General features: G+C 42.6%; 2 protein-coding genes across 3 annotated transcripts in view; both read left to right on the forward strand.

Moving 5' to 3' along the window:
• Positions 1–82, forward strand: part of rapgef2 (Rap guanine nucleotide exchange factor (GEF) 2) — a 388,985-nt gene extending 388,903 nt beyond the window's left edge. Inside the window, exon 30 of the mRNA XM_039750324.1 lies at positions 1–82. This exon is cut by the window's left edge and continues 2,517 nt beyond it. The gene's annotated coding sequence lies outside the window, so the exon portion shown is untranslated.
• Positions 83–10,199: 10,117 nt separating this feature from the next.
• LOC120528547 lies at positions 10,200–47,035 on the forward strand. Of its 2 annotated transcripts, none has more exons than XM_039752727.1 (4): positions 10,200–10,669; positions 13,810–14,057; positions 29,674–29,793; positions 46,667–47,035. In XM_039752727.1, the coding sequence occupies exons 1-4, from the start codon at positions 10,542–10,544 to the stop codon at positions 46,675–46,677; spliced, it is 507 nt and encodes a 168-aa protein (XP_039608661.1). In that variant the 5' UTR covers positions 10,200–10,541; the 3' UTR covers positions 46,678–47,035. The 2 variants fall into 2 exon arrangements, 1 of the variants encoding a protein (XP_039608661.1); XR_005633538.1 differs by lacking the exon at positions 10,200–10,669 and adding an exon at positions 28,551–28,720 and having other exon boundaries at positions 13,273–14,057; positions 46,609–47,035.
• Positions 47,036–72,089: the final 25,054 nt, after the last annotated feature.

Here is a 72,089-nt window from a genome sequence, read left to right on the forward strand (position 1 = left end):
GAAAATGGTAGAAATGTACGATGTTTATGCCTCAACCTCCAGTTTATATAAAGCTGGAAATCAATAAATATTGCAAAAATAACCTTTCTCTTTTTCCTTCTTGAATTATTTATCATTTCCTTATAGTGAATGGTGTGGTGGTGCCTCACAGCTCCTAGGGAGGACTGTTTAGTTGCCAACCTGATCGTTGTACCTGCTGAGCTCTCCACACGGTGGCCTTTTAATATTTAATGCCTCCTGTTGATTCTTTTTTCTTTTTGTCTACTCGGAATTTAGTTCTCTGTAAAGCTTCATTTGGAATTGGAATAAGCTGAAGAACCTTCCCCACTGACTTCACAGGAGCTTTCGGGTAGAGATCTCGGTAATTACAATTTATCCTGTTGGAATTTAAATTAGACGTGTCATCACTGTTTCCATCTTTCTGTTAAAGACATGTTGGAAAACTTACATTTATTAATCAGGGTGAAGCTTTAAAATTATATGAGTGAAAAGCAAGAATCATCAGGTCTAGCTGTTAGCTCAACAAATGGACGTGATGGACTGAATGGTCTCCTTTCGTTTATTGATACTTGTGAGTAAAAAAAGAAATTGTCAGAAAATCTATTAGTAGTTTCTTCTCACATACCCAAGAGTTCTGTCCTTTACTGAAACAAAAATGGGGCTCACAGTTGGAAGACTGCAGTCATGACGTCACACACATGTCCATTCATACGGGACACGGCGCTCTCGATATGTGTTGTCATAAATCCAGAAAACAACTCTGGGAAAGTCAATACCACCACCACCACCATGTGATATCACAATTGTTATCAATTTGTGAAGCTGCAAACAGGATCTCTGATTAAATAAGATATGGTAAGAAATATTTGCGTTTATGCTATGACTGCTCAAAATTTGGATTTGAAGTACAGTGATCCCCGCCCCCGCTGTAACGCGGTCCAGATATCGTGCCCCCACTATATCACGGAAAAATTCAATAAGTACATCCTGCCTGTAGTGTACTTTGCAGCCAATTCATAACAAAGCATACGGTTTTCAACAGTCACTATAGTAGACAAAGAGTTCCCAGATGATTTCTGATGATGGCTGAAAGAGGAGACTCAACCAATCAGAGCAGGATTTTCATTCTTTTGGGCTCTGATTGGCTGCTGCTAACGTGGTGTAATCTCGCAAGAACACCAAGTGTGGGTCCCCAACGCATCTCAGTTCTCTGCGTATCGCGTACCTTGCTTGTGGTCCGATTGTTGTGAGCAAACTTTCTGTGAACTTTTGGTTTTGTTTTAAGCCCTACGGTGGTCCCAAGTGTCCTGCATCTTCTAAGGGAAGGAAATCGTTACGCGGACATCACTCGCCATTACGACTTGAATGAATCGACGGTACGCTACATTATTATTATGTTATTCATATCCTTAGCCCGACATCCACATATCCTCTGTGTTTACAAAGTGTATTTTAATAAGTTTACATGTGTTTAAAGCGTGTGGGAGGGGTATTTTAAGGCTTAAACTATAAAAAAAAAATGTTTATATGGTCTTTCTATATGGCGGATTTTGACCTATCGCTGATGAGTCTGGAACGTAACATCCGCGATAGGTGGGGGAATCACTATACAGTGGATTCATGCAGTATTGAGACACTCCTTCACTTTCTGCAAACTTTATTTGCTGTAAGTTTAATTTTAAATTAATTAAGTTGACATTTTGGCCCATCAGTCTCCACTCAATAAGCAATAATAACAAAGTGAAAGTATGCATTCAGAAAGGTTTGTACGTAAATTTATTAAAAATCATAAACTATTCACACTCTTAATTCAGTACTTCTGGCAGTAATTACAGCTTCAAGTCTTCTTGAAGATGTCTCTACAGGCTTTGTACACCAGCTTTTGGGGTCTTTTTCTCATTTTTACTTACTCGTATACGAAGTATAGGGAAAGAATTGGAATTGTCCAAAAATTCGATGTTAAGATTCTAATGAATCTCGACATTTTAGACCTCCCTGAGTCTGAAAATACCATTTTTGGAATTATGTCTGTCTGTGCGTGTGTGTGTGCATATAAACACAATAACTAGAGTACGCTTTCACTTAGGTCAACCAAATTTTACATACAAGTATCAGGTACAAAACGTAGATTTCCATCAACTTTTGAGCTTTTTCCCGCTAACCGGAACTGGTACTTTTTTATTCATGCAGTTGCAGAGTCCGATTTATTCAACTTTACTTTTATAATAATTGATAATGTATTATTAATTTGATTTGATGTTGGTGGTTCGTAAATGTACATAATATAAAATTATAATCATTGTCTTGAGGTTTACCCCTGAAATATCTATCCCCATATCTGAGTAGATGAGAAAGTCAAGGGAAGACCACTCCCAATTTTTTGTTTTTTTTAGCAGATCCTCACCAGCCCCGTCAGAAAAGATAGGAATGCTCTGTAAACTGCCATCTTCAGTTATTTCCACACATGTTCCATGCAGTTTAACATTAGAATTCCTGAAGCCTACAAAAAAACTCGTAATCCAAGGCCACCTAAAATTCCTTCGCACCTCTCCGTCAGTGTCTTTTGTTTTGTAAATGTGTCGATCAGCAGCCTGCTGTCCCAACCCACCCACTAACGAAGCTCAGCTCGAGCAAAAAGTTCTCCCAGCTCATGTGTTTACCTGCATGTGAGGTGCCTGGAGTTGTATAGGGTAAATAATATATTGTTATTTGGAATACATGCATTGCCATGATCTGGGTAAGCATAGAATCAAAGGAAATGTGAGGCAAGAAATGCGGAACACATACCTAAAACAGAAACTTTTTCCATGTTATACTAATAATGACGAGAAGTGTATAATGTGTGAGGACTTTAGTTCAAGTGTCAAATAAACACATGCACTTTTACTTTTTAAAATTATTTTTATCCAAAGCAACTTAACAAAAAAGAGATCAACATAACCGAATGTTTGGGAACAAGTGTGACTAGGACAAGGGTACAGAATTGACCATCCCAAGTGACAAGCTCAGGATAAAATACAAGCGATTGCCAATTCCAAAGTTAGAAAAACCCAAACAACTGATATCCGTGAGACAGAAGTTAATCAAACAAGACGCCTCATCAACACGTTGTGGGGGTCAAAATTCCGAATGGAGATGTGCACCACGAAAAGATTCTGGGCTGAGATTTGAGATCAGCTGACCTGAGTGGGCGAGAAGCAGCACAGGACCTCACCAGTGTCTCCATATACATAGGTGTAGAATCCCCAACTACTCTGTAGGCAGGCATCAAGGATTTGAACTTAATGTATCCCGCTACAAGTAGCCAATGTGGTAAACAGAAGAGAGGAGGGACCAGTGCCCACCTTGGTAATACATGCCAGTATGCCTGCCAGCAGAGAGCTGCAATACTCCAGATGTGACAGAACCAAAGCCTGAATATGGAGATGGGCTGCATACTCCCATCGGCTACAATCAGATCTTGTTGGTAGGCCTGTGCAGGCCACAAGCCTGCAGGTCGGGGTGTGGGGACTTGCCATCTGAGTTGCTTCTGGGCTGGCCAGTGAAGGTCTTGGTCTACTTTTGTGGCTCTTTTTTGAGGCTTTATACCCCTTTTGCCTTGTTTAAGATGGCATATCACAACAGCAGTGGTACAACATTCAAGTACGGTACATTAGACTGCATACAGTTGAATGGAACAATGTGAACATGACAAAAATAAATCATAAGTAAATGAAGGAGAAAGGTGTCGGTGTGCACTTAAGTGCCTGCCCGGTCACCCTGTCCTGTGGGTAAAACCTATGGAAGAATCTGGCCGTGCATCGGTGTGCTGCATTGGGGGAGAGGAGCTCATGGCCGCCAGTGTGGTGACAGACCTTTCTGAAAATTCCTCCACAGCAGAGGTCCTCAGGTAGCTGGTCTATCATCCTGTAGGTGGAGTTCTTCATTCTCTGCAGTGCCTTTCTCGAGAGGACGACGTGCTACCACACCAGATGCTGGACCTGTAGGTGAGGAAGCTCCACATGAGGTGGTGATTGAAGTTTCACAAACACATTGTGTGAGGCACCTCAGGGAACGGAGGTACAGCTGAGCCTTCTTCAAGGTCATGTCATTACCAATTCCCAAAAGCTTAAAGCAGGCGACTGTTTCAGCATCAGCCCCGTTAATGCTAAGTGGGCTATGAGTGTACATTACAATTTCATATTTAATGCAATAAAATAAAATGCTCCCTTTCTGAATTAAAGGAAATGTTTGCGAGGGGGGAAAAAATAATGTGGATAACACGTTGTACAATTCTTATTGTTGATTGATCCTCGCTTAACACAAAACTGAATGTGCTGTTGGTTCATCTGCACTCTCAGGAAGAAACAAAGAGAATTGTGTGCTTTGAGCACCCTCATGTGATGAGATCTGCAAACTGCATCTTTAAAATGTATTAACGGAATTGTGAATGAAGAGCTGAAAGTGCGCCCACTCAGGAAAGAATTGACCTAGTGGCTTTATGATGACGAGGTGGAATGTCTGAACTGAATCGAGCGATAAGCAGAGCAAATCTGAATATATATCAGACAGCACACATGTTCAAGCAGCGGCTAAACTGGTGAAAGAGGACTGAAGAACAGATCAGCGGCCGGACAAACAAATGAAGGAGCATTCATAGCACCAATGAGGGAGAAAAATTAGAAATATATAAGTGATGCCATGTGCCCCAAAGACCCCCATGTGAATGACCTTGGGCTTCTTGTAGTTCATGAACTGAGAATAAACCAGGATAGTCAAGAGATACACAGAGACAGTTTAATAAAACCAGTGCAAAAATCACAGGCGTGTGCCGAGCAGGCGATCATCGAGGACACGGTTTAAGTGTAATGACGTGACGTGAAATAAAGAAAAAACAAACAAAAACTTCCAGATACTTCTGATGCTTTCTTCCTGAAAGTAAGTCGGTGAAAAGAAACCTATAAAAAAAAAATCAATCAACTGATTAAAATGAACCCGCTAGTAGGTGTCTGTTCAGAATCGGTTTGAATGAATTAGTAACTTGTTCAAACAAATTATTTTTTTCTTTTTTTCTTATTTCAGTAGCTATTTATTTTTCCTGGTATGCAGTTTAGTGAACCGGAACCAGGAGAGAGCAGCAAGCTAATAGTTCCAGTCTATTCTATCCTGCTCAGTGCCATTATGGACTAAACTTACCTTTTCTTCTATTAACATTTCCACCATTGACTCCAGAATATCTCATTCTCTGAGAAAGTTCCATAAATCCACTCTCATAACTGCACTGGAAACTCATTTCAGGACTCCTCAAAAGAACCCTTTCAACTGCGGTGGTCTCTTCTTCTGGCTCAGTGGTGTTAACACACAGCTTACAGTTCACTGAACTCTACGTACAGACTGCATCTCTGTTGTTAGTCATTAGCACTAAAACATATCGTATAAGTCGGGTCTTGAAACTCAAAAAATTGATCATAAAATCAGACCCTGACTTGTACGCTCGTTCAAAAATGCGACCCTTTAATTTTACATCTTCTTGCCTCCTCCAATCTCGCATCAGTTTCTCAGACATATCGAATTTTGTTGCAGCAGCGCAGTTACCAATTTCTTTCGCTACTTCAATGACTTTTAATTTAAAACCAGCTTCATATATTCTACTAATTGAACGCTCTATCATAGATAAGAGGTGATCTTACGATGACGGTGTATGAGGGTGTGAGATACAAAAACATAAATCAGTGCAAATGTCACTTTGGAATAGTTGGGTACTACCGTGTGGTCACGTAGGCACAACAGAGCGAGAGGTCAGGAGCACACGCTGATACAGCGCATTGCTGCACCCACATAGAAGAAAAAGGCCGTGTGCTCCGTGGTTACTCTCTCAGGCGCCGTTAGCAGATCATAATCTCTTGGACCAACAGAGTGAGTTTTCCGCATTCAACATATACACTCACCTAAAGGATTATTAGGAACATCTGTTCAATTTCTCATTAATGCAATTATCTAATCAACCAATCACATGGCAGTTGCTTCAATGCATTTAGGGGTGTGGTCCTGGTCAAGACAATCTCCTGAACTCCAAACTGAATGTCAGAATGGGAAAGAAAGGTGATTTAAGCAATTTTGAGCGTGGCATGGTTGTTGGTGCCAGACGGGCTGGTCTGAGTATTTCACAATCTGCTCAGTTACTGGGATTTTCACGCACAACCATTTCTAGGGTTTACAAAGAATGGTGTGAAAAGGGAAAAACATCCAGTATCGCCAGTCCTGTGGAAAATGCCTTGTTGATGCTAGAGGTCAGAGGAGAATGGGCCGACTGATTCAAGCTGATAGAAGAGCAACTTTGACTGAAATAACCACTCGTTACAACCGAGGTATGCAGCAAAGCATTTGTGAAGCCACAACACGCACAACCTTGAGGCGGATGGGTTACAACAGCAGAAGACCCCACCGGGTACCACTCATCTCCACAACAAATAGGAAAAAGAGGCTACAATTTGCACAAGCTCACCAAAACTGGACAGTTGAAGACTGGAAAAATGTTGCCTGGTCAGATGAGTCTCGATTTCTGTTGAGACATTCAAATGGTGGAGTCAGAATTTGACGTAAACTGAATGAGAACATGGATCCATCATGCCTTGTTACCACTGTGCAGGCTGGTGGGGGTGGTGTAATGGTGTGGGGGATGTTTTCTTGGCACACTTTAGGCCCCTTAGTGCCAATTGGGCATTGTTTAAATGCCACGGGCTACCTGAGCATTGTTTCTGACCATGTCCATCCCTTCATGACCACCATGTACCCATCCTCTGATGGCTACTTCCAGCAGGATAATGCACCATGTCACAAAGCTCGAATCATTTCAAATTGGTTTCTTGAACATGACAATGAGTTCACTGTACTAAAATGGCCCCCACAGTCACCAGATCTCAACCCCATAGAGCATCTTTGGGATGTGGTGGAACGGGAGCTTCATGCCCTGGATGTGCATCCCACAAATCTCCATCAAATGCAAGATGCTATCCTATCAATATGGGCCAACATTTCTAAAGAATGCTGTCAGCACCTTGTTGAATCAATGCCACGTAGAATTAAGGCAGTTGTGAAGGCGATAGGGGTCAAACACCGTATTAGTATGGTGTTCCTAATAATCCTTTAGGTGAGTGTACAACCGACATTATAAAATACCAGAAATTCTACTGTAAAATCAAGTCTCTACTTATATGTGGGAGAACTTAAACGCAATATATAGTGGGTACGGAAAGTATTCAGACCCCCTTCAATTTTTCACTCTTTGTTATATTGCAGCCATTTGCTAAAATCATTTAAATTAATTTTTTTCCTCATTAATGTACACACAGCACCCCATATTGACAGACAAAAAATTTTTTTGAAATTGTTGCAGATTTATTAAAAAAGAAAAACTGAAATATCACATGGTCCTAAGTATTCAGACCCTTTGCTGTGACACTCATATTTAACTCAGGTGCTTTCCATTTCTTCTGATCATCCTTGAGATCACCTTCATTTGAGTCCAGCTGTGTTTGATTATACTGATTGGACTTGATTAGGAAAGCCACACACCTGTCTATATAAGACCTTACAGCTCACAATGCATGTCAGAGCAAAGGAGAATCATGAGGTCAAAGGAACTGCCTGAAGAGCTCAGAGACAGAATTGTGGCAAAGCACAGATCTGGCCAAGGTTACAAAAAATTTTCTGCTGCACGTAAGGTTCTCAAGAGCACAGTGGCCTCCATAATCCTTAAATGTAAGATGTTTGGGACGACCAGAACCCTTCCTAGAGCTGGCCGTCCGGCCAAGCTGAGCTACTGGGGGAGAAGAGCCTTGGTGAGAGAGGTAAAGAGGAACCCAAAGATCACTGTGGCTGAGCTCCAGAGATGCAGTCAGGAGATGGGAGAAAGTTGTAGAAAGTCAACCATCACTGCAGCCCTCCACCAGTCAGGGCTTTATGGCAGAGTGGCCTGTCGGAAGCCTCTCCACAGTGCAAGACACATGACAGCCCCCATGGAGTTTGCTAAAAGACACCTGAAGGACTCTGAGATGGTGAGAAATAAGATTCTCTGGTCTGATGAGACCAAGATAGAACTTTGGCCTTAATTCTAAGCGGTATGTGTGGAGACAACCAGGCACTGCTCATCACTTGTCCAATACAGTCCCCACAGTGAAGCATGGCGGTGGCAGCATCATGCTGTGGGGTGTTTTTCAGCTGCAGGGACAGGATGACTGGTTGCAATCGAGGGAAAGATGAATGCGGCCAAGTACAGGGATATCCTGGACAAAAATCTTGTCCAGAGTGCTAAGGACCTCAGACTGGGCCGAAGGTTTACCTTCCAACAAGACAATGGCCCTAAGAACACAGCTAAAATAACGAAGGAGTGGCTTCACAACAACTCTGTGACTGTTCTTGAATGGCCCAGCCAGAGCCCTGACTTAAACCCAATTGAGCATCTGTGGAGAGACCTAAAAATGACTGTCCACCAATGTTTACCATCCAACCTGACAGAACTGGAGAGGATCTGCAAGGAGGAATGGCAGAGGATCCCCAAATCCAGGTGTGAAAAACTTGTTGCATCTTTCCCAAGAAGACTCATGGCTGTTTTAGCTCAAAAGGGTGCTTCTACTAAATACGAGGGTCTGAATACTTAGGACCGTGTGATATTTCAGTTTTTCTTTTTTAATAAATCTGCAACAATTTCAAAAATTCTTTTTTTGTGTCAATATGGGGTGCTGTGTGTACATTAATGAGGGAAAAAAAATAATTTAAATGATTTTAGCAAATGGCTGCAATATAACAGAGTGAAAAATTGAAGGGGGTCTGAATACTTTCCATACCCACTGTATCTATTATATAGTGCCTTTCATGTCTATCTATCTATTATATAGTGCCTTTCATATCTATCTATCTATCTATTATATAGTGCCTTTCATGTCTATCTATCTATTATATAGTGCCTTTCATATCTATCTATCTATTATATAGTGCCTTTCATATCTATCTATCTATTATATAGTGCCTCTCACATTTATTTATCCACTGGACTTGACTTAGTGTTTTAAATTTCAATTAAAAAAACAGAAAAATGGGGTTGGCTTTTGACCAGCAGTGTATAAAGTGTCCTCCATAATGTTTGGGACAATGACACATTTGTTCCTTCATTTATTTACCCCTCTGCCCCACAGTTTAAAATGACAAATCAAACAATTCAGACACTGCGATTAAAGTGCACGTTGCAGACATTTCAGTCTCACCATGTAGTAACAACAGATGGTTAATCAAGAGATAAATGTCCCAAACATTATGGAGGACACGGTATATATCAAAACTGTAAATGAATCAAATGAATCGATTCACTTAAACGAGGAGTTCGAAGAATCAAATCAATAAAGCGAATCGAAATGCCTGGCACTCTTTCCGAATGGATCCCACTTTCCTTTTTTTTTATTTGACTGAAAACCGCTGACCTGAGATGTCTGTCTGACGTTTGAGGTGAGCTAACAGTCTAACGTTCCGGGGACAAATAATTTGAATAGGCAACTTTGAGACTGTATGATTTGTAAATATATAAAGTACAAAGCTAACAGGGAAAATAACCAAAGTACCTGAACTATACGACTGACCCTTATAAATGCAAGAAACACCTCGCTGTAGATGTCATTTATGGATATGTTTTTTCAATAATATACAATTCCTCATTTATTACTGTGTTGGATTTAGTTTCCAGTTTTTATTATTTGATAATTCTGATTTCTTTCGCCTTGTCCTCCCGCTTCATTGATTCCTGTCGCGCTCGTGTTCCAGTTCGACGCCGTCATGGACGTTCTGGCGTTGCGCTATAAAACGCAGCGCGACTGCAGCAGCAGGACTCTGAACGAAGCCGATCGCTGCGCCGTGTGCATGGAGTGGACTGTCGCTTACTACTGAAGCGTTTCTTCTAAAGTGCTGGGAGCACGTACGTACCTCTCTCTGTCTACGGGGTATGTCTGGAAAAAAGCGAGCTGCACGCTATCTATTGTGTCAAAATGAATAATGTTACCGACTCCGTCCCGACCGCCCACACACACCTCGTGGCCACCTCTTCGTTTGCGGTCTGTCACACACACTGCTGCTCGATTCGCTGCAGTCGCGCACCATGACGTCACACGCAACACTCGGGCTGTTACCGTGCAGGACGTATGGGACACTATTTGGGACAAAAAGAACAAATCTGCGCCCATTCTCGTTAAATCGCGACATACAAAGAGCGAGCTGACGACGCTCGGAGGTTTTCTGCAGTTCGATTTTTCATTGTATAAGTCAGCGCTTTTCTAGTTCATTCCTGGGGGGCACCCGACAGGATTTTGTCCGAGCCCAAGTTTTCTCTAAATTGGACTCCTGCTTTAATTAAACACGCCGATTCTGGCTGGCATCTGGAATATAACAAAGGCCGCTTATACAATGTACGTAGACAAAATCAAAGATACAAAATAACACACGTATTTAACATAAATAAAACAATCAAAAGAGGGCTAAAACATGACTTTGAACCCCAGCTGGGGAGACACCTCGAGATGCGACAGCCTTTAATGCCGAGTGACTGCAGAGGGGCACCGGGCTCGAGGCTCATGAAATCACAGAGGAGCTCCTTTGTTGTGTCAAGATGTCTCCTCTCCGTGGACCATAATGTCATCTACCAATGGTCAGTAAAGAGTCTCATTACTGTTACAGCTATACTGGGATGTTAGGAGTGTCATGTGCACATTTAAAATGAGAATTGTGTTCCTCAGATGCTGTACAATCATACAGTGGTGTGAAAAACTATTTGCCCCCTTCCTGATTTCTTATTCTTTTGCATGTTTGTCACACAAAATGTTTCTGATCATCAAACACTTTTAACCATTAGTCAAATATAACACAAGTAAACACAAAATGCAGTTTTTAAATTATGGTTTTTATTATTTAGGGAGAAAAAAAAAAACCAAACCTATATGGCCCTGTGTGATACAGTAATTGCCCCCTGAACCTAATAACTGGTTGGGCCACCCTTAGCAGCAATAACTGCAATCAAGCGTTTGCGATAACTTGCAATGAGTCTTTTACAGCACTGTGGAGGAATTTTGGCCCACTCATCTTTGCAGAATTGTTGTAATTCAGCTTTATTTGAGGGTTTTCTAGCATGAACCGCCTTTTTAAGGTCATGCCATAGCATCTCAATTGGATTCAGGTCAGGACTTTGACTAGGCCACTCCAAAGTCTTCATTTTGATTTTCTTCAGCCATTCAGAGGTGGATTTGCTGGTGTGTTTTGGGTCATTGTCCTGTTGCAGCACCCAAGATCGCTTCAGCTTGAGTTGACGAACAGATGGCCGGACATTCTCCTTCAGGATTTTTTGGTAGACAGTAGAATTCATGGTTCCATCTATCACAGCAAGCCTTCCAGGTCCTGAAGCAGCAAAACAACCCCAGACCATCACACTACCACCACCATATTTTACTGTTGGTATGATGTTCTTTTTCTGAAATGCTGTGTTCCTTTTACGCCAGATGTAACGGGACATTTGCCATCCAAAAAGTTCAACTTTTGTCTCATCAGTCCACAAGGTATTTTCCCAAAAGTCTTGGCAATCATTGAGATGTTTCTTAGCAAAATTGAGACGAGCCCTAATAATCTTTTGCTTAACAGTGGTTTGCATCTTGGAAATCTGCCATGCAGGCCGTTTTTGCCCAGTCTCTTTCTTATGGTGGAGTCGTGAACACTGACCTTAATTGAGGCAAGTGAGGCCTGCAGTTCTTTAGACGTTGTCCTGGGGTCTTTTGTGACCTCTCGGATGAGTCGTCTCTGCGCTTTTGGGTTAATTTTGGTTGGCCGGCCACTCCTGGGAAGGTTCACCACTGTTCCATGTTTTTGCCATTTGTGGATAATGGCTCTCACTGTGGTTCGCTGGAGTCCCAAAACTTTAGAAATGGCTTTAAAATCTTTACCAGACTGATAGATCTCAATTACTTCTGTTCTCATTTGTTCCTGAATTTCTTTGGATTTTGGCATGATGTCTAGCTTTTGAGGTGCTTTTGGTCTACTTCTCTGTGTCAGGCAGCTCCTATTTAAGTGATTTCTTGATTGAAACAGGTGTGGCAGTAATCAGGTCTGGGGGTGGCTACGGAAATTGAACTCAGGTGTGATACACCACAGTTAGGTTGTTTTTAACAAGGGGGCAATTACTTTTTCACACAGGGCCATGTAGGTTTGGATTTTTTTTCACCCTAGATAATAAAAACCATCACTTAAAAACTGCATTTTGTGTTTACTTGTGTTATATTTGACTAATGGTTACATATGTTTGATGATCAGAAACATTTTGTGTGACAAACATGCAAAAGAATAAGAAATCAGGAAGGAGGCAAATAGTTTTTCACACCACTGTATGTGTCAAGGGAACTAAGACAGCGGTCCTGTGATACTGTCGGCAAAGGTTTTAAGTGTGCCACTGTGATCAGTGAGGTTTAATACAAACGCGGTATTTACAGTCTGACTGACAGGGAGAGGAGAGGGGTCCAGTGTATGCTGAAGTGCTGATGTGCCAGGTTTGGTTATGATCAGTATTATGGCCAGGGGTCACCAGGGTCACCATCAGCTAATTCAGGGCTTGCCAATCGAGCGACCTCTGCAGTAACCCACCCAGGTTTGGAGGTTGTGTGTTCAAAGAGAAAGCATAAAAACTTGGACAATGGCATGGAACCCCGGTGCTCACCTACGGATGGATGGAAGACATCACTCAGCCGTGCATAGGACCAAAATGCTTTCCGACACACTGCCTCAAAGTTGGACAAGCACCAATTGCAGGAAACCCCAACTGCATCATCTTTGGCCACGTATAGCTCTCCTTCGACTATTACGTTATTGTGAGTGTTAAACCGATATTAAACAGAAGCCAAGTATAATTTTCCATTAGTGTCACTGATTCTCTGTTCTTTTTAGAATTACCGCCATACTGCCAGGGAAAGAAATCAAATAAATATATATATATACTAGGGGGGCTTTGCTGGCCCCTTACCCCTTGGGCACGCCACACTGCAGCCACTTCGTGTCTCTGCCGCTCGAGTTGCGAAGGGGGAGCTAAACGTATGCTAAGGAGATGCGGTCGGATCAGCTGCTGGCTTGCTACTCCTGCTGCTGCTGCTGGCGAGCTGCGTGTTCTGCGTGTTCCGCTTGTCGCGCTGCGCGTCGATCATTTAAAAGCCTATACAGCAGCTGTCCTTTTGACTCACTGCCTTATCTTGTGGGACGTCAAAGTGTCTCCGAAAAAATCACATCTCGTCTCCTTCCATGATTTTTTTTTTTATAATCGAGAGATGTACTGTATATGGTTAAGTAAAGGCTGCAGTCTCTAACAGACCTCTTCCGAGGGAGCTTGCGCCTCCTGCTGGATACACGTACAGCAGTCCATTGCAATCATAGTCCCAGTAAACAAATCCAGAAATGCAAACACAGAGCAAGAAGATTTCAAATTTCAAAAGGCACAAGCACAGCAAAAACAGAACTAACTCATCCGCTCCATTCATGGTGAGTCACCTGGAACTGTGGAAGACCCTCCAGATTTATAGGGTGCATGTCCTGGCAGTGATTGGTAGGTAGCCCTGCCTCTTGGGGGGACCACCCACAACACACATGGAACATAATAAAGGCAGCTGATAGGCACAGACAAAACCAAAATTAAAGAAAGAGGCGCGTTATCGATATGAACAAAAGAGGTGTAAGACGTGAATTTGAACCCCAGCCAGAGGAGGAACTGCATTATTTGTTGTTATTTTTAAAATCTTTTTTATTCAATCAAAATAACAGGAGAAACTGTATAATAATAAACAGTCATAAGAGAGTAAGAACCCAACCCACCCTGTGCCACCCTAAGCCAAGGGTTAAATATTTTGGGATTGGCCAGTCACCAGAGCAGAAGAAGATAAAAGGATCAGAAGGAGACGGCAGAAGCCAAAGGAAAACGAGCCTCGGAGATCAGAAAGCAGAGCAAGGGGGCCGCAGCAAAGCGGGAGTTAAAGCTCGCATTTCAGTTGAGCTGCTGGAGGTGCAGTCAGGTTTGTTTTTTACTGTTAAATATGATTTTCTCTATTTGATTACATATTGATTATTATTATGTTAAATGTTACCTTTGGCACTCTTAGAAAGCATTTTAATGAAATCCTCTGGATCTGTGACCAATCCCACTGTTACTCCTGCATAATGTCAAATATCGTTAAGAGAAACGAGTACAAGTGAGAGCAGCAGCCGGTCTGACTCTAGGGGTCCGTTTATTAGTAACTTGCAAGGAACATATAGAAATCCCCACTAATCCCATACCCCTGTAATTAACTGTGTCTATAAGAAGCGTAATCAACGGCCGTCATCTCCTGCCTAATACCCGCGGGGTCTCCACACACAAACTAGAGACGTGGACACATTTGTTGGTGCCCTGAAGAAGTGTGAAGATGTGCTGTGTGCCTTCTGAAAAGTGATGACATGAGAAGCAGTTGTCCCCTGTGTACCTGCAGGCCTTTGATATGTCATCGAGTAAAGCAAAGCAAGCGTGACAAGAGATGTTGCTTATTCTATAAAGACATTTGAAAATGGCCTGGACACACCTGGTGGTAACCCTAGAAACGTTCCTAAATAACTGAATTTGAGTGATTTTTTTAAGCTAGCTGTTTTCTTGAGTTAGTGACACAAACGTCTCTAATCGTCATTCGGCCAATTTAAATGGAGAGAAGTCGTTACCCAAATTCGCTGGACGCGGTCTCAAGAGGAAAACCGGCAGAAGGATAGTGAGAAAGGTAGAGTTGGGCTATATTGGGTTGGATAATGGATGGATGGAAAAGTAAAGGACAACTTCCACAGAGATTTTATTACAATTATTATTATTTTATTTATAAAAGCACATTTAAAACAACAGAAGTTGCACCAAAGTGCTGTACAAAAAGGCATTAAAATAAACACAATACAAACAATCCTGCAAATCAGATTAATAAAACAACCTCCACCACAATCCCATCATACACAGTGAAAGACAGAAGAAAACGAGGAGGTCTGAGGTGCGGCTCAGAAAAACTAAACACCAGCAAAACCAAGGAGCTGGTGGTGGATTTTAGGAGGCCCAGGCCACTAATGGACCCCGTGATTATCAGAGGTGACTGTGCAGAGGGTGCAGACGTCTAAATACCTGGGAGTGCAGCTGGATGATAAACTGGACTGGACTGCCATACTGATACTAAGTGTAAGAAAGGACAGAGCCGACTATACTTCCCTTTTTTTTTTTTTTTACCATGTCCTGTTCGGCTGTGAAGCAAACAGAATTGATGTCTGAATGCTGGCGACTAGCCTTACAGTTTTTCTCTCAGGTGGAGCGTTACAGCTTCTGCTGACGTCACGCCTGATACCAAAACTTTATTAAAAATATTTTCAGATGTTTTTAAGATTCGAACCGGACACGGAGACAAAAGTGAAAGAAAAAGAAGAGAGAGAAGGAAGAGATGGAGGTAAAGGGGGAATGGGGGGTTTTCGTATAGAATAAACAATAAATGAACCAGAGTCCGCTTCTAGACCTGCAGAAAGAGAGGGGGGGAAATAAAAAACAAACCACAAGACAAAAACATGAAGATATATAAAAGTAAAAATGTTTGCTGACAATCATACAGTAATTATTACTAAGGCATTTAGGGCCAACCACAACCTTAGATCATGTGCTGAAGATGTCCAAGTCATACTTATGAAATCACCATGTGAGCACCTGTGTGCGTACGCACGCTTGTATGTGTAAGGTTTCTCTATAGGAGCGTCCAATAGTGAGTGTGAAGGGCCACAGACCTGCCCCCAAAACGTGCGGAAGATGGAGGGAGTTCCAAGCCCAGAGATCCAGAGGTCACCCCAGAGCGCGGAGACCCCAGGGAGGCCGTCACCAGAGAAGCCCCAACCCCCACTCGAGGCGCAGAGGATCACCCCGGGGGTCACAACCAGCAGCCGGCAGAGTCCCGGGAGATATCAACGGCAAGCCCTCAGGCCCGCCCGCAGCCGCTCACCCCCGAGTCGGCCAGGCCCGGAACCCAGCAGCCCGGGACCCAGAAGAGCCCAGGGAACCAGATCCCACCAGGCAGCCACCGGGAGCGACCAGACAGATGCTTAAGGCAGGGGGAGGGTAGGCAAAGATGTTGTAGTATTGCCAGATGTCCCAGGAGAGGGGAGGAGTCCAAAACCCCACCTGACATATACAGTCACACACAAACACAGTCATACACTCCCTCCCTCATGCTCTCACATACACATACAACCCAAGACTTACAAGGATGTACGCCAGACACCCATTCACACTCCCCACACACACCCTACCTAACTCTGGTCCCGGTGCTGCCATACCTGAGGTACAACCATTCCTGGTGCCAGAGCTAGCCCCGTTCCGCAGGGGTAATAGTGAGCAGGCACCCCTGTCCAACGCAGAGCAAAGCAACCCACCACTCCAGACCACAGGCAGACGGCTAGCTCCCACTCCTAGCCTCCAGCCCCGGGCAGCTAACTGAGAACAGAGGTGTAATAAGACCTCTAGTCTCCCTCCGCCTGCTCTAATGTAATGTTGGTGTGTGTTGATAAGGTGCTTTTTGTGGTTGGCGGGCAGTGCCGGCACCATGTGGCCTACACCAGCTGATGCCAACACACAGCCCCATCTCCCCCCCGACTATACTTCTTTAGAATGCTGGCGTCCTTCAACATCTGCAATAAGATGCTGCAGATGTTCTATCAGACGGTTGTGGCGAGCGCCCTCTTCTACACGGTGGTGTGCTGGGGAGGCAGCATAAAGAAGAAGGACAAACTGGTGAGGAAGGCAGGCTCTATTGTAGGCACAGAGCTGGGCAGTTAGACATCCGTGGTAGAGCGACGGGTGCTGAGCAGACTCCTGTCAGTCATGGAGAATCCACCGCATCCACTGAACAGGATCATCTCCAGACAGAGGAGCAGCTTCAGAGACAGACTGCTGTCACCGTCCTGCTCCACTGACAGACTGAGGAAATCATTCCTCCTCCACACTGTGCGACTTTTCAATCCCACACGGGGTTAAACGTTAACATTATTATACAAAGTCATTGTCTGTTATACCTGCTTTGTTATCACCCTTTAATTTAATATTGTTTAGTAACAGTATGCTGCTGCTGGAGTATTTGAATTTCCCCTTGGAATTTAATAAAGTATCCTATCTATCTATCTATCTATCTATCTATCTATCTATCTATCTATCTATCTATCTATCTATCTATCTATCTATCTATCTATCTCGATCAACATGACAATCAGTTAAACAATGGTGCAAGCCAATTTCCTCTGTGGAACAATAGTGTAAACACAGTTACTTTGGTTCAACAATAGTATTGTTGTCATCTATCAAGAAGTACCCGATTAGACAGCAATGTCCCCCAAACGTGTTCATTTTCAAAGGAAGCAGGCCATTCTGTATCCCCACATTGTGTGTTGAGGAGATGCTAATCAAAGCAGGTGACTCTTTTGCAGGACAGGTAAACATTTATGTCCTGTAGATGCCATCAACAATAACCTGTAGCAGAATTTTTTAGGAAACTTGCCTTTTTCTTTTAAACACTGAATTCTACACCAGAACATGGGGATAAAAGTGCCAGGTACACCATGAGGGCACAGCTGACAAAGAGAGTCATGGGTAAGCCCCATCAGATGATGCCTACGGGTTGTAGTCTGTAGGATTCTGAGTTGGTTATGCTGATAGTTGTGAGTAAAAACCCTAATATTGGAGAATAGAGCGCTCAATGAAAGGAGGGAGGGAGACCAGAAAGGTCCACGGACTAAAGACGTGTCAAGGGCAGTGGCTTGTGAGATGCTCTAAAAACTAGAGGCTAGAAGCAGAGACACATCAGTACAGAGAGGGCAGCAAGTGAGTAGGTGGAGGGGCAGTTAGAGAAGCCCCTTCCTTTGTTCTGAGCACCGATCACGATGATGGGCAGAAAAAGGAAAGTTGAACTAGAGAAATTAAAATGAACCTGAATTGAGTGAAAGAAAACAAGTCCTGAAATCGCTAACAAGTCCCCTGGCACACTGATTGCCGTACACTGCCAAGAAAGGAATACACAGAGCTGGCAGGGTTATGAAACAGAGGGTGCAAGCAGCTGTTCAACAGGGTGCCAGAGTTTGATGGCATAAGACATTACAAGTGCCAAGGAAAACTTAGAAGATTTAGACTTTGGAGGGGTGAACCGAATACCCGAAAGAGAAAGCAGGGAAAGTAAAGGCAGCTTGTATAGGAAGCCTTAGAGGAGTTTGGGGACATCGCTGTGACCAAATAGAGCACAGGCTGAAATCCCAACGATACTATTCTGGGTTGGGAAGCAACGTGCCAGCGCTCAATCTGTCTCTACCCAAAACTGAATGCTTAAGATTTGGTTTCTTTTTATTCTACAACTACCTTGAAGTGAATGATTTGACTTCAGTCCGCTATTTAGTAGAAGTAGAAATTATGATGTTAAGATGAGATACAGTATTCATTTTCATAATGGGAAGACAAAATTGAAAAACAGACCAGTTGCTAACGGATGCTCTCACATCTGCAAAGTTGTTAGAGAAAATATCTGAAACTGAGGCAGAAATATCAACTCCTCAATGTCTGTGAATGTTAGATAAAGTTATAACGAAAAGGAAAGAAGGCTGGGAATCGCATATCATTAGAGGCAGAAGAGAGGATTTGGTCCACTTCATTTTGTAAATAGACAAAACTTGAACAGTTCTCACACATAAGGGATATCAGATGGGGCTTTACGGAAGTAGACAAGGACATCATCCGCATATAAAGATATTATAGGACTAGAATTTGAAACTGCAATAGGGCTGAAGAGCTGGGAGTTACAGAACAGAAACTGCAAGTGGTTCAAGAGATATATTGAAAAACAGCAGGGACAAAGGGCAGCCCTGTATAGCTCCTCAAATAATGGGGAAGAGATGTGAGGTGCTTAAACTGGACATAAGGACTGTGGAGAAGGAAGAATAAAGAGTAATAATAAAACTAAATTTACAAAACCTGTAACAAAGGCCATTCTAGTCATAGGTTACATAAAAACAGCCAATGGGGGAAAGAAATACATCAAGGTTTGAAAGGAAAGGAACTCAGACACAGGAAGTAGAGGGTGATGAGGGTGCGAGGAACGTCATCAGAACTGGCCGATGTTAAGAGTGGTGGCCATCAGTGGTCAGTGCTGGGGCTGCTGCTATTTTTAATAGATATAAATGATTTAGATAGGAATATAAGGAACAAGCTGGTTAAGTTTGCAGATGATACCAAGATTGGTGGATTAGCAGATAATTTGGAGTCCATTATATCATCACAGAAGGACTTGGACAGCATAGAGGCTTGGGAAGACTTGTGGCAGATGAAATTTAATGTCAGTAAATGTAAAGTATTACACATAGGAAGTAAAAATGTTAGGTTTGAATACACAATGGGAAGTCGGAAAATCGAGAGTACACCTTACGAGAAGGATTTAGGAGTCGTAGTGGACTCTAAGCTATCGACTTCCAGACAGTGTTCATAAGCCATTAAGAAGGCTGACAGAATGTCAGGTTATATAGCGCCTTGATGTGCGGAGTACAAGTCACAGGAGGTTCTGCTCAACCTTTATAACACACTGGTGAGGCCTCATCTGGAGTACTGAGTGAAGTTTTCGTCTCCAGGCTACAAAAGAACATAACAGCACAATAAAATGTCCAGAGAAGAGCGACTAGGCTGATTCAGGGCTACAGGGGATGAGTTATGAGGAGCTGAACTTTTACAGTTTAAGCAACAGTAGATTAGGAGGTGAACTAATTGAAGTGTTTAAAATTATGAAGAGAATCAGTCCAGTGGATCAAGACGGTGACTTTAAAATGAGTTCGTCAAGAACACAGGGACACAGTTGGAAACTTGTTAAGAGTAAATTGCATACAAACATTAGGAAGTTTTTCTTTGCACAAAGAACGATAGACACTTGGAATAAGCGACCAAGTAGTGTGGTAGACAGTAAGACGTTAGGGACTTTCAAAACTCGACTTGATGTTTTTTGGATGAAATAAGTGGATAGGACTGGCGAGCTTTGTTGGGCTAAATGGCCTGTTCTTGTCTAGAGGGTTCTAATGTTCTAAAGTAAATTGATGAAATGCAGAAGTGGGCATCAGGGGCTAACTGTGGGCATACAAAGTGAGATTGATCGGGACTGATTCATTTACAACATTAGCTAATAGTTTTGTGTCTGTAACTTTCACATAATGTAGTGACCCCTCATTGCTTTAAAAGTAAAGTATTCATCCATCCATCTATTATCCAACCCGCTATATCCTAACTACAGGGTCACGGGGGTCTGCTGGGGCCAATCCCAGCCAACACAGGGCGCAAGGCAGGAAACAAACCCAGGGCAGGGCACCAGTCCACCGCAGGGCGGGCACACACACACACACACACACACACACACTAGAGACACACTTGGACTTTGGACGGAAACCCACGCAGACACGGGGAGAACATGCAAACTTCCCGCAGGCAGGACCCTGGAAGCAAACCCGGGTCTCCTAACTGCGAGGCAGCAGTGCTACCCACTGGGCCACGGTGCCACCTAAAAGTAAAGTAATAACTGCCAAATTAATTCTAGGGTTTAGATGAGCAGAAGGTGACTTCATTAATCATATCAAAGAGCAGGAGAGCTGATTGTTTCCAAAATGCAGAAATGACCTTGGACGTGAGGCCATCCATCCCCAAAGCCTTTCCAGTGCTCCTAAAGTCCAAGGCGTCATTAAGTTCAGCCAATGAAATGGGAGCATCTAGAAGAGAAGACCAAGAAGGGGAATGTTATCAAAGAATGATTCTGTTGTGATTCTGACACCAAAAGAGCCACCCAGAAGCCTAACTGGCCTGCCCAGAAATAGGTCTCACCCAAGGGGAGCTGAACTCTAGGAAACCGAGAGGCCTCTGGCCTGTCCAGGCCTCAAAATAGAGAACAGGTTTTTAAAGTTCAAAATGAAAAAGAGGTTATAAAAGTTATCAAAATATGTCCGAAAAGAGGAAGAACAATGAAACTCTGGCATGTACGGAGAGAAAAAGGATTGTGGCAGCTGGAAGGACCAGGGTAGAGAGTGTGCTCAGGGCATTATCTCATCCGAATCACAAGGTGGCAGCCCTCCTGGGTGGTTACGCCTCCTCATATTCCCCCAAGGCATACTAGAAATTGGACTTCGGTGGCTCAGCCATGTTAGGTTGCCACCAGGGAGTGCTGCAGGGGTCTTCCATGGGATTCCCACCTTACCTGGTGATTCCAGAAGTACAAGGTGGGCCATTTATATGGATACACCTTAATAAAATGGGTTTGTGGCACATTAGTATATGTGAGGGGGGAAAACTTTTCAAGATGGGTGGTGACCATGGTGGCCATTTTGAAGTCGGCCATTTTGGATCCAACTTTTGTTTTTTCAATAGGAAGAGGGTCATGTGACACATCAAACCTATTGGGAATTTCAATAAAATTGAATTGAATTGAATTGAATTTCAAGAAAAACAATGGTGTGCTGGTGTGGAAGACCCCTGCAGCACTCCCTGGTGGCAACCTAACATGGCTGAGCCACCGAACTCCAATTTCTAGTATGCCTTGGGGGAATATGAGGAGGCGTAACCACCCAGGAGGGCTGCCACCTAGTGATTCGGATGAGATAATGCCCTGAGCACACTCTCTAACTAAACTGTGTGCTGTGCTTTGGTGGTGGGAAACGCTTGGGGAAGTGATTCCCACAACGAAACAAAAACCGAGTGTTGTGCTGAACTTGTGCCGGGTTTGGGGAGCTGAAATGCCCCCTTTAGGCCACAGGATTTATTAACAAAAATATCAAAAATAACTAAATATACTAAAGGTGTTGCCTAACAGTAAACAAGTTCAAATACACAAACCAGAAATCAGAATCCTTAAAATAGAAGAAGCAGACACAAAACCAGTACATACAAAGAAGTAAATGATGAAAATGAGAAGTCGCTAAACCGCCGAGCACATTCGATAAACGGTGAGGGGACTGCATTATCCATCATCCTTTATAGGGATGGGACAGTGAAGGACAGGTGGCCCCTCCCCTAACCCACACACAAATGACAGGGAACATAAATATTATTAAACATAACAAAAATAATAACACATTAAACATATTGAGTACATGATAAATGAACCGAGCAGTATTAACAGAAATATCCATACAAAATAATTCAACCTGAGAAAGAAATGAAAAGGACAAGAAAGCAGGAAGGGAACCCTGGCCAAAACGCAACAGATTTGATATTAGGGTGAGTGGCACTGGAGATGCCAACCTGCAGAGCCGTCAGTGGGTCAGCACCTGTGTATGCGGAGACGCTTGTGAGGTCCGACGCTCCTTCTCGCCCGCTCAGGTCTGCTGATGAACAGCATCTGGCAATGTCACCTCTGTGTGACATCAGATCTCAGTCTCAATCCGGACTCTCGTCACGTGTACCTGCTAGCAGGTGGAATGAGCTGCCCACATGCTTTTGAACTCCGCACTCCCTCAATGCGCTTAATGACCGTTTGAAGACTCTCTTGTTTCTGTCAAATGTAGAATAGATTCATTAAAGGCGCTTTTCCACTGCATAGTACGGCACAGCACAGTTCAGTACAGCTCACCTTGGTTCGGCTCAGTTCGGCTCGGTTTGCGTTTCGACTGCAGTTTAGTACCGCTTTAGAGTGGGCGGGATTATTCACGTGTCGTTATAGTTGTGCCGCCTCTACTGCCGTGACACCGTGGAATTTTTACAACAACACGCAGACAACGACAACACTTTAGCTCGACGATGCGCAAGGGTAAGCATCTAAAAAAAGCACATCACTAGCTAACTTTTATCACTGTTGCAAAGCATAAAATGAACTTAACTGCCAGTGTAACATTAAAATGCTGATTCTGTATATTACAGATCTTCCACATTTTGCAAAAAAGTTGCCGCAACAGACCATCTGTTTGGACATTTAACCGTGCCTCAGAGTGGTGGGATGTGATTGTTCCCGGTTTTACAAACACGCAGTGGCTGGAGAACTTTCGAATGTCTGAAGAAACATTCATCCACTTATGCAACAAACTGTGTCCAGCGATGGAGAGATGGGACACAAACTTCCGCGTGTATAAAGAAAAGAACAGCCAGTGACGCAGTAATGACGATTTTCTCCGGCCAATCAGTGACCAGCTGAGTTTACACGTCACGTTTTGGTAACGGTTCGGCGCTTGGAACCTCGGCTGAGGTGGTACTAAAAAAAGGACCAGGTACCAGGTACTGTTCCCAGTGGAAAACCCCCCAAAAGTGAGCTGAACTGAACCGTGTCGTGCCGTACTATGCAGTGGAAAAGCGCCATTACATTGTTATAGCCTAGAAGTGTAACTTGCTGGCATTTTGTTCTCCAGATTTCACTTGTGATGATCAATTTTGCAGCCTTATTCTGTAACATTTGTTCCCAAACAGCCTGATGTTACTCAGTTATGATGACTTCTTTTGTAAGTCACTTTGGATGAAAGTGTCTTCTACGCTGAATAAATGTAAAAGCAACTGTAAATCTTGTCTTTAATGGGATACTCCATTCAAAAATTCTTTTTAATCAACCTCTTTGTCATTTTGGTTAAAAGCTTCTTCTAAGCAAATAAATGTAAGTAGTCTGGAGCAGTAAACTCACAGTGCAATATTAATTATCTTGATTTTGTGTGGATAGATGCCATGGTGGCAAAGGGGGCATTTTTCTTGATTCTGAAAGTAAGCAGCGTGTTTGGACTTGGCACCCTGACACATCAGTGAGGCAAATGAAGAACTCCGCTCTGAACTAAACTAAGCTGTTGAGCTCAGTTCTGTTATCGGCGTTTAAAAGTCCACGATTCTCCTTGCTGACCACAAGAGGGCGAGCTTTTTCCGGAGATGAGAGCTAACATTCAGTGTCCTTTAACCTTTGAAGCAGTGCACTCCAAATGTAAGGAAAAAGAGACAATAAAGCCCGGAATAAAACGGCACCAGCACTACCCACGAGCTAAAGCTGAATGCTGGAAACTACTTTCTTTCTGAGAGCAAGTTGTTTGCAAGAAGGTTTGTTTGTCACAGAAAGAAAGAATTAAGTTCCACTATGACTTTGAAAATGCAACTGTAAATAGTCAGATTTGAGGCTAACAAGGGGCAGGCCCGCCGCCAGAAATATTTGGGCCCAAGACAAATGGGTACGTTGTCAGAATCCCCCGGGTCCCCACATGTCAAAACCTTCAAATACGTATACAAAGTGATCGAAATGTAGTTTATCCGACAGCGACAATGCTGCATTTATGAATACCATACTTGATGAGTTAAGCCTTCTTCTTCTAAGCATCAAAGTTTGACTGCGAGAAGGAAAGCCAAATTAACATTTAGAGATATCTCAAAATGAATTTTGGATATCTTAAAATGTAATTTACTTTTTAAGATATCTGAAACTCGCTTTGAGATATCTTAAAACAATTTCCTTTACATTTTAAGATATCTGCAATACATTTTGAGATATCTCAAATGTATTTCAAGATATCTCAAATACAGTTTCAGATATCTCAAAATAATTGTGTCTGCATTTCAAGATATCTCAAAATCATTTCCTGTAAAATTGCCTATTATTTCAATGGGACTACTTGTTTATTATAAGATATCTTAAAATGTATTTGAGATATCTTGAAATGTGCAGGAAGTCATTTTAAGATATCTGGAAATGTATTTGCGATATCTCAAAATGCACAGGAACGTATTTCAAGATATCTCGAATTGCATTAAAGATATCTTAAAATGCATTTCAGATATTTCAAAATCTACAGCATATCATTTCAAGATATCTTGAAATCTATTTAAGATATCATAAAATGCTTTTTAGATATCTTAAAATAGATGCATTTTTAGATATCTGTAAGTCAATTTGAGATATCTAAAATGCATTTCCAGATATCTTAAAATCCATTTTGAGATATCTCTAAATGTTAATTCGGCTTGCCATAACTGCGAGAAGGAAAGCCAGTGCTAACGGAAGCTCATAGCAGAATTGAAACAATACATTAATGAGGTAGGCCTATGTATTATCTAACGTGTAACGGTACAATTATACCAATGCAATGAATAGGAGTAACATCTGAACATTTTAATATATACTAACAGTTAGGGTTATCTACATGCCGTACAATCAGTATGGTAACTTGCTGTATCAAACTTCAAAGTTTTCAAAAAATCTGGGTGATCCAGAATCCTTAGTGATACACACAAAACCAACGCACACTCGTCACTGCTTTAAAATCAACAATAAACACCCAAGCGAATGAATTATCAAACTACGGAGACGGACTTTTGCTACACCATACACGTCAACATCCACGATAGTGCACAACAATATCGCTGTTGTCTGAGACAGAACAGCACCTGTGTGTGTGAAACGGAGGTATTCAATTACAGCGGCGAAGTCAATCCATTATCCACGTACCCTGTACAACAAACGTACTACTCAACGTCAAGCTCAAGGACGTCGGCGTCGGCTCTCTTTTGTCTTTGAGAAGCGTGCTGCTGCCGACCCCCTTTGACAAGCGTGCTTCACACGACACGAGCACGATATCTACTTGCGTGGAGTGTGCGGCTATTAAAACACTCACTTGTATTGTTGTAAGCTAAATGATTGAACTTTTCTATTACATGTAACTTGAATAATTGTCCGAATATATATCTACGCACACATCAGCATAAAAAAAATCAAGCGTGAAGGGGCCCCCTTCTGTTAGGACCCCGGACCAGAGTCCCGCTTGTCCCTCCCCGGTGGCGGGTCTGAAAATAATGGAGGAAGAGCATATGAACATGAACCTTGCAATCAATATGGGGCTGCCTATTGTGATGGCAAGAGGAGAAAAGGACAATTCTCTGGGTGACAGCTGGAATAAAGGAAACAACAATGAAAGTTACAGGGCATCCAGAAAGTATTCACAGGGCACCACTTTTTCCACATTTTGTTATGTTACAGCCTTATTCCAAAATGGATTCAATTCATTTTTTTCCCTCAGAATTCTACACACAACACCCCATAATAACAACATGAAAAAAGTTTACTTGAGGTTTTTGCAAATTTATTAAAAATAAAAAAATCTGAGAAATCACATGTACATAAGTATTCACAGCCTTTGCTCAATACTTTGTCGATGCACCTTTGGCAGCAATTACAGCCTCAAGTCTTTTTGAATATGATGCCACAAGCTTGGCACACCTACCCTTGGCCAGTTTCGCCCATTCCTCTTTGCAGCACCTCTCAAGCTCCATCAGGTTGGATAGGAAGCGTCGGTGCACAGCCATTTTAAGATCTCTCCAGAGATGTTCAATCGGATTCAAGTCTGGGCTCTGGCTGGGCCACTCAAGGACATTCACAGAGTTGTCCTGAAGCCACTCCTTTGATATCTTGGCTGTGTGCTTAGGGTCGTTGTCCTGCTGAAAGATGAACCGTCGCCCCAGTCTGAGGTCAAGAGCGCTCTGGAGCAGGTTTTCATCCAGGATGTCTCTGTACATTGCTGCAGTCATCTTTCCCTTTATCCTGACTAGTCTCTTAGTTCCTGCCGCTGAAAAACATCCCCACAGCATGATGCTGCCACCACCATGCTTCACTGTAGGGATGGTATTGGCCTGGTGATGTGCGGTGCCTGGTTTCCTCCAAACGTGACGCCTGGCATTCACACCAAAGAGTTCAATCTTTGTCTCATCAGACCAGAGAAGTTTGTTTCTCATGGCCTGAGAGTCCTTCAGGTGCCTGTTGGCAAACTCCAGACGGGCTGCCATGTGCCTTTTACTAAGGAGTGGCTTCCGTCTGGCCACTCTCCCATACAGGCCTGATTGGTGGATTGCTGCAGAGATGGTTGTCCTTCTGGAAGGCTCTCCTCTCTCCACAGAGGACCTCTGGAGCTCTGACAGAGTGACCATTAGGTTCTTGGTCACCTCCCTGACTAAGGCCCTTCTCCCTCGATCGCTCATTTTAAATGGCCAGCCAGCTCTAGGAAGAGTCCTGGTGGTTTCAAACTTCTTCCACTTATGGATGATGGAGGCCACTGTGCTCATTGGGACCTTCAAAGCAGCAGAAATGTTTCTGTAACCTTCCCCAGATTTGTGCCTCGAGACAATCCTGTCTCGGAGGTCTACAGACAATTCCTTTGACTTCATGCTTGGTTTGTACTCTGACATGAACTGTCAACTGTGGAACCTTATATGGACAGGTGTGTGCCTTTCCAAATCATGTCCAGTCAACTGAATTTACCACAGGTGGACTTCAATGAAGCTGCAGAAACATCTCAAGGATGATCAGGGGAAACAGGATGCACCTGAGCTCAATTCTGAGCTTCATGGCAAAGGCTGTGAATACTTATGTACATGTGATTTCTCAGTTTTTTTATTTTTAATAAATTTGCGAAAACCTCAAGTAAACTTTTTTCACGTTGTCATTATGGGGTGTTGTGTGTAGAATTCTGAGGAAAAAATGAATTTAATCCATTTTGGAATAAGGTTGTAGCATAACAAAATGTGGAAAAAGTGATGCGCTGTGAATACTTTCCGGATGTGCTGTAGATGAGCCATGAAAGGATATTCGTAATCTGAACTATTTGTTCATAAAGCAGAGGATGTCCGTTTATCGCCTTGATTCTCAGTCTCTTTCACCAGTCTGCTCCACTCGTACTCCATTGTCACCCCTCATATTTCTTCTGCAGGACTTCTCAGCTCTCTGTCTTAACCCTTAAAGTGCCACACACTTAGGTTGGTTAATGCACCCCTGGACGCCAAATACTTTTTTGCTGCACTTTTTAAGGAAAGTCACAATTCACCAAGAAAAAGTGAAATTTTAATGGAACACATTTTTTTTCATGCAGAGAGCATCACAATTATTGCAACACGGATCATTTCACTGATAGATGGATACTTTATTAATCTCAACATACTCCAGCAGTAGCACACACTGCCAATGAACTGTAAAAACTATTAAAAGAACTACTGGAACAACATGTACAAGGTGCGACTGACACCATGGATGAAATTCAGTAAATCACCGAGCCAACTGTGCTTGAACTCGCTGAACGCAAGCACACAGAGGCCAACGCTGACACTAACAGGCCAGTCTAGTGCCCAGGGACAGTGATGCTGCAGGGGGTACCAGTGGTCCTACGCTGGCTGCTGCTCAATGAATGTACAGCACGGATTGACCAGCTCTGGCATGCTGGCAAATTGCACTGGGAAGTGACTATAGCCCGTTCCGGCAGTTCAAGGGTTCATTTATTCAACAGGGGATCTGATCCTGGGGTACCATCAGTGCTAAGATCTCTTTCTGTTGAAAGCCTTTCTTGTATAAAGTGATATTTCTTAAGCTCTTAGCATTGACCTCCATTGTCACCTCATCAGAGGTCTGTGTAAGAGCCAGTCTTGGAAAGTTAATGCTTTAATTTTGGCTAAACGCAGCTACAGTATGTAATAGGACTCTAGCTGTCACTGACATTGTCGCCTCTTTCCACCTCCACAGCTCCTCGGAGATGCCCAGCGAGGGGAACTGACTCCGCCCCTTCCAGGCAGGTCCTATAAAACTGATGTCTGGAAGCAGGCGTCTCATTTTGACCCAAGCCAAACTGGAACACTGAGGTCCTCAAAGACTGACCCGCTCCACCAAGCAGTAATTTCAATAGAAGATAAAGGGTATACCGTAGTTTGTGTTTCTGTCGTCTGACGCCATTGAGTGTTTACTTTTGTTTTGATTTAGTTGTTGAATTAAAAGGGACGACTCGGCTGCTGTCCCAACATTTCTTTTGGCCCCAGCTCTTACTACTGTTTGACCACAACATCTTACAAAACAGACATAGCAGCACTCGAGAAGGTCCCAGGAGGGTCTCTAGACTGATTCAGCGACTGAGAGGTGAAGGGCTATGAAGAGAGATGGAAGAAGCTGAACATTGTCAGTTTAAGAAAACGGAGATTAAGAGGGGACGGTATTTGAAGTGTTTTAAATTATGAAAGGAATTAGTCCAGTGGGTGCCTCGCAGTTTGGACATCTGGATTCGCTTCCTGGGTCCTCCCTGTGTGGAGTTTGCATGTTCTCCCCGTGTCTGTGTGGGTTTCCTCCCACAGTCCAAAGACATGCAGGTTAGGTGGATTGGCGATTCTAAATTGTGTGTGGTGTGTGTGTGTGTGTGTGCCCTGCAGTGGGTTGGCGCCCTAGCCAGGGTTTGTTTCCTGCCTTGCGCCCTGTGTTGGCTGGGATTGGCTCCAGCAGACCCCTGTGACCCTGTAGTTAGGATATAACAGTATGGACAATGGATGGATGGATTAGTCCAGTGGATCCAGCCTATTACTTTAAAAGAAATTCTTCAAGAGGAACACAGGGACACGGTTGGAGGCTTGTTAAGAGTACATGTTGAGCAAATGTTAGAAAGTTTTTCTTCAAGCAAAGAATCACAGATGAATGAAATAAGTGACCAAGTGGTGTGCCGGCGAGTGGGGTGGGACTTCAGGGACCTTCAAATCTCGACTGTCTGTATTAGGTTTGTTTGAATATTGTTTTCAAATTATTTTTTCCGTCTTTTACACTTTCCTTCATGCTTGTAATTATGTTCTGTAACTTTAAGTTCACCTCCATTGCATGTGCTTTGCAGGTGGAACCATAGGAGGCAGGGCCACCCCGATGACACCACTCCTGAGCCTTTCCTCTGACTATTTAAAGCCAGAAAAGAAGAAGCTCAGGTTGCGGCTCATTGTTTTTGTGGAGTTCTTGTGTGAGTATCACTACTTCAGTAGATTTTCTGCTTTTTTTTTTTGCTGATTTACTTGCTTGTGGATTCTGTTTACTCGATTGGATTTTTGAACTTGATTGTCCTGGATGGAATGCTTTTGGGGAAAAACATTTTAGCTTCTTTTTGTCTCTTTTGGGCTTTATGTACATTTTTTCTATTTTTGCATTAAGAAATTCTAACTTATTAAGTCTTTTGTTTGCCCTTCTGTTTACAAGCCAAAGGTTTATGGTTTTCCTCTCTCTTGTGTATTTTTTTTTTTTTATATATGTATTTTTTGAGACATTTCTTGTTTTTGAACCAGCCCTGATTTATCGCATCTGCTTCAGTAGTAATTGCGACCTGCCTGATTTAAGGAGATTCTCTTCTGAGTAGGTTGGTGAAGGTCCTGGTCGACTTTTTGTTCACAGTTGTGTCATATCTGAGACTGCTAATCACAACATCAAACTGATGATTTCTTAGGCAATGTAAGTGAATAGGTTGGAGGGGCTGAATAGCCTGTTCTTGTCCTATTGTTTGAATAAATGGGTCGGATTAACCTCTTTAGCGTTATGTTCACCCACAAAAAAATGAATCAAAAACTTTATTATTGCGTATAACAGAAACATGTAAATACCAATATGTCGGGATACAGTAGTTCACTACTGTACTAATGCAGAGTTAGTATACTGTATTTCCATCTTGGGATAAGTTCTGAAAGTCACCAACGCACAGCCCGATGTCACAACAGTGACAATAGAAGCCTGTTTCTTTGTGCATGTTTTATAATAGGTTTCATTTGCTGGCCCGTGAGAGGCCAGATGGACGCGCCCCTTTGTTATTGTGGGCTACTGCAGTGCTAGGCTTCGCAACTTCCACATTTCCCAGACATGAAAATTGACAGTTGCTCCATTGCAAACAATGTTGTTTTTTTGTTCTACTTGACTGCAATCATTTTTCCTTTTTTGCCACGTAGATACTGTGCCCTGTGGCAGCGTTACACAACTGAGGTCACCAAGCACATCACGGCGGTTCAGTCTCACGGTGCCGTATGCACTGCCGCAGTCCGTGTCAACTTCTTCTATCCACTTTATGTTGTCATCACTATCATTTGATTCAGTGAATGGCTCAGCTTGTTCTACAGTACATCTGACTTTACAGGCTCTCATTTACATGCCATTGTGTATTAGTTGAAGGCTCCGCCCCACTCATGAATATTGATGGCTAAACACATCAAAGTATTCATGATTTTTTGCAGCACAATGTTATTTTCCCCACTAGATGGCAGCAGGACACTGTTCTCAAGTATTCTTTGGGAATCAAAAATGTAAGGCGGATCGTTGAACTTCTCTAGGAGTCTGACTGACAGGTGGCCGTAATGCAGGGCCGGATTAAGACCCTTAGATGCCCTAAGCACTAAGTAATTTTGGTGCCCCCTTACACTAGTAATTCAAAATATTAAAACAACAACAAACTGGGAAATAAAATTTTATTTTATTATTGAAAATTCAAAATTAAACAAAACATTTTGACATGAAAACCGTAGATTTACCATTTTGATGATTTAATTTATTTATGGTTTTTGTGTCAATTTAGCAAATCTATTTACACATATTTCTTAGTACAAGATTTGAAGAATATTTTGTGAAAAGTTTGTTAATAGATCTTTATTAGTAAAAAAGTTATAAACAATTTTACCCAATAGTAATCCGCTGTACGATTTTCACTTTTACATAATGTAAATGAGTTTAAAAATATCCAGGAATAGAATTAAATAGACTTACCAGAATATTTTTTCCTCAAACTGGGATGATTTTTTGTTTTTGCTTAACAACAGAAAATAACGCTTTCTAAGCACTAGAAATTTATTTTAAGTTAAATAACAGATAATTCACGAAACACAACAATTACGTGATATCCATCAATCCATCCATCCTCTTCCACTTATCCGAGGTCAGGTCGTGGGGGTAGCAGCTTAAGCAGAGAGGCCCAGACTTCCCTCTCCCCGGCCACTTCTTCCAGCTCTTCCGGGAGAATCCTAAGGCGTTCCCAGGCCAGCCGGGAGACATAGTCCCTCCAGCGTGTCCTGGGTCTTCCCGGGCCTCCTCCCGGTTGGACGTGCCCGGAACACCTCACCAGGGAGGCGTCCAGGAGGCATCCTGATCAGATACCCGAGCCACCTCATCTGACTCCTCTCGATGCGGAGGAGCAGCGGCTCTACTCTGAGCCCCTCCCGGGTGACTGAGCTTCTCACCCGATCTTTAAGGGAAAGCCCAGACACCCTGCGGAGGAAACTCATTTCAGCCGCTTGTATTCGTGATCTCGTTCTTTCGGTCACTGCCTATAGCTCATGACCATAGGTGAGGGTAGGAGCGTAGATCGACTGGTAAATTGAGAGCTTTGCCTTACGGCTCAGCTCCTTTTTCACCACGACAGACCGATGCAGAGCCCGCATCACTGCAGACGCCGCACCGATCCGCCTGTCGATCTCTTGCTCCATTCTTCCCTCACTCGTGAACAAGACCCCGAGATACTTGAACTCCTCCACTTGGGGCAGGATCTCTCCCCCAACCCTGAGAGGGCACTCCACCCTTTTCCGGCTGAGGACCATGGTCTCGAATTTGGAGGTGCTGATTCTCATCCCAGCCGCTTCACACTCAGCTGCGAACCGATCCAGAGAGAGCTGAAGATCACGGCCTGATGAAGCAAACAGGACAACATCATCTGCAAAAAGCAGTGACCCAATCCTGAGTCCACCAAACCGGACCCCTTCAACACCCTGGCTGCGCCTAGAAATTCTGTCCATAAAAGTTATGAACAGAATCGGTGACAAAGGGCAGCCCTGGCGGAGTCCAACTCTCACTGGAAACGGCCTCAACTTACTGCCGGCAATGCGGACCAAGCTTTGACACCGGTTGTACAGAGACCGAACAGCTCTTATCAGGGGGTCCAGTACCCCATACTCCCGGAGCACCCCCACAGGATTCCCCGAGGGACACGGTCGAATGCCTTTTCCAAGTCAACAAAACACATGTAGACTGGTTGCACCCTCCAGGACTCTGCTAAGGGTGAAGAGCTGGTCCACTGTTCCGCGACCAGGACGGAAACCACACTGTTCCTCCTGAATCCGAGGTTCGACTATCCGACGGACCCTCCTCTCCAGAACCCTCGAATAGACTTTTCCAGGAAGGCTGAGGAGTGTGATCACTCTGTAGTTGGAACACCCTCCGGTCCCCCTTTTTAAACGTCCTCCTTGAACCGTCACCTTATCGTGGTGGAGGGGTTTGCGTGTCCCAATGATCCTAGGAGCTATGTTGTCCGGGGCTTTATGCCCCTGGTAGGGCCACCCAAACTGGTCCTAGGTGAGGGATGAGACAAAGAGCAGTTCAATAAACCTCCAATGAAAAATAAAAACTGTGGACGACGTTACGGTCGTGATAATAATTTTTAATCAACTATTAACTATTATTTAAAAATATAAAAACATATTGTTTTGAATCAAATTATTTTCACAATATTTTGACATAACATGGCGTTTAAGGGAATCACCATCGTAGATGGCACCAGTATGCAGAACGCACTAACGAACAGTGACGGCATAGGGAGGTACAGGGAGGCATAATTCATTTTTCATTACATTTTGAAAATGGCTATAAATTTAATTAATTTAATAATTTATGTGATAAATTCTGCCATTTTTGTGGTGCCCCCTTTACCCTTGATGCCCTATGCATGTGCTTACTTTGCTTATATTGTTAATCCAGCACTGCCGTAATTACATAGAATTCCAAGCCCGAATCTCACTCAGAGTTAATGGCAAAGAGGCTACGGCTTTATGGTACCCCGGGGCATAAGCACCTCTGGCATACTCTCTCACACAAATGCAGACAAACAGTGAAAAATCCAATGCCATATGCTATGCCATACTTAATCTACTCTCTCTATATAAAAACCTAAGCCTAAAAGCACAACAATTTTATGTGACATTTTTATGTCCCTTTTTTGTCATGCTTTAAATCAGGCTTATTTTAAAACCTACATATACACTCACATAAAGGATTATTAGGACCACCATACTAATACGGTGTTTGACCCCCTTTCGCCTTCAGAACTGCCTCAATTCTACGTGGCATTAATTCAACAAGGTGCTGAAAGCATTCTTTAGAAATGTTGGCCCATATTGATAGGATAGCATCTTGCAGTTGATGGTGATTTGTGGGATGCACATCCAGGGCACGAAGCTCCCGTTCCACCACATCCCAAAGATGCTCTTTTAGGTTGAGATCTGGTGACTGTGGGGGCCATTTTAGTACAGTGAACTCATGTCATGTTCAAGAAACCAATTTGAAATGATTCGAGCTTTGTGACATGGTGCATTATCCTGCTGGAAGTAGCCATCAGAGGATGGGTGCATGGTGGTCATGAAGGGATGGACATGGTCAGAAACAATGCTCAGGTAGCCCGTGGCAATTAAACAATGCCCAATTGGCACTAAGGGGCCTAAAGTGTGCCAAGAAAACATCCCCCACACCATTACACCACCACCACCAGCCTGCACAGTGGTAACAAGGCATGATGGATCCATGTTCTCATTCTGTTTACGCCAAATTCTGACTCTACCATTTGAATGTCTCAACAGAAATCGAGACTCATCAGACCAGGCAACATTTTTCCACTCTTCAACTGTCCAATTTTGGTGAGCTTGTGCAAATTGTAGCCTCTTTTTCCTATTTGTAGTGGAGATGAGTGGTACCCGGTGGGGTCTTCTGCTGTTGTAGCCCATCCGCCTCAAGGTTGTGCGTGTTGTGGCTTCACAAATGCTTTGCTGCATACCTCGGTTGTAACGAGTGGTTATTTCAGTCAAAGTTGCTCTTCTATCAGCTTGAATCAGTTGACCCATTCTCCTCTGACCTCTAGCCATCAACAAGGCATTTTCGCCCACAGGACTGCCGCATACTGGATGTTTTTCCGTTTTCACACCATTCTTTGTAAACCCTAGAAATGGTTGTGCGTGAAAATCCCAGTAACTGAGCAGATTGTGAAATACTCAGACCGGCCCGTCTGGCACCAACAACCATGCCACGCTCAAAATTGCTTAAATCACCTTTCTTTCCCATTCTGACATTCAGTTTGGAGTTCAGGAGATTGTCTTGACCAGGACCACACCCCTAAATGCATTGAAGCAACTGCCATGTGATTGGTTGATTAGATAATTGCATTAATGAGAAATTGAACAGGTGTTCCTAACAATCCTTTAGGTGAGTGTATATGTTTGGTATCATTCTTATCAGAATTTAATGTGATGTTGTTAGATTTTCAGATTCTTATTCCGTTTTTAAATTATAAACTAAAAAAATATCAGGAACTCACGTCCTGCGAGATGAGATTTAAGAACTTCCGGAGCTGGAAATAAAAGGCAAAGAGTAGGAAAGCTGCTGTACAGGCTTTTAAATGTTCAAAGTGCTGTGAGGAGGAGGAGGAGGAAGAGGAAGAGGAGCAGCAGCAGCTGATCGAGCAAAGAGGAGGTTTAAAAAAACAAACTGTATTGGTTTCCCATTGTATCACCGTTTAAGAGGGGGTTTCGGAGGAGTGACTGCGTCTTCTTGGGGTGCGTTCAGCCCCCCTCTTCACAACACAAGCAGCAGAGATGCAAAGTGGTTGGCGTGTAGTGCAGGCAAGGGGCATTGGTGAGCAAAGCCCTTAGTCTTAAATAAAAATCTAGGAATAACATTCATTTTGTACACTTTTAATTTACTAGACTCTTCTGTTTTTACTTTTAGTGGGCACACTCTGTATGATTTTACCTTGTCTTGTGGGCTCTGGAGTGGCATATCAAATCAACACAAAAATCACGACGATGTCATTGAAGCCGCTGTACTCAATGAGATGAGTTCCTACACGAACAATACGAGTGGCTTATGGGCTCCTGATGGTTTTTTAACTTGTCAAATAAAAAAATTCAGCACTGTTGGCTTGAGTTCTTCAGGTGTGAGGGGTCCTACGAGCCACGAGAGGAGGATCGACTAGTCGGGCTGTGAGGCTGTACTGTCTGGTCTTTCTTCTGAGAAACATCATGATGGGGTCGTCAAAGAAGATCTGCCGAGGTTCATGACCAACAGCTACAAACTCCTGGTAGCACTGCTTGTTTGCGCTTCTAATATGTTAGCATCAGTCATGAAGTCCTCGAGTCGTAAACGTGAACCTAACCACATTTAGTCTGCTGGAAAAACAGTGAAATATCAGACCATTCTTCAGTGTCAAAATAAAAACAAAAAACACTTCGCCGGGCACCGTAAAGTCACACGCAATGATCTCACCAGTGGCGTTGTTAGAGGGGGTTGATATCTGGCATGCAGCTCTTGATCTTGAAGATTGCCCCCCAATCACTGCCTCTATGCTCCTTGATCTGACATATATGACTCGCACAAAACCCCAAGGGGGACACTCAGCGATTCTATATCTGAGCCTGCGAAAATCAGATGGGTGGGCTAAGACCCTGACGATGCCCCTTGATCTCGCCACACAATCATGTACTATGTCTCAAAGGCGACACCCTCATAATGTAGGGGCTTCTGATCCCTGCTCCGTACAAACGAGGGGGCACCCGCTCTTCCGACATCGTAACTCGTGAGACAGTCCCACAGAGCCGACCTGCCCTTAGGCTGACGTGGTCTGTTTCATTATCTAAGTTGGCACCGCCGCGGGATGTACCGAAGGTGGGTGACTGGTAAGACAACACTTACCTCTGATCTTAACAGTTATTATATTTCGTCTTTTTGGGAGGGCTTTTGTTTTAATGAATTGATTTTTTTTTTTTTTTTGTGATCGTTATGCAGATGTGCAGATGCAGCCATCGAGATGGTTGTGAAGCATACGTTTCGTGTTTAGGTTTTTTGGTGCACATGTCTTTTCAGGTTCTGGCTAATCCGGCCCTCTTCTGGCTTCAGGAAATGGATTTGAGTCATTGATCTAGACCAGGGGTGGGCAATGTCGGTCCTGGTGGGCCGCAGTGGCTGCAGGTTTTCATTCCAACCCAACTGTTTGATTAGAAACCAATCCTTGCCAATCTCAGACCTCATTTCATTTTATGGCTTGTTAGTCTGCAATGTAAGCTTCTTGTATTGTTGATTTTTTCCTTTCCATGGATGTCATCCAAATGAGTTGAAGTCTAAAACAGATCATTTTCCATTTCACATTTTTCTGTTAAGTTTTTTATTAAATCAAACAGTAAATGATGAGAACACACACAGATATAAATGGAAACACACTGGATGGAGAACTGCTGCCTGCTTTGTCAGTTACATCTCATTACTCATAAAGAGCCATTAAAACAGGGAAGGCAGCTGCTTAAGATTGAAATAAGCAATTAAGGTTGGGGACCCTGAACGAGCGAGACCACTAAAATGAAGCTTCAAAATGTCACTTAAGCAATAAGGGCTTCATCAGCAATAATTGACTTCTCATTAAGAAATTTTGATTGGAACAAAAACCTGCCGCCACTGTGGCTCTCCTGGACCGACACTGCCCACCCCTGACCTAGTGGGTAGCTGGATGGTGGGTGGTCTGGGGGGCATTGATGGCTCAGTTTCACTTCAGAACACTTGACTTTTCTCCTACTGCTGGGTCACTGCGTTCTCTGATAGTTGCTCAGATGTTTGTCTGTAGTTATCACATCCTCCCAAGGTTGGGGTGGGATGATTGTCTTTGGATGTTGTGAACACTAGAGGGCACTGTCGCTCCTCAAGCCCACCCAGCAGACAGACACTGAGGACACAAGTGAAAAGCCCGGAGACTCGTTTTATTCTGTTTAGATTCTTCACAGTACTCCGTACCACCGCAGCCACAAGTAAATAAGCAACAATTATTCTTTCTTTTCTTTTCTTTTCTCCTCCACATGTCCCAGCAAGCTTTGTCCACCTTCCCCCCGACTCTGGCGCGTCGACTGTGTTTAAGGTGGTCCTTTTTATATTGTTCAACCCGGAAGTGCTTCTGTTCTTCTGCCCACTTTCAGCTCTGGCAGATACCTTATGTCCCTTGGTTCGTTCAAAGCACCCGCTGGCGGCACCCAACAGGGCCGAGATACAGAACTCCAAGTCCCATGGTGTCCTGTGAGGATCCAGGGAAGCTGCCCTCTAGCTTCTTGGGGGAGGCAGTGCCCTAAAAAAGCTACCCATCCTTCCATATCCGGGGCGTCCCGGCGGGTTTAGCTGCCGGCCATTCTCCTTCTATAATACGCTGCTGTGGCTGTTCATTTGCCTGTCCAAGATTTTAAATCACCTGTAGCTCGCAAACCTTGAAATTTGGTGCATATATACTACGTGACGTCTACTATCCGCTTACGGGGTGATGATTGACCTCCAAGGTTATTCCTCTCTTTATTTTATTGTAGAATCGACTCTCAGCAGGGCGGCCGTGTGGCGCATGCGTACAGGTACCATTCTCATCCCTACCAACTTCGTCGTCACTTCGCCTACGTCTTCATGTCTTAAATCATTCTTCAGGCAGATTGAAGACTTCAGTGCCAGCTTAAGTGAAAAATTAAGGAAAACGTACTAAGTAATTGCAACACAACCACTGACTTAATCAGTTTTAACACAAAAAGATGCCTGACGAAAGAAGAAAAGAATCGGACCGCTAGGGCGGAGAACAGAAGAGCTGCTCAGGAAGCCGCAAGCGCATCAACCTCCGAGCAAACGAATGCTAAACGTACAGAGAAAGGAAGAGGATGAAAACTATAAGTCAAGTGTAGTCACTGCACGTTATCGGGCTCTTACAATATTTTCACTTATGTTCCTCCAGACTGTTTATTTCTGCCGGTATTTGTTAAACGCAATCACAAAACTAGTCCCTTGGTTATATTAAACGTGTAAATATATAATTAAAATCCTGAGATTTTACTGTACCTACAGAATGAATTATAATTTAGCTAATAAGAAGCAGCTCTGCTGGCACACTCATGCCAAGAGGTGCGGCTGATCAAACAATCAGGTTTTGAAGTCGATTTCAATGGCTGAATGAAAAGAATATTACAGGAACCAGCTAACATACAGACTACACTTCTGTCATCAGATACCTTTTAATTAGCACTCGGTGTACATTTCTCCCGTTAATAATTTAGGACTTATTAGTCCAACTGTGTCGTGCAACTTTTAGGTTGTTAAAAATTTATACTTTGAGATTAAACGCTGAGCTACCAGCAGAAGTGAATCACAGAATAAGATGGAAGCTACTACAGTAACATTTTAATAAGGTGCCAATAACAGGTGGTGCCATTTTATCTTACAAATTCCCACCCGATTAATAATTCTGACAGTTTTGTGTCCACATGCCAAGAGAATGAATTCTTTATAAGCTCTTCACAGAAAGTCAAACTGATGTGCAAGATGCAGGTATCGTCATTCTGTCTGTTAAAATTAGCACTGCAGCACCCCTGGACCCACGAGGACGTCATTTCTGAAAAGAATCCGCTTGCATCTGAGCACACTTGATCCGCTCCCAGCGGCTTTTGCACAGGATTCGGACCCCTTCACTTTCCGCACACTTTATCATGTTGTCGATTTAATTTTAAATGGATAAATTGGCCAGCTCCCATCAGCTACCCATAATGACAAAGTGAAAATATGTTTTCAGTTTAAGTGTCATGAAGGACAGACGGGTAAGGCGGCAAGACGAGAAAATGACTTTTTGCCCGGTCAGAGGCACATAAAGGACGGGCCAGCAGAAGCTGGCAGCCAGGAGCAGTTCCAGTCTCCATCCAACAGGTGGCAGCAGTCCTCCCGAGGCGTTCCAGTTTGGACACCTACAAAGGTACATGGGAGATGGAGTTGGTGAGAGCAGATAGAGGGCGCTGTCAGGGGAGGACCTCCCTAGTTTCTACATGACCCAAGGGGGACACACTGTGGCACTAGAAGCATTCCCGAGTTCCGCATTAAAGGAGCTCTTCACCTCATCTTGGATGAATCAGGGACGGGAGCCAGAGGGCGACACTCAACAAGAGGAGTGGAAGGAGAGAAAGAAGAGACACTTGATTATAATGAGAACATTGGAACACTCTGGACAAGAACAGGCCATTCAGTCCAACAAAGCTTGCCAGTCCTATCCACTTATTTCTTCCAAGAAAACATCAAGTTGAGTTTTGAAAGTCCCTAAAGTCTTACTGTCTACCACACCACCTGGTCACTTATTCCAAGTGTCTGTCGTTCTTTGTGTAAAGAAGAACTTCCTCATGTTTGTGCGAAATTTACCCTTAACGAGTTTCCAACTGTGTCCCTGTGTTCTTGATGAACTCATTTTAAAATAACAGTCTCAATCCACTGGACTAATTCCCTTCATAATTTTAAACACTTCACTCAGGTCTCCTCTGAATCTTCTTTGTCTTAAACTGTAAAGGCTCAGCTCTTTTAATCTTTCCTCATAACTCATCCCCTGTAGCCCTGATTCAGCCTAGTTGCTCTTCTCTGGACCTTTTCTAGCACTGCTATGTCCTTTTTGTAGCCTGGAGACCAAACTGCACACAACTCCTGATGAGGCCTCACCAGTGTGTTATAAAGCTTGAGCAGAACCTCCTTGGACTTGTGGTTGGTTGCTTGTTTTTGTGGACCCGGGACTTTGTTGGGTAATATTGTGACTGAGGGTTGGGGATCAGTGACGCCCCCTTATGGTCACATCAGAAAAGTTTGCAAATTTACTAAAACCAAAACTGAAATCTCTCATTAGGATAAGTATTCAGACCATTAGTTCGGCACTTTGCAGAAGCCCTTTGGCAGCAACTGCAGCTTCAGAGCTTCTTGGTTAAGTCTTTACAAGCTTTGCCCATCTATATTTGGGTAACTTATCCCATTCTTCTTATCCCATTCTTCTTCTTAATATCCATTAGCCTGGATGTGAAGAGTCTGTGAACTGCCAGCGTCTAGCCTCTCCGCAGACTTTTTAAAGGGTTTGGGCCACTCAATGCCACTCCAGTGTTGTCTTCAGATCATTGTCATGCTGAAAGTTGAGCCATTGCCCAGTATGAGGTGGCATGTACTCTGGAGCAGGATTTCTTCAAGGACCTCCTGTCCATGCCCCTGAGAAGCAGCCCAATAGCGTGATGCTGCCCGCACCATGCTTCACTGTAGTGATGGCATTAGGCAGGGGACAAGCAGTGCCTGGTCCTTGGTCAGACATAGTGTTTGACGTTTGGTCCAAACAGTTCAGTTTTCATTTCATCAGACCAGAGAATCTTTTCCTCCTCCTCTCAGAGCACAATAAACCTTCATATACCTTTTAATGAGTGCCTTCCAGGGATTTCAGACCAGAAATCTGCCTTTTGCAGGCAGTGGGGCACTTAAAGCAGAGAGCTGATTTGCATTACGGCCCACTTGTCTTTATGCATTCTCACCTTCTTTTTTTATTTGATTTAATTTATTAAAAGCAAGTAACATTCCATGCAATCAAATCAAACTTAACAAAACTAAATTCACTTCCCACCCTTGAGAAAGAGAGGAAGGACAACAGCCAGAGTAAAACTTTAAGAGTAGTACAGTAGGACCTCGGTTCATGACCATAATTCGTTCCAAAACTCTGGTCGTAAACTGATTTGGTCGTGAACCGAAGCAACTTCCCCATAGGATTGTATGTATAATTAATCCGCTCCAGTCCATCTAAACTATATGTAAATATATATATTTTTTAAGTTTTTAAGCACAAATATAGTTAATTAAACCATAGAATGCACAGCGTAATAGTAAACTAAATGTAAAAACATTGAATAACACTGAGAAAACCGTGAACAACAGAGAAAACTAACACTGCAATAGTTTTTCCAAAGGCTACCAACCACTGGCTAAAAGCACTTTTTAATGAGTTTTAAGCACAGGGAAAAAAATGAACATTTGAAAAATCTGTAATTTAATAAACCACCAAGAAAAATAACATTGCAACAATGCCTTCTGAACCGATTGCTGGAAACAGAAGTGAAAAGAAAATCAAGCCCAGTGCATTCTTTAACTGCCTTCCTACCTTAATGCGTCCAGCTCTCTCTCGTGCTGCCTGTGTGTGTGTGTGTGTGTGTGTGTGTCTGTCGCGTGGGCGCCCGTGTGTGCTTGTGTGTCTGTGTCTCTCTTGCGCTGCCTGTGTGTGTGTGTCTGTGTGTGTGTGTGTCGCGCTCTCTCTCTCTTGCTCGCTCGCTGCACAGGAAGTGCACAGGGAGAGACTGAACATGTACAAACCGAAAGGGAAACTGGCTGGTTCATATACCGAGTGTGTGGTCATGAACCGAGGCAAAAGTTTGGCTAACTTTTTGGTCGTAAACCGAGTTGTACGTGTCCTGGGACGTTCGTGAACTGTATAGAGGGACGGAGAATCAATTCCCCCAATATAAAAACTTATTCTAAAATATTATTGATTAGATCTTGTCAGGTTTAAAAAACTTCTGCACAGATCCTCTAAGTGAAAATTAGATTTTTTTCCAATTTCAAATAGTAAATGACATCAGTTACCCACTGACTTAAAAGAGGTGAGTTAGGATTCTTCCAGTTGTGCAAAGTAAATCCGCGCGCCAATAGTGAAGTAAAGGCCATTATAGTTTGTTTGTCCTTCTCCACTTTAAGCCCCTCTGTGTGCCCACCAAACACAGCTGTTAGTGGATTAGGAGGGATTGTGACCCCAGGGCTGTCTGAAAGGCGTTTAAAGATTTTGGTCCAGAATGATGTTCATTTGGTGCAGGCCCAAAACATGTGACCCAGTTAGGCTGGAGCTCGATTGCAACGTTCGCAGGTTGGCTCTTACCCTGAAAACATTTTGGACAAACAAGACAGATGTGCTCGATTGATGATTTTGGGTTGAATAATTGTATGCTTTGTGCATATGGAGCTCGAGTGAATTCTGTGCATGGCTGCCTTCCATACCTCTTCTGAAATGTTGAGTACGAGATCCTTTTCCCACTCTACTCTGAGATCTTTGAAAGAGAGGGACTTTCCACCTTCTTTATCCCCTCACAGTTGTTGCTGCCACTCTTGCTGTTATTGTTACTGTCGGTGATGTTACAAAAACAAGGGATTTCTGCACAGACCATCCTGGACCCCCCCGCAAGCCAAGCGTTCCCTTTTCCCTGCCTGCTGGTACCCCAATGGAGAGGACAGGTTACCTGCAGAGCACCAAAACAAGCAGAAGAGCGAGTTTATACTTTTATTCATGCATTATAGGTTGGCATTCTCTAACTTAAGGTTTCCAAAACAGAAGCAAAGTAAAATGAGTGTGACAAAATAATATCAGTACAACCAGGGCAGATAAGAGATCATCACACTAGGCGTTCAATATGTCCAGATAAGCAGGTGACTCTTCGTCTTAGTAAGCTGATTGGACTCCAGCATGGATTCTGGATGGTCTTCTTTATTAGCCTGAACTCATTCCAGTCTTCTGCTTCCTTGATGAACCTTTTGGGTTAATGGGACATCATAATGTACAACCAACTCCCCTGTCATCTTCAGGCCTCATGCCTTTCGACCATTTCTGTTTAGGATTGTGTGTCCATATTCTGATGAGACTAAAACTGAGCTTTTTGGTCATCTGATTAAATGCCATGTTTAAGAACGGCACATTATTAAAAGCATACCATCCCCACTGGGAAGGGCATCATGTTGTAGGGTGTAATAGAATACAAACGACTCAGGAAGTCTCAAAAAGAGTCGTGGAATGACCCCGTATAATGTCCGTGGACAATATGCAAAAAAGTAGCAAAAAAATGGATCAAAAAACCGAAGCTGTGGACTGTGGAAAACAAGGTGTTTTTTATAACAAAATGGTGGCAGGAAATGAAATTACAGGAAATGACTTCAAAAGCGGGTTGACGGAAATGACATCATCATTGAGACACCGGGAGTGATGTCATCATGGCGGAGCTGGTAATGTGATGTCATAAGGGGCAGCCGGAAGTGACATCATCTTGGAAGAGTCGGAAGTGACATCATCGCTGGAATATGGAACTGGGGCTGTGGCAGCCATTTTGGGTGACTGGAAGTACTGAAGGTAAGTTATTATTTTTCTCCTTTATTTCTGTGGATGGAGAGAGGGAGAGGCATTAGTACACACAATCGACCCCTTGTCTCTTGTAGCATCACTCACCTTAGGGCTTACTGGTTGCCTCCTAAGCGCACCTGTGTGACACGGGATACTTATCTGAAGCAGGCACATGAGAGCAAAATGAATACACAGGAAACCCCTGGGGAAGACCTGACGTAGGAAACGTGCGCATTGAGAGAAGATTTGTTTTCTTTTTTTCTTTAAGCATTTTATTAAAATCAAATCAAGTCAAGTTTAACAAAACAAGGTGTGAAACAAATCAAGATTTGTTTTCTAAGAAGGACAATGAGAGAACCATCGAGGTGGTCAAAAAACTCCTTGGTGGCAGGGCCCCGGGGGTGGATGAGATACGCCCGGAGTTCCTTAAGGCTCTGGATGTTGTAGGACTGTCTAGGTTGACACACCTCTGCAACATCGCATGGACACCGGGGACAGTGCCTCTGGATTGGCAGACCATGGTGGTGGTACCCCACTTTAAGAAGGGGGACCGTAGGGTGTGTTCCAACTACAGCGGGATCACACTCCTCAGCCTCCCTGGAAAAGTCTATTTGGGGGTCCTGGAGAGGAGGGTCCGTCAGATAGTCAAACCTTTGATTCAGGAAGAACAGTGTGGTTTTCGTCCTGGCCGCGGAACAGTGGACCAGCTCTACACCCTTAGCAGAGTCCTGGAGGGTGCATGGGAGTTTGCCCAACCAGTCTACATGTGTTTTGTGGAATTGGAAAAGGCGTTTGAGCCTGTCCCTCGGGGAATCCTGTAGGGGGTACTCCGAGAGTATGGGGTACTGGACCCCCTGATAAGGCCTGTTCGGTCCCTGTACGATCGGTGTCAGAGCTTGGTCCGCATTGCTGACAGTAAGTCAAACCCTTTCCAGTGAGAGTTGGACTCCGCCAGGGCTGCCCTTTGTCACCGATTCTGTTCATAACTTTTATGGACAGAATTTCTAGGCGCAGCCAGGATGTTGAGGAGGTCCGGTTTGGTGGACTCAGGATTGGGTCACTACTTTTTGCAGATGATGTTGTCCTATTTGCTTCATCAGGCCGTGATCTTCAACTCTCTCTGGATCGGTTCGCAGCTGAGTGTGAAGCAGTTGGGATGAGAATTGGCACCTCCAAATTCGAGACCATGGTCCTCAGCCAGAAAAAGGTGTATTGCCCTCTCAGGGTTGGGAGTGAGTTCAAGTATCAAGTTCAAGTGGAGGAGTTCAAGTATCTCGAGGTCTTGTTCATGAGTGAGGGAAGAATGGAACGTGAGATCTACAGGCGGATCGGTGCGGCGTCTGCAGTGATGCGGGCTGTGCATCGGTCTGTCGTGGTGAAAAAGGAGCTGAGCTGTAAGGCAAAGCTCTCAATTTACTAATCTACCTTCCTACCCTCACCTATGGTCATGAGCTATGGGTAGTGACCGAAAGAACGAGATTGCGAATACAAGCGGCTGAAATGAGTCTCCTTCGCAGGGTGTCTGGGCTTTCCCTTAAAGATAGGGTGAGAAGTTCAGTCATCTGGGAGGAGCTCAGAGTAGAGCCGCTGCTCCTCCGCATCGAGAGGAGTCAGATGAGGTGGCTCGGGCATCTGATCAGGATGCCTCCTGGACGCCTCCCTGGTGAGGTGTTCCGGGCACGTCCAACCAGGAGTAGACTCCGGGGAAGACCCAGGACACACTGGAGGGACTATGTCTCCTGGCTGGCCTGGGAACGCCTCGGGATTCCCCCGAAAGAGCTAGAAGTGGTGGCCGGAGAGAGGGAAGTCTGGGTATCTCTGCTCAAGCTGCTGCCCCTGCGACCCGATCTCTGATAAGCAGAAGAGGATGGATGGATGGATGGATGGATGGATTGATGGATGAGGGCAATGACCCCATGCATAAAGTCAGTGCTACAATATTAAGGTCCTGGAGTGGCCAAGTCAGAGTCCAGATTTCAATCCAACTGAAGCTTTGTGGATGAACTTGGAAAAAAGGCTGTTCACCATGAAGCCTGACAGAGCTTGAGCAGTTTTGTGAAGAAGAAAGTGGGGGGAATGGCAGAGTCCAGGTGTACCAAGATGATAGACGTAGAAAAATACCTGACCTCACAGACTCAAATCTGTCATGGCTGCCAAAGGTGTCTCGACCTGAAGGAGTCTTACACTTATATGGCCAATGATTTTGTGTTTTATATTTCTAATGAATTTAGACCACTTTACAGAGATCTGTTGATCAGTGTCAAAAAAGCCAAATTAAATCCTCTGTGATTCAATGTTGTATAGAAATAAAAAACTTTTAAGTGGGTTGACTACCTTTTATAGGCCCTGTAGCACAGCGGACAAGCTGCTGTTCCTAGCAAGGGTGGTCGTCTGCCTTAAAGGGTTCTGCTAAGGCTCAGTGCTGCTATGGCTCAGGAATAAAGAATTCTCGTCTTTGAATGTTGGGAGGCTACAAATCAATGACCGTTTTCTTTGCTTGAATTCCTGCACGGATGCCTTTGTCTTTTTCTGACCGATGCCTAGCTGCTTTTGACAACACACAAGTGGATCAATATTTGCTCCGGGAAGTTTGCCAGTTTTCAGAAAACACAGTCTTCTGGGCTCTTTTAGCATGGCGTCTTATAATTCAAAATGAACTCTTGTAAGCCATATGTGAAATTTATGTGTCTGCACAAGTCATCCAAGATTTAATGCCCTCCGGTTAAGTCACAAAGTAGAATCCGTGAGACACCTGACTCTCTCTCTCTCCATCATTTCAAGTTTCCTTACTTTCACATCTGTTTTCACTGTCCTCCTAAACAGGTTGGTCCACAAGAAGCCTACTCTACATTGAATGTTTTTCTTTTTGATTCATATACAGTACATTCTTAGAACTGCTAAAATTCAGGTTTGGAAGATGCAGAAACATCCACACTAATACCGGACAATAAAAAATCACCAATGAATGGCAGGTCTTTGAGGAAGAAAACTGAGGTACCTGAAGGACAACCCACACAAAGGCACAGGGAGAGCTAGCAAACTCAAGATGGACAGCTACTGGACACAGGAGTCATACCCAGAATGCTGGATCCATGAAGCAGCAGCATTGCCAGCAACCCTGATGTTTAATTACAGTGCCTTCAGAAAGTTATCAGACCCTTTTAGTTTTTAGACATTTTGTTAGGTTGCAGCCTTGTCCTAAAATCATGTAAATTCACTTTTCCCTCATCAAACAACACTCAATACCTCAGAATGATGAAATGAAAACAGGATTTTTAGGAATTTTATATATTTATAATGTATTAATGAGAAGTCAAACAAAAGATATCACATCCTAGTGAGCTGAATGACTTCTGGCCTGTAGCTCTGACATCACATGTGATGAAGACCATGGAGCAGCTGCTGCTTCACCACCTGAGGCCACAGGTCCGCCACGCCTTCGATCCTCTGCAGTTCACATACCATGAGAAGGTGGGAGCGGAGGATGCCATCATCTATATGCTACACCAATCCCTCTCCCACCTGGACAGAGGCAGTGGTGCTGTAAGAATTATGTTTCTGGACTTCTCTAGCGCCTTCAACATCATCCAACCTCTGCTCCTTAGGGACAAGCTGACTAAGATGGGAGTAGACTCACACCTGGTGGCATGGATCATGGACTATCTTACAGACAGACCTCAGTATGTGCGTCTCGGGAACTGCAGGTCTGACATTGTGGTCAGCAACACAGGAGCGCCTCAGGGGACTGTACTTTCTCCGGTCCTGTTCAGCCTATATACATCAGACTTCCAATACAACTCGGAGTCCTGCCATGTGCAAAAGTTCGCCAACAACACTGCTATTGTGGGCCGCATCAGGAGTGGGCAGGAGGAGGAGTAAAGGAACCTAATCAAAGACTTTGTAAAATGGTGTGACTCAAACCACTTACACCTGAACACAGCAAAACCAAGGAGCTGGTGGTGGATTTTAGGAGGCCCAGGCCCCTCATTGACCCCGTGATCATCAGAGGTGACTGTGCAGAGGGTACAGACCTATAAATACCTGGGAGTGGAGCTGGATGACAAATTGGACTGGACTGCCAATACTGATGCTCTGTGTAAGAAAGGACAGAGCTGACTATACTTCTTTAGAAGGCTGGCGTCCTTCAACATCTGCAATAAGATGCTGCAGATGTACTACCAGATGGTTGTGGCGAGCGCCCTCATCTACGCGGTGGTGTGCTGGGGAGGCAGCATAAAGAAGAAGGACGCCTCACGCCAGGACAAACTGGAGAGGAAGGCAGGCTCTATTGTAGGCACGGAGCTGGACAGTTAGACATCCGTGGCAGAGCGACGGGCGCTGAGCAGGCTCCTGTCAATCATGGAGAATCCACTGCATCCACTGAACAGGATCATCTCCAGACAGAGGAGCAGCTTCAGCAACAGACTGCTGTCACCGTCCTGTCCACTGACAGACTGAGGAGATCGTTACTGCCCCACACTATGTGACTCTTCAATTCCACCCGGGGGGTAAACGTTACCATTATTCAAAGTTATTGTCTGTCTGTTATACCTGCATTGTTATCACTCTTTAATATTGTTCTTTATCAGTATGCTGCTGCTGGAGTATGTGAATTTACCCCTGGGATTAATAAAGTATCTATCTATCTATCTATCTATCTATCTATCTATCTATCTATCTATCTATCTATCTATCTATCTATTATTGGCTAACTAAAAAACTATTGTTTTGCTTGACTTCTCACTACATCCATAATGGCTAACATGGTACAGCACCCTAGTACTACAGCTACTTCTTCTTCTTCTTTCAGCTGCTCTCATTAGTGGTCGCCACAGCGGATCATCTTCTTCCATATCTTCCTGTCCTCGTCATCTTGTTCTGTTACACCCATCACCTACATGTCCTCTCTCACCACATCCATAAATCTTCTCTTAGGCCTTCCTCTTTTTCTCTTGCCTGGCAGCTCTATCCTTAGCATTCTTTTCCCAATATACCCATCATCTCTCCTCTGCACATGTACAAACCAACACCATCTCACCTCTCTGACTTTGTCTCCAACCATCCAACTCAAGCTGACCCTCTAATGTCCTCATTTCTAATCCTATCCATCCTCGTCACACCCAGTGCAAATCTTAGCATCTTTATCTCTGCCACCTCCAGCTCTGTCTCCTGCTTTCTGCTCAGTGCCACCGTCTCCAACCCATATAACATAGCTGGTCTCACTACTGTCCTCCCCTTTCACTCTTGATACCCGTCTGGCACTAATTACTCCTGACACTCTTCTCCACCCATTCCACCCTGCCTGCACTCTCTTTTTCACTTCTCTTCCACAATCCCCATTACTCTGTACTTTTGATCCCAAGTATTTAAACTCATCCACCTTTGCCACTCTACTCCTTGCATCCTCACCATTCCACTGACCTTCCTCTCATTTACACACATGTATTCTGTCTTGTTCCTACTGACCTTCATTCCTCTCCTCTCCTCATCATATCTCCACCTCTGCAGGGTCTCCTCAATCTGCTCCCTACTATCACTACAGATCACAATGTCATCAGCAAACATCATAGTCCACAGGAACTCCTGTCTAATCTCTTCTGTCAACCTGACCATCACCATTGCAAATAAAAAAGGGCTCAGAGCCGATTCCTGATGTAATCCCACCTCCACCTTGAGTGCATCTGTCACTCCTACCACAGACCTCAGCTCTGTCACACTGCCCTCATACATATCCACCTTAGTACTACAGCTCATGTATTAAGAACAAAAAAATTGAACTCCATGGAGTCTTCAGAGCCTTTGCTGTGACACTTGAGATTTGCCTCAGGCACTTCCCATTCTATTAATCAATACTGAGATGTTTCTACACCTTGTTTTGTGTCCACTTGTGAGCAATTCAATTGATTGGACATGAAAAGGAAACACACACACATGTCTATAGAAGGTCCAACAGTTGAGCACACCAAGCCAGGAGGTCAAAGGATTTGCCTGCTGAGCTTAAAGACAGGATTGTGATGTAGTACAGATCTGAGGAAGAGTGCAAAAAAACTTCTACAGCTTTGAAAATTCCCAAGAGCCGTGGCCTCCAAAATTCTCAAATGGGAAAAGTTTGGAACAGCCATGACTCCTCCTAAAGGTGGCAGCCCAGCCAATCTGAGCAATCATGGAACATCAACAGTAGCAGCAGCAGCAACGTATTTCTTGTATAGCCCAAAATCAGATAAGGAATTCCTCAATGGGCTTCAACAGGCCCTGTTTTTGACAGCCCCCCAACCCTGACTCACTAAGAAGACAAGAAAAACGGAAGAACTCTTGGGAAGGGTAATTCAGAGAGACAGGCCCCCTTCCACGTAGGCTGGTCATGCAATGGGTGTCAAATATTGGGGTAAATACAACACACAATACAGAATATAAGTAATCCTCTTCAGAGAGGTCAATGATCTATCATGGTCACCTCAGAAACACAATTCAACAGTAAAAACTCCTTTATTCTTGCACAGCAAAACACACAAAGAGCGGAAGCAGAGCACCATGACAACTCTCAAAGCAAAATGGTAGAATAGATTATAGCACTCACTAAACATAGGACTATTACATATGATGATACAGATTTGTTCAAATACATCAAAAACAAATTACAAACTAATTAATAAAAGTACTAAATAACAACAATATGGAGAAGGGCCTTGGTAAGAGAGTTGACCAAGAACCTGGCGATTACTCTGACTGAGCTCCAGAAAACCTGTGGAGAAATTTCCAGAAGGTCAACCATGACTGTAACACTCCAGTAATCTGAACGTGATGGTAAGGCTGTCAGATGACACGTGAAAGACTACCTAAAGGACTCTTACACTCCAAGAAGTGAGACTCTACGGTCTGAAGATACCAAGATTGAAGCATTTGGCCTTGATTCTTAGCTTCACCTGTGCAATAGCATTCTAACAGTGAGGTGTGGTTGTGCCAGCATCAGGCTGTGGGGTTGTTTTTTAGTGGCAATGACTGGAAGACAACTGAACAGAACAAAGTACAGAGATTTCCATAGTGAAGACCTGCTCCAGAGTGCTCTGGATCTCAGACACGGACAGAGGTTCACCTTCTAACATGGCAATGACTCCACGCACAAAGCAAAGACAACATGGGGTGGCTTAGGGACAACTCTTGGAATGTCATTGATTGGTTTAAGCAGAGCCCAGACTTAAAAACAATTGAACATCTCCGGAAAGACTTGACAAATAGCAGTCCAACAACGGTCTCCATCCAACTAGACTGAACTTGAAAACATCTGCAAAAAAGAACGGCAGAAAATCCCCAAAGCCTGGGTGGAGAAGCTTGTCACGTCAGACCCAAGAAGAAGCTGGAATAACTGCCAAAGGGGCTTCAAACAGTACTGAGCAGAGGGTCTAAATGATTGTGTTAATAGTATATTCCAGTTTTTTATTTTTAATGATTTTGCCAAAATTTCAGAAATTCCATTTTCGGTTTGCCATTAGGGTAATTGAATGTTGCTTGATGTGGGGAAAAAACAGCAGCAATACACCTGGATAGTGCCTCCCTGTGACTGGGAGAGCCAAGTCAGACTTTTAATTTTCTTTTTACATTTTCTTCCTTTTTAGTAATTCTGGTGTGTGTTCAGACCACGTTCTCTGTTTGTATACAGTATATTTATTTGTAGTAGCGCTACTTAAAATGTCTCCCAGCGGTCCCGGTGGTTTAACACTAATGGACAGCTTCAGGGGTGCAGGGGCTGCTGGGAAGAAGACTGAACAGGCAGGTCCTTTAAAAAGGAACCTAAAAGACGCTGAGGGGGTGGCAATAATCGGTCTGCTTGTGAATATGCCTCATACACACAATTGGATTACGACCTGACCACCTTGGATTATAGTTTCTAGCTGGATGTACTGTATGCCCACCTATCCATGTGAGTTTGTACTGATTGGATACGTCTTCATCTGGGGTAGTGCTCCTTATCACTTCAAACCCCACATCTCAACATGAACCTGGTAGGACAAAACTGCACATTGCTTTCAAAAAACTGTTCACAGGGTGTTTTAATCACACATCCATCATTAACTGCCCCTGGACATTGTTGTTAGTGTTTATTGTTTGTGGTTAGCGTTAAAATTTATTATCGCTGTCAGGGAGCTGGGGAGGGCCTTTGCATACATGGCTTTGGTTATATTGTGTGTTCTTTATTCATTATTTGATTAATGTATTTTATTGTTAATCATCTATTCATTGTGCCACTAACAGTGCTTCTGTCAAAGCCGAGTGTGTTCACAGGGCCCCCACAATAAAATAAGCAAATCACTGTCTTCGGATGATGTGAATCTTGTTGTCCCCACAACAACTACATCTTTACCTATCTATTTATTGATGTATTTATTTATTTAAAGAGCTTCAGTAAAAAGCCAATATTCCATCTGGTTACAAATGAAGATCAATCTATCTATCTATCTATCTATCTATCTATCTATCTATCTATCTATCTATCTATCTATCTATCTATCTATCTATCTACCTACCGTCCAAGTGTCCAGTCCAGTCTTTCTCTCAGCTCACTGGATAATGACCATGTCTTACAACCATATAGCAAAACAGGAAGCACCAGGGGCCTCATGTATGAACGGTGCGTACGCACAGAAATGTTGCATAAGAACTTTTCCACGTTCAAATCGCGATGTATAAAACCTACACTTGGCGTAAAGCCTCGCACTTTTCCACGGTACCTCATACCTTGTCGTATGCAAGTTCTCCTCTCGGTTTTGTAGACTGGCGGCACCCAGTGTCAAAGCAGTGCTACTGTTCCTGTGTGGTTACACCTTATTTTCCTGACGTGGCTTTATAAATACACTGAAACTAACCACATATTGTTTATTAGTGTAATGCATCTGATTGTAATTAACTTGTAACAATATAATGGTCCAGGGAACCGCCATAGTATTCCAAATACCATAACTGCTTTAGCGTTGTTACTCTTACTGCACCATCTTCTTCATCTTCTTCTTTCAGTTGTTCCCGTTAGGAGTTGCCACAGCGGATCATCTTTTTCCATATTACTCTCACTGCACCACTCGGAGTATTTATATCACTGTATCTGAGTGTGAATCACAGCAACAGCTGATCGGAAAGAGAATTATCGGTATTACAACAACAACATTTATTTATATAGCACATTTTCATACAGAAAAATGTAGCTCAAAGTGCTTTACAAAATGAAGAATAGAAAAATAGAAGACACAATAAAAAACAAAAATAAGTAAACATTAATTAACATAGAATAAGTAAGGTGCGATGGCCAGGGTGGACAGAAAAAACAAAAAAAAACTCCAGACGGCTGGAGAAAAAAAATAAAATCTGCAGGGATTCCAGACCAAGAGACCGCCCAGTCCCCACTGGCATTACAGCATCAAGCACACGCTGCCTCAGCCACGGCAAAACGTTTCAAAGCCTTTCCTGTACGGACCTCGCGGTTCAGAAACAGTTTCATCCCAAGAACTTTAAATGCACTCAATCAATTGCACCTTGTAGAACTGTTTGTACTTATAAGTACAATCACCCCACTGTAAACTTGCACTACAGTTATAATATCTCACAACCTGAACCACTTTATAAAGTGCGTATTTACATATGATGACGATATCATTTTTAAGATGAAATGCAGCAAAATATGTTGATTATATTATACAGATAAAACTTCAACTTCATTTAAATAATCTGTATTGTAAATAAACATGTGAGGACACGGTGCTGCAGCGCTAGCAAGTTCATGTATTGTTCCTGCTTCACGCTGTATATTTGCTGAGACTGGCGCAAAACTGTAAGGATAGACGGATAAAATAATTAAACACGTACTATGAAGATATTTCAATGTTCCTTAAAAGTTTTGAAGAATCGTCGTTGTAACCTTACAGATGGCTTAACGTCCATTACAGAGTGGATTGTGTGGCGGTTGGTATTTGGAGAAAGAAAAGGACAGGAATTGGAGGTTAGTACGTTTGAAAGAGACAGCACTGCTACAATAAATTATTTCATCGAAGGTCACACATGGCGCAGCAGCATCTTGTATGAGACATGAACAATCACTGCGCCATCGTGTTCTTAATAACACACTTTTATTCCTATCATCATGAAAATTATATCACATATACATCTCAGTATTTTAATTATTCAGAGAGCTGTAATATCACGAATGTAATGGATTCTGTGTCCTGTCGGAGAAGGAGAAAGAACGGAAGCACGTAGTGATTGACACACATACAGCACATTGACGATCAAATACAAAACAAATCATTTAACGTGCTACTTTAGTTACGATGGGATTTGAGAAACTGGTTAATTAAATGATTTTAAGATGAACTTTATGATGTTCTACTTTAATGACAAAATAAACTACGTGATTAAAGTGGATATTTCGAGATTGAAGTTAACATTTCTTGCTTTTTTCCTACTCTGTGCCTTTTTTTCTCACTGTACCCTAATAAGCTTTCATATGACACTCAGATGGTGGGCTACGTCTCGCCTTTTCACAGCGACTTTGATATGTGACAACTTCTTTTTTATATCGGGCACTGTGCGACTTTGTGAACTTGAGCTTGTTTCTCCAACACGCTATGTCACTCGATCAACTTCCTTTTGTTGAATATACCACTGTATAAACCAACAAATAGTACGTTTTTCTTTGCCTCCACTTGGTATTCGCTGAAATTCTTATATTTTCCCTCTTGCTTTCGCCATTGCCTTTTCACAGAACGCTGAGCTTAAGGTCTATTTATATTGATTTGCATATTCAGGCGTAATTCTGGGAGGAGACGGGGCGAGACAGAAGGCGCGTGCACGAGCGTTACTTTTCACACTGATCGGGATTTATAGAGAGGAAGAACACGGAAGTTGGAGTACGCACAGATTCCTGCATCTGGGATTTTCTGTACGTAAGCACATTTCGGCTTTTGTGCTTACGTCATGTTATAGTGCGAGTTCTACGCACGGCGTTTTACATGAAGCCCCAGGACTCTAAAGACTTGGACCTTCGTCATTCTGCAGATATACTGGGAGCACCACACACCACTTTCCAGTGACCTCATGACCCCCTATGCTCTCCCAATCCATCTACTGACTTCATAGGAAGAGTCACCAGAGACATGAATGTTACTGCCGAGGTAAAGGCACTGTGCATATTCGCATTGTAACCATTTGTTTTACAGAGGGCTCACAGCTTGAGCTACTTGCTTGGATTCAGGGGGCAGGGCAGGGACTGCACTGGCACCATTTTAGTATAAAGTCAAATGTCGCAATCACACCCACTATGCGCATAGTTACCAACTCATTTAACAGCAGAACTAAAGCCAGGTTTATGTAAAATGTTTTTTGAAGGCCATGTTGTTCCACATGTTTTCCAGCAGGTGGCAATGTTTTCTTACAAATCAGCCTGCACCGTACCCTTGTATTTTCAAGCTTTTGTGGCCCAGTCTGCTTCATGTGTGTCACAGGAGCTTATCAAAGTGAAACAGATATCCACACAGTAATTCTGAAAAGCGCCTGAAAGGAACCACTGTGTATGAAAGTCATGCCCATTCACAATTTAAATTCAACCCAGTGGCATGAGGAAAAGCCGAAAGGTACCGTTTCTGTACACCAACTGCATTCAGAGTCATTTAGAAAATGGAGGTGCCAAAGGAATGCTTGTTAAAAAACCTTTTCTTTAGGTCTTTTAAATTGCTGCACCTCTTGGAATCTGTGCTGTTGGAATTGAACATTTTTCATCTAGTGAGTGTGACTCCATGCACGTTACATATTGCCCACTGATTAAAGAAGAAAGCATGAAGTCGTTTATCAGCTGCCAAGAAAGACAAAGCAGTGTATCTGGGTAAGTGAGGTGTTGGAGAGCAGACTGAAACGCTTGGGCTTTTTTAAACTAAAATGACATTTCTTTTAAAGACAAAGAAAAAATGTTGCATCTTTTTACATTAGCATGCTGCTTTCTAAATAGAGTATAAAACAAAGACGTCCATCCATCCATTTTCTAACTGGAGTGATTCTTCTGTATTCAAGAAACTGCAGGATCTCAGACAAATCATGTCCACCCATGCTCCTCATTGATGATGATGGTTGTCCCACTGGACTTCTTCTATTTGGCCTCACTGCTACTTCAGGCCCTCATGACCTCCTAAAGTGGACCAATGAAGACCTGCTGCTGAGTTTTGTCATCGGTCATTGATGGTGGACCACTTTTCTCTCTGTACTTGGTCCACTTTTTAACATCCACATGTTGGCTCTGACCATGCTATAATGGTAGTTCTTTATTAGTCTTTTACTGATTATGGAGTGTGAGGAAGAGAAAACATTATTATTTAACTCACAGATATCAAGGACTATGTTTTGAGTTGATCATGCTGCAGAGAGCTATATGATTTGTTCCTCATTTATGCAGAAAGGAGTCAGGCTGTGTGCACAGCATTAAGGGACTAACTTTTATCATTTATAGGAAAGGCTGACCTCTGATACTATCAGAAGACCCTGTGAAGAATGTAAGATCTTCATGGACTATAAGAATATTTAAATTGATTCTAAGTGTGTATAATTAGAAGGGTGTATTCCTTAGGAATGCAAATGGCTGTTTGTTTCATGTTTTAGGACATTCCAGTATGTCATAAATTAAGATTTAACCTTAAACTATATATAACCTTGGAATGAACTGCTAGGGTTTTTTTTCCTTTTCTAGGATATAAAAGAGAGAACGGGTTTACTTTAGAGATTCTGCCAAAATCCAAATCAGTTGACTGAGTTGGAAAGAGGCAGTCTCACATTTTTTCTACTCACCAAGAATTAAGAATAAAGAAATTATTTTTACTTTAATTGGGTTTAAGTTCTTCCGTTGTTTACGACTTCAGCGCTCACAAGTGTCACAATAGGTTTGGGGCAGCCACCCGTATATTATGCCCTGGCTGCAATTGGGTAATTTTGAAGAGATGTTCACAGGTTTGAGTCCAAAACAGAACTGATTTGAGTGTGAGAATATGGCGGCTTTAAAGACTGGGACCAGAAGTGACGTCATTCATAGCACCGGAACCAGAAGTGACTTCATCAATGGCGCCGGTACTGAAGTGATGTCATCATTAGTGCCGGGACCTAGTGGGATTCCCCATGGATGGTCTGCAGAGGATTGAGAAAGAAAGTCAGTGCAGCTCGCCACCCCCTGGTCTGGTGTGATACTACTATTATTCAGGCCCTTTAGTTGCCTCCCAATTGCATGTGGGTGACAGGAGTTATAGAAGGGCTTTATCAGCATGCATCTGCAAAAGATGAAAAGGGCTAAATGTTATTGCCACACCGACAAGTAAAAAAGGTACAAGAAGGCAACAACATTTTGGCTGTTTAGCCATCATCAGGTGTACAACTGAAAGGAAAAGAGCAAGTGATAGATAGATAGATAGATCTTCATTTCTCCCCAGGAGGAAAGTTGGCTTTTTACTGAAGCTCTTTAAATAAGTACATGAATAAACAGATAAGCAAAGATGTAGTTGTTGTGGGGACACCAAGATTCACACCATCCAAAGATGGTCTTTTGCTTATTTTATTGTGGGGACCCTGTGAACACACTCAGCTTTGCCCCAGCATGCACACACTCACTCACAGAAGCACCGTTAGTGGCACAATGAATAGATGATTAACAATAAAATACACTAATCAAATAATGAAAAAAGAACACACAATATAACCAAAGCCATGTATGCAAAGGCTCCCTGATGGCGATAATAAATTGTAACACTAACCACAAACAATGAATTCTAACAACAATGTCCAAAACAGTCCAGGGGCAGTTGATGATGGATCTGTGATTGTAACACCCTGTGAACCGCTTTCTGAAAGCAATGTACAGTTTTGTTCTACCAGGTTCTTGATGAGGTGTGGAGTTTGAAGTGGTAGGGAACACTACCCCAGATGAAGAGGACCAGCACATACAGCACATTCACATAGAAACTGTAATCCAAGGTGGTCAGGTTGTAATCCATAGCACCTGAACCAGAAGTGACTTCATCAATGGCGCTGGTACTGAAGTGATGTCATCATTAGCGCCGGGACCTAGTGGGATTCCCCATGGATGGTCTGCAGAGGATTGAGAAAGAAAGTTAGTGCAGCTCGCCACCCCCTGGTCTGGTGTGGTACTACTATTATTCAGGCCCTTTAGTTGCCTCCCAATTACACGTGTGTGACAGGAGTTATAGAAGGGCTTTATCAGCATGCATCTGCAAAAGATGAAAAGGGCTAAATGTTATTGCCACGCCGACAAGTAAAAAAGGTAGAAGACTAGATAGATAGAACATTACTTGTCCCACGGGTTGGGAAATTTGGCTTTTTACAGAAGCTCTTTAAATAAATAAATACATTATATAAGGGGGGAAGTGGGGAACAAAACCAGGGAAGGTGAAAGAAGAAAAGATAAAGGTAGATGTGAAAAAGCTGCCAACTGAGAAGATGACAGAAGAGATTAAAATGTTAGTCAATCATCAAGACCCCGAGAAACACAGTATTGTGATTCCAGGTTGCGAATGAGCTTTGCCACTTCTGCTTTTCTTTCAAAAGAGTCTTTGAAGGCCAGTGAAAGAACACAAACGGAGAGCTCAGTGTGGCTCTCATCAAGGGATGTGAAGTGATCCACAGTAGTGTAAAAGGCGCTATATAACGCCCGACCCGGCACAGATTTACACAGAGGCACGTTTCAAACAAACAGGCTTTTATTAGTTTTCTTCAGCTGGAGGGCACGTCTTCCCTGTACTCCCCCCCCAGCCACAACACAGTCTCAAAAGCACAAAACACAGCTCAAACAACCCTTCCTGGCACCACCACTCCTCCCAGGCAACCTCGTCCTCTTCCTCCCGATTCTGGCCTCGAATGAAGGGAGGCTGGCCCGTTTTATAGCCCACCCGGAAGTGTTCCAGGTGCTTGACCAGCTGGCCCTGATTGCACCTCCGGGTGGGGCTGATAACTCGTCCAACCGGGTTGTTGGCTCTCGGCAGCACCCCCTAGCGGCCACCCCATCTCCCAACCAGGCTGTGGAGGACTCCATGTCCCATGGAGCCACGTGGGAGACGGGGAAACGAATAACGGCCGGGGAGGCTACCACCAAGCGTCCCGGGGGAGGTATTGAGCTGTCCATGGTGGCTCCCATGGAACATATGCAGCAGGGGCGTCCCGGCCGGGCATGGGACCCGGCTGTCCGTCACAGTAGGCTTTGTGAGGACTTTGATCTTAACGACTTAAACATGTCCCCTGAAATGGTCTGCTAGCTGCCTCCTTGTTTCACCAGTGTGGATGGCGGGGAGACACGTCCTACAAGAAATACAGTAGATAAGAGGTTTTGACTTGCAAGAGGCACATTGTTTAATATTGAATTTACCAGAGGGAATAGATCCAAGGTTATTGTTGGCAACATATTTCTAAGTAACACAACCTGGGCTGTGTTTTCAATTTTAGTGAATAATAAACAAGATAATGAACCACGTAAGTAAAGAATGAATGGGTTTTACAAGCGTATCCCAAAGCCCCTTGTTATTTGGCATTTAACAAACGAGTTTAAAGTACTTCTTTGTTGGGCTCCTCCCTAGTGTCCATGTCAGAAAACAAGTTTGTTGATAACAAGAACATCGATTCCATGTAGTTCAGTTGTCAGAAATATATTATATTGTCACACTGGACATATGCAAATGTAAAATGAAAAAAAAGTTCATAGAAAAAGGAATTAACACTCAAAAAAGTACAACATAAATAAATACAAATTTTGACTAATAAGTTAAATTAATTCAACTCTTTCATGGCCTTTTCAGGCACTTGATATAAATAGCAATTAAAATAACGATAGTGCCACTCATTTCGATCTGATGTAGCTTAATAAATGCAATTATTTTATCAAGTTTATACAAGGATGCACTTTTTCCCTGAGCTCTGAATCGAGAGTAATGTGCAGCTATTAATTGAGATAGGAAGAAGAGATCATTGCTAACACACCACCGTTAACGGTCAATCAGACGACCAGCTAAACAAACTGGAGAGAAACACGAAACGACAACAGGACTAGTTCAGCTTGGTACTGATCTCGTTCCACTCTTCATTGCAGCAGCACTTAGACCGTCTCGTCTTAGTACGTACTACACAGTCTGGTCTTGATCCACCGTTAGCGTGCTACCATCTCCGCTACACTCCAACTCACCCTATAAGTTCCGCTACCTCATTATTTGGGCCCACCATATGAGCCATTATTGACACTTTGGCCCACCATCAAAAATGCTGGTCTAATGAGTCATCTTTCACCCTCTTTCCCAAATCTAGACAAGTTTTGTTATAATTTGGTTTTGTCTTAAATTCTTTACTGTATTATATTATATTTTTAGCTTTATTAAATTTCTTCTTTAAGTTGCAAAACACACTTTATCATCATAAATGTCGGAGGAAACTTATATAAGTTTCTTTTTGGGTCTGTAATAAATCTGCTGTTATGTTGATAATGACACCATAGATTTTCGCGTTCACCATTAATAATTTAAAGTCCTTTGAAATTAAAAGCAAAGCTGCATCTTCTCAGCTCAGCTGCAACAGGCACTTGGCTTTTAAAAGAGCAGGTTTTTTAATGCCAGTATCTAGGGCAATTTTATCTTTTTTTGTTCTATTTTAGCAGTTTTCGTGCTTATTTTTGTTCCTCATGTTCCAGTTTGCTTCCTGGGGAAATGGTTTTGTGCACTGATGGATGACATCATTTGACAGTTGCCAGGGCAGTGCTTAGAGATGATGTGGTTCCATGCATACACACTGTCGAAGTTTTCTGCCTTTTTAAAGCATTTTCTGCACTCTGTTGTTCCTTTTATTATTTATTTTCCTTTATTATTTGTAGTCTCCCATTGTTTCTTTGGGCAAACGTATGGTTTAGGCTGTCATTAGGGCCCCTCACAACTTTGTGCTTCATGCTGTTACTCCATATCTCTGCCATAGCCAAGAACCATTCAGTATCACATTCATAAATGTTTTTGTTTTTAAATGGCAGCTGCTCATGGCACGTCCAATAACATGTGCTATAACGGGCTCCACTGCGTGTGGGAAACCTTGCTATTATTTTATTTGTTTTTAGAAAGAAAAAAAGAAAGATGTTTGCTTTGCTTTCTACTGTGAGGGTCCAGATACTCTGTACTGAGTAGGAACACTAGGAAAAAAAATATAATTTTTTTTCATTATGTTCTCTGGGTGCTGTCTTGTTGTTTTTCCCATTGTGTGGGCACTGTGGCCATCCTTAAAGTTTGTAACTCTTTTTTTTTTTTTTGGCTACATATTCCCTGGTTTTGACGCTTGACTATATGAGACTACAATTATGGTTTATTGAACATTCTCTCCATGTCTTGCATGGGTTTTCTCCTGCTGCTTGGGTTTCCTCCCACATCCTAAAGAAGTGCAAAGTGAGCTTCTTTAGTAGCATTGTGTATGTGAGCGTGTGTCCTTACATGGAATGAGATAGTTACTGTCTGGTTTCTGATGCCGACAGCATAGACTTGTACTAATGAATTGCATAAATCAGAATATGGAGATACCAAAAATATGTGAATGACTGTGAAGAGAGAGAGACAGAGCGAGGTTAGGAGCACGTGCTGATACAGCGCATTGTGGCACCCACCCCACGATAAATTAAGACCCAAGTGCAGCCATGCAACAGGTGACACCTCAGCACCACACGAGTTCAGATGGAATGGAACAGTGTGAAGAGAAAACTAAAAAGCCCAAGAAACATGATTTTCACATTCATTTCTTGCTTTATGCAGTACTAGCAAAATACCCGCGCTTCACAGCAGAGAAGTAGTGTGTTAAAGAAGTTATGAAAAAGAAAAGGAAACATTTTAAAAATAACGTAACATGACTGTCAATATACAGTATTTGTTTTGTGAGTGTTATGAGTGTTGCTGTCATCAAGGATTTGATTATCGTTATTTCTTTCAATCAGGTTCGTATTTGGAGGACGTGTTGTGTTCAAGTTACATTCCGTGTTTGTCAACCGTTGTAAAGATAACAGGTTTCATTCATCGAAGTGTTCACTACCCAAATCGGTACTCATGAATGTAAGATGTTCAACAGGTAATAAGTTGTGGATTTGCCTGCGAATATTTAGCGGCAGCATGTCTATGAACTTGTGGATTTTTCTGCGAGTATTTGGTGACAGCATCTCTATGAACTTGTGGATTAGCCCGCAATTTTTTAGCGGCAGCGTCTCTATGAACTTGTGGATTTGCCTGCGAGTATTTAGCAACAGCGTGTCTATTAACTTGTGGATTTTTCTGCGAGTATTTGGCGGCAGCGTCACAAAGTTGTTTTCGGTAGCTGCATCAGAAAATGTAGCAGGACGTCTGACACGCCTCCTTTTTACTGTTTTCTCACAGCTTGGATTGCTGCTGTCATAATTAGTTTGAGTTTCATGGTTTGTTTCAATTACGTTAGTATTTGCAGGACTTGAAGTGACATTCAGCATCTGTCAAGCGTTGTAAGCATACAACCGGCTTATTCGATAACTATGCATCCAGCTTTTGAGAGTTAAAACATTCATACACATCAAAGTGTCCACTACTGAAATCGTCATCTGTGAATCTAAGATGTTTAAGAGGCATTGGCGATTCTCCAAAGGTGTAAAATTTTGGCCATTTCGGTACAGTTGAAAGCGACAACTGAACAATTCAGCAGCAGCTATCAACTCACATGTAGAAGCATAGGTGAAGGGCTTAAGCTTTTCACTTTTATAGTGCCTCTGTGTAGTATAATTATCTCCTGTACCGTCGTCATCAGTCCACACCTTGAACCTGTCCCAGTCATTCAATACATAAGACACAATGTTCCTCCGGATATCAAGAGTGAGCCTGATATGGTCGTGCAATATGTAAGACAGAGAATGGAAAAGGCAGACGGCATCTCCGGGCATGGAAACCACTCGGTAAGTGACAGTTCTTTGATCGATGGTGATCACCTCGATAGACATCTCACCACCCAAATCGCTACTCGTGAATCTAAGATGTTTAACAGGCATTCCCGGTATTAACTTGTGGATTTGTCTGTGAATATTTAGCAGCAGCGTGTTTATGAACTTGTGGAATTGCCTGCGAGTATTTAGCGACAGCATCTCTATGAACTTGTGGATTAGCCCGCAATTTTTTAGCGGCAGCGTCTCTATGAACTTGTGGATTTGCCTGCGAGTATTTAGCAACAGCGTGTCTATGAACTTGTGGATTTTTCTGCGAGTATTTGGCGGCAGCGTCACAAAGTTGTTTCCGTCTAGCTGCATCAGAAAATGTAGCACAACATCTGACACGCCTCCTTTTTACTGTTTTCTCACAGCTTGGATTGCTGCTGACAGACGGCCTTATATGGGAAGGCAGCCAACTACGTGGGAGGCGTGGGGATGGGGGATGCAACTCCGCCTCACACAGTGAACGAGCTGCAGGCTATGGACGTATATATGTATGTAAGTAGGATTCAGTTATGACCATTACGCATAGAATTTTGAAATGAAACCTGCTTAACTTTTGTAAGTAAGCTGTAAGGAACGAGCCTGCCAAATTTCAGCCTTCTACCTACGCGGGAAGTTGGAGAATTAGTGATGAGTCAGTGAGGCAGTCAGTCAGTCAGTCAGTCAGTCAGTGAGGGCTTTGTCTTTTATTAGTATAGATTTACCGAGCTGAATTTTGATAACGTCTTATTGTGATGCCATATAGCTCTTTCAGTAGAACTTAACCATTTTGTGGATTGCACCAGCAACTTTCCCAGAATCACCTGGGAGTACATGGTGTGTGATGTCATCCGGAGCGCCTGCACATTTTATGAAGACCTGCACATTCTGGTTTGCAGTATCCAATATTAGGATTCTCATGTAGTTGTACATGGCTTATTTTGATTTCTCTGTTCCTGGTTACAAATGAATATTTTTCTGATTTAAAGCTCAGCATTTTAAACTTGATGATTGCTCGGCTGTGTTTTCTAGTTTCAACTCTTGTCTGGCTTCTAGACCACATGTCATCTCCCAATTCTTTTTCATCCATCCATCCATCCATCCATTATCCAACCTACTATGTCCTAACTATAGGGTCATGGGGGTCTGCTGGAGCCAATCCCAGCCAACACAGGGTGCAAAGCAGGAAACAAACCCTGGGTAAGGGCCCCAGCCCACCGCAGGGCACACACACACCCACACACCTTTTTCATTTAAATCTTTAACTGCCACGCCATGAGTGCAAAATATCAGACCTTCGGATCTGTAGGATCCTGAGATGAAGCAGCTAATTTCAAGATTATATGGTCTAAATTACCTCTGCAAAGTCAGAGAAAATAAATGAACACACTACCTTCAGACGTTCATGGCAACATGTTTGGTGTAATTGTGTCCTTTGTTAGAGAAACTGAAGCACTTAAAAAAAATCAAAAGGTTTTGAAGAATGAAGATCCTCAATTAGAATTGGCAAAGCGACATTAGACGATCAATCCTTACTCAAGAATTTATTAATAGTACCAATGACAATAAATAATCATAGTACAACAGCACTAATCAACAGGGGGCTACCGAAAAATTTATTAGCTCCTCTCTTCTTCTTAAATTGAAAAAAAAAAACGTAAGAGAATAGCACATTACAACACAAATGTTATGTTTCAGCAAGGTTGTGCTAGCTGGCTTCTTTTTATGTTCCTCTTTTATGCCATCTTTATTTACTTTAAATCAGTGGTTCTCAACCTGTGGGGCGTGCCCTCCTAGGGGGGCATGAAGTAACAAAAAGGGGGCACAAAGATGTGAAAAAAAGAAAACAAGAATCAAAAATATGAAAAAAACTTCTGTTGAAACCAAAACAAATTAACTTAAACTACATTCTGATACTAGAACAATAAATATAGAGTTAGGTAAATGTTGATAAAAGTTAAATAGTGTGACAGTTTAGGGCTTTCTCACTCCCTTGAACCCTCAGACACCAAGTCAGACACCAGATAAAAGTCCAAATAATTATTTATTATAATCATAATGTGCACAAAGCACCCTCCTCTCCACAATAATCCAATAACAATAACAATAATCCAATCCTCCACTCCCAGACGCTTAGCCACCCTGCCTGCCAACTCAGCTCGTCCGTCTGGGATTTCCCAGAGTCCTTTATAGTCCTTGACCCGGAAGTGTTTGTCCCTCAGTTAATGTGATTTTCTATCACTTCTGGGTCAGGTAAAACTTCTCTTTTTCTTCAGCCCGGAAGTATATCATTTCTTCCGTTTCCACGATTGTGAACTACTTCTGGGCTATATGGAAAGTATCAGTCCCTGGGCCTCCCTGCAGCGTCCTCCGGTGGCCCCCATGGTATCCAGTAAGGCTGTGATGAAAAACTCCAAGTCCCATGATGCCCTGCTGGAATTCGGGGCCCTTCCATGTTGCAGGGATAGCTCCATCTGGTGGTTTGGGGGTGTTGGCTGGGATACACGGCCAGCAATCCCTCACAGCAGGTATAATAAAATATGCATCTACATTTCAAAAAAATGTTAGGGGGGGCACAATTAAAACTGTTATGAAAACTCGGGTTGCAATTACTTAAAGGTTGAGCAACGCTGCTTTCAATTATTTTCCATGCATTTATTCAGATTATGCATTATCTGTTATTTTTGCTACGTTTGTTTATTAATTATTTTCGTACGTGTAATATGTTGATCTCTAATGTCTCTTGTGTACCGTGGGTGATACCTTGAGAGGCGAAACATTGAGCTAGGCAGGGGATCTCTGTAGTATTTCTTATGTTATGTGTGAGTCCCTTGAACCCCAAAAGACGAGGCTGAGTCTCAGTACTCTAGTGACACCAGCTTTATGCTGCTTGACATAGGAACAGCACGGTTATTTATTGTAGCGGGATCTACCACTCTCTATACACAGACACAGCAGTCAGGCAGGGTCGTGGCCAGGTTAGTGGCCAAGTAATCCTGTTCCCTGCATTTCTAATGTTTCTTGCATCACCCATCGATAGCAACTGCTTATAGTGCGACCACAATCGACTCGGATCTGCTTGCATTGGGAACCCGCGGTTGTCCCAGCAACTGATAAACTGTCTTCCACAGATGCGGCGATCGGGAGTCCCCAAAGAGTTTAGAAACCTTACACTTTGCATTTGGAAGGAGTCGTTGTGAGTGTTGTTTTTATGTTTGGATTTTTTTTTTTTTTTGTGATTATTTTCTGCTCTGGTGTCTGGGTTCTAATTATGGATCTGTTATGTATTGGATTGAAGTTACATGTATTTTATATTTCATTGTGTTTTTTAATACCGTATATATTCATGTATAAGTCAGAAATCAAACAATTTCAATGACATTTAATTTAAAACCAGCTTCATATTTTCTTCTGATCGAATGCCACATTGTATATAAGGGATGCTCTTACGATAACGGTGTACGAGAGTGTGAGATATAAAAAACACAAATCACTCCGGAATAGTTTGGGTATTACTGTGTGGTCACGTAGGCAAAAAAAAAACGCAGTGTGCTAAGTGGTTGCTGTCTCAGGTGAGCTTTAGCATATCATAATCCCTTGTACCGTCGTTGAAGTAGTGAAAGAAATTGGTAATTGCGTTGCTGCAACAAAATTCGAAACGTCTGAGAAACTAGTGCAAGATTGGAGGAGGCAAGAAGATGTAAAAAAAATAAATTAATTAAGTGTCACATTTTTGAATGGGCATATAAGTTGGGGTCTGAATTTATGATCGATTCTTCAGTTTTCAAGACCCGACTTATATGTGAGTATATACAGTCATTTTTCTTTGAAGAAACTCCCTTTCATAACAGGATTATGTACTGGGAAGACATCTTCAAAAATACTGTGAGGTAAAAATAGAGTAGGAGATACAGAAAACACTAAAAATGATGGTCAAAAAGGTAGGCAGAGATACCAAGACCAGAGAGAGAAGGCCAAAAGTAGTTCAAAACCAAATGCTAGAGCCCACTGTTTGTTTCTTTATTATTTTGGTGCGTTTTACGGTCATTTTGTATTTTCTTGATTTGTGTTAATTTGGATTCTCCTCATCAGGGTAGCTTTCTGCATTGTTAGGGCCGTGTCCGCAGAGGTTATGACCTTTTGATTACAATGTGACAAGTAGTGAAAAGTCAAGTAAAATGACACCTTTTGTTGGTTAACTGAGAAGATTACAATATGCAAGCTTTTCAGGCAACTCAGGCCGCTTCTTCAGGCGAGATGTAATACAGAGACTGGAGTTTCATGTTTTTATATAGACAGCAGGAGGCTGTAAAAATGTAAAAAATTAATACGGGTCAGCAAGCCGTGAATAACAAAACTCTTTTTCAAAGTACTTTGCTACCCCCCTTTTATTGATTTGCCACCCTTCTGGTTTTGACTTTTGCCAAAGAGAATTTTGTCTCTTGTTTTGGTTTTCACGCTCGTGTATTTGATCTTCTGGCTTTGACTTTTGCTGTTTTTTTTGACATCTGTGTCCTGGTTTACTCCATTATAACATTCAAATAAGAAACCACAGGAGTGCCTCACACCTTCTTCCTGGCAATCAGGCCAAGTCAGTCATTTTGGTGAATTAGGATTCTTTCAGAAAAACACTGTATTATCCGAGGCCCAACCTTGTTTGAACTAATTTCTTCAAAGTCCATTTGATTGGATTTTGTATAGATGAGTTTTGCAGATGAACTCTCTTTATTTTGCTTTGATTTTTTTAAAAAATGGAGTAATTTTCCAATACATTCCAGTAAATTCACTTATTTACATCATTTCCCTTAGTAGTTTTCCCTTCCAAGCATTGAAAAACAGACAGCAAATACCATTGTTTTTTAAATGTACAGAACATTTGCTCAGAATACTCATGGTATGTTGAAAATTATTTAAAAATACAAAATCTTCATTTAAAATAGATTCAAAGTGATTCCTTATCTTTTGTGAAAGTACTAACATTGTAATACCCTTTAAAACTGATAAGCATTGCTACAACTACAATCCTGTGTCATGGCCAATCCAGTAATGGTTTTATTGATGCTGTGTCTGCTCCCCAAATCAACAAAGGGCCAGTTGGCTCAATGCACAAGAGTTCTGAAGAGTACAGCCGGTCTGGCACACCCCAGTTGTACCAACTTTAGTGAGAGGTCAGAAAAATTTAATGAGGGAAGAAAGTTGAGATCAGAAAACTAAACCGCTGGTCAAAACCGGAGATCAAAGAGAAAAATGTCAACCCAAAAATCAGTCTAAGATCAAAGTGAAAGTCAAGCCCAAATAATTCTCAACAGTAAAGCACAGACTTCTCAAATAAAGCATCTAATCTCAGATAAAATTAGGCAGAGCGAGATGACCTCTGTGCGGTTGTGCTGATTACGTCAACGTTATGTTGTGCAGACTCGGTGCATTGTGGGAAATATTCCCAAGACAACAGGTGCCCAGATAAAATTCAAAATGTCATTAAAAAAGACAGGAAAATGAAGCATGCAATTATTCAACTCAAAATTATATATCGAGCACATCTGTCTCGCCTAAAACTGTCCAAAAAGTTTCCAGGGCAGAATCCAACCTGCGAACATTGCAATCAAGTCCCAGCCTCACTGGGTCACATGTTTTGTTCCTGCACCAAATTAACATATTTTGTATCAACATTTTTAAGTGCCTTTCAGACAGCCTTGGTGTCACAATCCCTCCTAACCCACTAACAGCTGTGTTTGGAGTTCTTCCAGATGGGCTTAAAGCTGAGAAGGACAAACAAACTGTGATCGCCTTCACTACACTGTTGGCATGCAGACTTATTTTGCTAAACTGGAAGAATCCTAACTCTCCTCTTTTAAGTCAGTGAGAAACCGATGTTTTATACTATTTGAAATCGGAAAAAATCAAATACTCAGTTAGGGGATCTGTACAGATTTTTTTCAAAACCTGGCAGGATCTAAGCAGTAATATTTAAGAATACGCTCTTAAGGCACCGAGGAAGCAATTACCTCCGCATTTCATTTTCTTCTCCATTCATCTCTATTGGCCTATCAAACTCATCAATTTAGGTATGTTTACAAGCCTTAAGTTTAACCCTGTTGGCCGTGCTCTCTCTCTCAGGGGTGGGGGGCGACTTGTTTTTCAATCTCAATCCTATTTTTTGTAAAAATTGATCAATTTGTATGGAATGATTAGAATAAAATTGTTAAAAATAGAAAGAAAAAAAAAAGACAGGAAAATTATAAACATCAAAATAACGACTCTAATTATCCCCTCACATGTGTCTCTGTTTGGTCGAATGATGTGTCTTCAAGAGACCCCCCCATCAACCCCCCCATTATGCTTATCAGGACAAAAATTACTCTCTGTAGACCTCCACAATCAAACTGTGGGGACCCATTGATCAGAGCAAGGAGATAAACCCATTTGTAAATATCTGAGTGGTCCCACAGGCACAGCCAGAATAGTTTTGAAATGGAAGAAATTTGGAACCACCAGGACTCTCTTCTCCGCTCTTAAGAATGAAGGCACCAGAGTGGTTCATCAGAGCAACGCCATAGGGGAACCATTTTTGGTTCCTAAAAGACCCATCCACATGAAGATTCCAGAAAGAACCCTTCATTTATTTAAATCCGTAACAAGTTCCATACAGGAAGTAACCGTGACTAGATGGTAACAGATTTAGAAAATGCCAATGGCTCATGATTTTTAAAGGACCCTTGCTCCATACAATAACACAGGCTAAGTCTGGCTTTCCTTAACCTGTTAGTGTCCTGCAGCCTACCACATGTTAAACATTTCAGATTTCTTCTACATATTAGGAAGTTTTTGAAAGCAGAAAGAACTTACTGTACTTCATATGTCAAAAACCCTTCCCAGAATGAAATGGTTCGTTGTCAAGCAATTGTTTTACGATGGAACCACACAACCCAGTAAAAAAAACATAAAGTGCCATTAAAGAACCAGGGTGTTTAAGAGTGTAGAGTTCGCTGTCTGGCCAAACTGGGTAACCGGGCAAGAGGTGACTAAGAATCCAATGGCCACTCTAACAGAGCTTCAGACGTCCTCTGCTGAGATGGGAGAACCTGCTGGAAGGATGACAATCTCAGCAGCACTCCATCAATCAGACATTTATGATAGAGTGGTTAACTCCTGCTTGGAGTTTTCCAAGTGACATTTAAAGGACTCTGAGAGCATGAAGAAAAAGATTCACTGGCCTCATGAGGTAACAATTGAACTCTTTGAGAAGAACTCTGTGGGTGACCAAGCACTGTTCATCACCTGTGTCTGATATCATGGTGGTGGCAGCATCATGCTGTGGAGATGCTTCTCAGTGGCAGGGAGAGGGCATCTGATAAGAATTAAGGGAAGGATAAATGTGGCCAAATACAGAGTGGTCCTTGGAGAAAACCTGCTCCATAGGGTACACAACCTCAGATTGGGACAACAGTCAGTGCAGCATACAGCCAAGAAAGTTCAGAATTGACTTTGAGACAAGTCCCTGAATGTCCTTGAGTGGCCCAGCTGCCAAAAGACCAGACCCAGCAGAACATCTGTGGAGAGACCTGATGATGGCAGTTTACAGGCGCTTCCCATCCAGTATAATGGAGCTGGAGAGGACCTGCCAGGAAGAATGGGAGAAATCGTCCAAATCCAGCTGTCCAAAGCTTGTAGAGACTTAGCCGAGAACACTTAAAGATGTACTTGCTAACAAAGATAGGGTTCTGAAGTAGGGGGCTGAATACTTTAAAGTATATGAATGAAAAAATTCAGTTTTTGATATTTAATACTTTGCAAATATTTCTGAAAATCTGGTTTCACTATGAGATTATGAGTAATCAAGTATAGATTGATGAGCAACAATGACAAATTTATCCGTTTAAAATTTAATCAGCACATCACAATAAAGTGTGCAGAAAGTGAAGGGGTCTGAATACTTTCTGATTGTATCTTACTGTTTTGTATTGAGGGAAACCGAGAACCATTGAATGTCGAAATGTATAATTGCCAAATTACATGCGTAAGTAGCTGACAGGGGGCCTTTCTCTTTCTCTTTTTTTATTAGGCCAGTAACCAAATGACTTCCCTTGGCTTGAAGAAAATGATTGTCCATTTCCATTGCATGCCCTACAAACAACCTGACTGCATAGCTGCCATTGTGATACGGCTAGAATCCTAACTGGCACTGAGGAAACTGAGTTGAACACTAAAGAGTAGCCAAAGACAATTCCAAGGATCAGCAAACTGGATGGCAGGGAGAACTGTCAATGTTATAAGGGCAAAACAAAACGTGAAGTGAAAACAAAGCCAAGATCAAAACCAGAAATCTTTCCCGGAGATATTTTCATTCAAAACAATTTATAAAAGATGGTCTTATGTTATAAAGAATATCCGAACCTCAGACTTAAAACTTTAAAGGAGCCTTTGTAGAAAAACTTGCTTTGAATGAAAATATCTCCAGAAAAGTTTTCTGGTTTTGATCTCAGCTTTGTTTTCACTTCACGTTTCATGAGGTTTCTTGTAGGTCTTACCCTGGAATTTTGTGCTTGACCTTTTTGTCTTCTGCTTCTTTTCTTTTTGCTAAAAACACTTATTTCAGTTCATTTCTTTATTGCTAACTATCTTCTTGTACTTTATTTAGTTAGTTTAATTATGCCTTCCTTGTTTCTTGTTTGTTTTCATTGTATTTGATGGAAGTGCAGCCAAGACCCCTAAATTAGATTACAGTGTCGGGTGCAGTGGCATTACCCTAGTATTGTGGCTTTTTTGTTCCCTTTTGCTTGTTGTATAATGATTATATAAGAGCCAATCTTAGAAAGTTACAGTTTTGAGTTAAACTCATATTAATGTTTCTAAATTTGAATAGAATATAAATTCCTTTCATAGTCATAACTTATGGTATAGTCTTTTCCCCTTATAAGTTAGCAAGAGATAGAACCTTCTTACTATAACTGAGTAACAGTGTGATAATAAGCTCAGTTATGTTTAGAACAGGTCCCAGTAAAGACGGATTTGAAAGACCCATTTTTAGGCTTAGAAATGGGATGAGCATACAGTTTTCTGACCATTTTGAAATGGTTCAGAAATGTTAAGTAAATAGTAACGATTTGAGATGTAACAAGATTAAGCGTAGAATTTAACTTTTCTTAACATTAGTTTTCCTTTTTTGATATTTTAATTTTCCTTTTTTTTGTGTGAACTGTTTTACTTTAAAACTAAACTTTTAAAAACGAAGACATTTTGTCTGTGGAATCATTTCTGCGCGTCAGGCTTTTGTTGAATCCCATTTTTTGAGTTGAAGCTGCAGAAATTAATTTAAGGTAATTTTGGGAAAACACAG

This window comes from Polypterus senegalus, chromosome 4, assembly GCF_016835505.1.
Source record: "Polypterus senegalus isolate Bchr_013 chromosome 4, ASM1683550v1, whole genome shotgun sequence".
NCBI lineage: Eukaryota > Metazoa > Chordata > Cladistia > Polypteriformes > Polypteridae > Polypterus > Polypterus senegalus.

Coding starts and splice junctions, on each gene's coding strand:
- LOC120528547 (XM_039752727.1), top strand. CDS start 10,542: ATGCGACAGCCTTTAATGCCGAGTGACTGCAGAGGGGCACCGGGCTCG. Junction 10,670..13,809: donor CATAATGTCATCTACCAATG/GTCAGTAAAGAG, acceptor TCAAAATAACAG/GAGAAACTGTATAATAATAA. Junction 14,058..29,673: donor GCTGCTGGAGGTGCAGTCAG/GTTTGTTTTTTA, acceptor TGTGCTTTGCAG/GTGGAACCATAGGAGGCAGG.